The sequence below is a fragment of the Hevea brasiliensis genome, chromosome 12 (genome assembly GCF_030052815.1).
Source record: "Hevea brasiliensis isolate MT/VB/25A 57/8 chromosome 12, ASM3005281v1, whole genome shotgun sequence".
NCBI lineage: Eukaryota > Viridiplantae > Streptophyta > Magnoliopsida > Malpighiales > Euphorbiaceae > Hevea > Hevea brasiliensis.
This window is the reverse complement of record NC_079504.1, coordinates 99,329,179-99,401,267: the sequence shown is the minus strand read 5'-3', so window position 1 is coordinate 99,401,267 and position 72,089 is coordinate 99,329,179. Positions and strand designations below refer to the sequence as shown.

General features: G+C 34.6%; 1 protein-coding gene across 1 annotated transcript; it reads right to left on the bottom strand.

The window, feature by feature from the left end:
- Positions 1-46,673: 46,673 nt before the first annotated feature.
- Positions 46,674-49,854, bottom strand: LOC131171461 (U2 small nuclear ribonucleoprotein B'' 2-like). The gene is made up of 5 exons (XM_058131596.1): positions 49,684-49,854; positions 48,593-48,765; positions 48,093-48,189; positions 47,463-47,542; positions 46,674-47,089 (listed from the first exon to the last, which is right to left on the bottom strand). Exons 1-5 carry the CDS (start codon positions 49,754-49,756, stop codon positions 46,811-46,813), a joined length of 702 nt encoding a protein of 233 aa, XP_057987579.1. The 5' UTR covers positions 49,757-49,854; the 3' UTR covers positions 46,674-46,810.
- Positions 49,855-72,089: the final 22,235 nt, after the last annotated feature.

Sequence of the window (72,089 nt, the reverse complement as noted above, 5' to 3'; positions counted from 1 at the left end):
GTTACCATTCCAGCATAGGGATGGCACCCTATGAGGCACTATATGGAAGAAAGTGTAGGTCTCCTCTGTGTTGGACGGAAATGGGAGAAGCGAAGGTGCATGATGTAGACCTAGTGCAGTACACTTCAGAGGTAGTTCCTTTAATCAGGGAACGATTGAAAACAGCTTTCAGTAGGCAGAAGAGTTATGCAGACCCCAGACGGAGGGATGTGGAGTTTGCAGTAGGCGACTATGTATTCCTGAAGGTTTCTCCGATGAAGGGAGTCATGAGATTTGGAAGAAGGGCAAGTTGGAACCTCGGTATATCGGACCTTTTGAGGTTACGGATAGAGTTAAAGCAGTTGCCTACCGGTTGGAGCTACCACCCAACCTTTCTCACGTTCATCCCGTATTTCACATCTCCATGCTCAGGAAATACATTACAGATCCTTCTCATGTACTACAACCAGATGTAATAGAGTTAAAAGAGAACTTGACATTTGAGGAGCAACCTGTAGCCATAGTGGACTACCAAGTGAGACAGCTAAGATCCAAACAGATCCCTATGGTTAAGGTTTTGTGGAGGAGTCAGTCGGTGGAAGAGTGCACCTGGGAGTCAGAACGGGACATGCGTAGCAAGTACCCTTATTTGTTCAATGTATAATCATGTGCTTTATTCTGCCTTGTGTAAAATTCGAGGATGAATTTTCTGTAAGGGGGGAAGAATGTAACACCCCAAGATTTTAAATTTTATTATTTTATGAGCATTATTGGTATTTTAATTTTATTTAAATTTTAAGAAATTTTTTGAGATTTTTTGGATTTTGAAAATCGGGTTCGATTTTCCGAAAATATAAACTTTGATGATTTTTAAAAATTAATTTAAAGACCACGTGGCAAAACTAAAAATATATTTGGAATCTACGAATTTTTTTGAGTTTTCTGGAATTTTTTTGAAATTTTTGGACCTCATTTTCGGTCCGAAGGCAGAGTAAAAATTCAAAATTTTGTATTCTAAATCGGATCGACCGAATCGAACTGGACTGGATCGGACCGGTCGAATCGGACCGGCCTTTTCTTTTTCTTCCTTCTTCCTCCCGCGCGCGTTCGACCTCCTCCCCTTCTCTCTCTCTTTTCTCTCTCCTCCCTCCTCCCCTTGCTGCGCCGCCACCTCCCCTGCCTCCCCAGCTCGCCGGCGCTGACCCCCAGCCGTCCCAGCCCACCGGCCGCCGCTCCAAACGGCCGGAAAATAGGCGTGAACGTCCCTCCCTCGCGCGCGCGACCGTTCGTCTTCCCTGCCAAAATCTGGCAGATCCGGCCACCAATCGGACCGGGTCTTGTGTCTAAACTCATCTACTCGTCGAGAGCTTTCCATAGACATTAAGAACACCGAAATCCATTGAGCGGTTTGTCTAATTTTTTCCCGGGAAGTTTTAGCCCATTTTGACTTTCGGGCTAGATTTCTCGCAAACCGTGAATCCCACGAGAAAACCGAGAGTACCAGAGCGCTCCACTCGTCGAGAGCTTCACGGCGACATAAATTTTGAATTTTTCTGACAACGTTTTTCGGTGGGTCTCACGGAACTTCGCAGTGTCTTTTCGAGCATTAAATGAGCTTAGAAAATTCTGAAAAATTTATGTACTAACCCCCATGTCGTGGGCTTCGTGTAGGTATCTTCAATTTCGAGCGCGTTCCCGAAGTCGGAATCGGCAAAGGTAAACCCGAACCTTGCTTTTTCGTAATTTTCTAGTGCTTAAATAGGATTAAAAATTCCTAAAATATTCGTGGTAGCTCAAAAAATTATGATTCTTTTTGCAATAGCCTAGTAATATTGCTAAGGATCGCAAGGCAAAGTTTTAGAATTTTTAGAGCTTGTTTGGGTAGTTTTTGCAAAAATGATCAATTATAAGGACTAAATTGAAATTTTACATATTATGATGGATGACTAATTTGATGGGCCCAGGAGGGGCTGTGTGATGTGATTGAGTTGTGGATATATGGATTGTGAATATAGAAGTGTGTTTTGAGCCATTTTGCAGGTTGGGTAGGTCCTAGGTATAGGGGAGACTCTGCCGGATTTTCGGCACGACTTAGGACGTATTTGATCTTTTCTTGATTGTATTGAGTCATTTGTATTAAATAATTGTAATGTAATTGTCAGGTGAGCCGGGACAGCCTTCTTCCTCCGGGACAGCCTTCTTCCTCCGCCCAGCCGCCACAGTGACCGTTGTCAAGTCTGTGAGTAAAATATTAATTTTAATTATAATTTCACTATTATTATATGTTCAAGCATGCCCATGTATCACTTATATGCATATATCTATGTAGATAAACTTTAGGCACGATTTATGTTGCATTCATAACTGTGAAAGTGCCATGTATGTTGCTGTGGTAATTTGGAGCAGTGTGCGTGCATTGGCGTGCGTGTGATGTGGTGTGGACTATGGATAGGACGGGTAGTCACGGCTTGAGATCTTCGCTGGGACTCGATCCTTCGGGGGGTAGTCACGGCTTGAGTTCTTCGCTGGGACCCCCGATTTGGTTTATTAAGTGAAAGTCCGGCTTGAGTTCTTCGCTGGCACCAGGTTGGATTTAAGAGAGCTGTATAGGTGATCAGCTCCCATTTATTATGATTGATATCACTGGGTGTGTGAGTGCTCCAAATTACCTTTATGATGTTATGATGTGAAAATGTTATTGATGTTGCATTTCACTCTACAGGGTGCATTAGTTTTAGATAGTTATAGAGATTATGGTTAAAATTGATATTTTACTCTCTGAGTCGAACGCTCACTCCTGTTCAATATTTTTTCAGGCCACAGGAGGATATTTTTGAGATTAACCTGCTTTCTTCCTCGCAGGTCGATTATTAACGTTTGTATAAACGTGTTAAATCTTAGAATTTCCTCATGTGTTAGAAATGTTTATTTGATATGGGTCTGTAAACTAAATTATTATTTTGGACCTGTAAACTTAATATTCTATGCATGTTTGATGGATTGGATGAGGGAGCTGAGCTCTCATTTATTTTTATGCTGATGAGTATGTGGAGGGTGAGCTGAGCTCCCCAATTGAGTATTTATTGTGTTTACAGGTCGGGTGAGTCAAAAACTCCCCGTTGAAAGGTCCATTTTATGGCCGGACTCTGTCAGGTTGATTTCTTGAAATTGGGCCCAAATGGGCCTTAGAGTTGGGTTAAGTGAATAGTTAGGCTTACTACGGGCCTCGGGGGCTTTAGGCTGGCCCAGGTCCTAGTGCCGGTCCGGCCTATAGGTTGGGTCGTGACAAATACTTAGCACAATGGATTTGTTTCCTCGCGCAGGTACTGAAGTTAAAGCCTAGCGAATACTAAACAGAAATTTTGGAGTCTAATCTGCAGAGTGTTCAAGGTTGTCACCTCCTCAGCAATGCATGTAGATAGGGCCCATATAGATCATATTATGTATTTTGTACATTATAATTAGTTATTATTTGTAATGTAAACTATGAATTATATATTGAAATATAGATTATGGAACTGTAATTAATTTGTAGATCATGTAAATTATAAAATTATGTAATTATTTTGTAAATTATGTAAATTAAGGAAATTTAAAAATTTTGCTTATGTAATTTGAGAATGTTTACATATGAATTGAGTATGAATAGATTTGTACAAATGAGTATGTGAATTACAAGAATTGAATGTGAGATGTGTAACACCCCTATGTTCGGTAATGCGTTTTACTGTTCCGATGACAGTGTCTGTCCGAACAGCTAGGATGCCAGGAATTATATTTAAATATCAGTGTGGAGATAAAAGGTATTGAAATAAAATAGAGGAAAATACAATAAAAATAAAAGAGAGAAAATGGAACTAAGCTAAACGAACAAAACCATACCGATGGGTAACCGTACCGGGAAGTTGTGGCGTAGGCCGTTGACTAGCCTTGGACCGCGGCGAATCCTAGAAAATATTTTGGGACTTAAATAAACATCTATTGAAAAATAAATGGTATTAGAAATATTAAAGAAAAATTAAATAATTAGTACAAAGAAAAACAAAAAATCGAGAAACTGATGAAAATCGGTGTTACTGAAAAAGCCAAAAAGTAACCCGAATAGGGGCATTGTGGTCAATTGACACCCCAAGTTGCCTTTTGACCTAAATGTCCATTAAAAATAAATGATATTAAACTTTGAAAATATCATGAAAATTAAAATGGTGGTCCATAATTTAAATAGTGAAAGAATAGAGGTTAAATGTGGAAATTATGAAAAAATTGATTAAACAAACATTATAATTGATTTTAGTGCTCCACTAACATCTTCAAAGTGGACTATTAAGCAGATTTGTGGCAAAATATTTCTTCATCTTCTTCATTTAGCAAACCAGCCGAAAACCACTTGGGAGAGAAAACTCCATTGTCGTTTGGTTAAGCTCCATGCAACCCACTTGGAGCCATCCTTTCCACTAAGTCCTTTCTTTACAGTTAATCCTTACCTTGCAAAGAAGATTTTGGTAAAAATTTTAAGGAGGTTTGGTGAGGTTTTGGTCAAGCTTCAAAAGTGGTAAGTGAGTATTCTCCATTCTTGTTTTATTAAACTTTGGGTGGATGTTGTGTTGAGTGGTTTTGTGGAAGAAGTTTTGAAGTTTGATGTTTTAATGGTGGTGCACCATTTCGGCAGCCATGGAAACTCACTATTTGTAACTTGTTTTTACTTGTTAATGGTAGTTTAAGATGTTGGTATAAGTGTTTATGTGTATAGAAATAATTTAGATAATATATACTAAGTGTATGTGTGATAGTGCACTTGGTTTTGGAAGCTTAGAAGCAATTTGAAGGAGATGTGTAATTCGGCAACTTTTAAAATGTAGTTGAAATGTGTTGTTTCATGGTTTGGTTTATTGAATTATGTTGTTTATGGTGGCAGCATGTATATGTGTATAATAGATTGGAATTGGATATGTAAATGGGGTATGTTCATGTGGTTAAATTGTGTAAATGGACTTTGGAAAATTCTGAGTTATAATGTGTATGTTGAGAATGGTTACAAGCTGTCCAAAATGACCAAAATGTATTGTTAAGTGTGTTAATGGTATGGTACAAACCAGAATTGGCATGAAAGAGTTAGCTTGGTAAGTATAGAATGTGTAATTGGTAAGTGATGAAGAATATGTAGTAGGGCAGTGTATGTTTTAACTTAGAACCTTAAGTGTGTGACTCCAATTGGTATGAGACCAATTGGAGGTGAAACTAGGCACAAAATTTGCCAACTTTCATGAAGGAAGCTTATCTAAATTCTATCCACAAAGTGACATAAAAATTGACCAAATCCAGAATGGGTAAGTGTAGGCCAGAATTTTTGACCATATGAACAGCAGTCATTAGGAGGACACCATAACTCACTCAAAATAGGTCCAATAGATTTGAAATTTTTACCATGAATAGTTTAGACATAGATCTAAAATTATTATAAAGACACCAAAGCCCAGAAATGGCCAGAACTAAGCCAAATAGCTCGCACAAATTCGGGTACCAAAACTGGCAGAAGAGAAAATGACCTAAAAATGACCTAAGCCTACCATTTTAGTGCATTCTGTCCAGTATTGGTAAATTGACCATATCTTGGTCTACACAACTCAGAATGACCTGAAATTTTGCCCCACGTGCAATAATACATAGACCTACAAGTTTATTGTTTGGACCAAAACCCAAAAACCGAGGAAACTAGGTCGTCTGACTAGGTCAAAATAGTAAACCGAAATCCTGTAAATTGCAATAAAATGCAATACACTTGAAAATGAAATTGGTAACATATACCAACACAAAAGGGCTCTAAAATGTGATATATTGGGAACATTAAAATTGTAACACCCTCCCGGTAGCCACTCCGTACATTCTACTGTTCCGGTGACCGGTGTCGGTCTGGACAGCTAGAACGTCCGGAAAAATATTTAAATCAAAGTGAGGGACCATAATTAACTCAAATATTAATAAGAAAAATTTAGGAAAAATTTTAGAAATAAAATACAACCAAGTTAAACGAGCCGGTGCCCAAGCGATGGGTAACCAGAGGTAAGTTGCGGTTCTCGCAACGAGGAGCCCTAGACCCGGAAAAAAATTCATAAAATAATTTTTGGGACTCCAGAGAAGGGTTATTGAGGTTCCCATGGCATTAGAATGCCAAGAAGATATTTAGAAAAATTTTCAATCCAGATACCTAATTTTGACCCGTTAAGCCAAACGGAGGGCATTTTGGTCATTTCGCCTTCAGAGGTGATTTTTGGCCGACTTGTCCAGTTAAGTAAATAATTAATATGACATAAAATATGAATAAATATTACTAAAAATTAAAGTGAAAATGAGTAGAGAAAATAAGAAAAGAAAATGAAAGAAAAACCTAAATATGACATCACATGATGTCATTTGGAAGGCTTCCACCAATCACAACCCAACAACCCAAATTAAAAAGAAAAAAATGACAAATGAAGAAACAAATTTTCTGGTTCTTCTTTTTCATTTGGACGTGAACCTCTTCTTCCATAGCTAAGTATATTCAAGCTTTTCAAAGCTTGATTCACCCATTTCTACCCAACAAAATCATAACCTAGCTTCACAAAAAATTAACCTAGCAACTTGAGTAACCTCTAGGCAGCCAAAAGAAGAAGAAAGAAGGAGTTTGGGTAGTTTGAAATTCTGCCCTATTCAAGGTTAGTGCCTATTTACACTTAAATCTCTTTTAATTCATGTTAAAGACTTAAAGTGAGTAAGGTTTTGTGAATTAAATGAATGGAATCTATGTATATGGACCCTATGAATTTTCGGCAGCCCTAGGAAGAAATGAGTTTGATTGTATTAATGGACTTAGAGTGAATTGGAGATTATGTTTAGAGTATATACATATATATATACAAGAATGAAAGAGTTAACTAAAGAAATTGTGAAAACCATGACTTTGAGCTAGGGTTTAGGAGTGAAAATTTGACTTTGCTTATGAAATTGTTAAAGAACATTCTAATAGTCAATTAGTGACCATTTGAGGTAAGTTGACCATAATTAGGAGTGAATTATTGCATGGCAAAGTGGAATGGGCAGGCTGTCCCAGGAGTGCAAAGAGGTGATCAAATTTCAGTCCACTTGGACTGCCATATCTTGGGCTGTGTTGGTCCAATTGGTGTTTGGCCAATTGGACATGAAACTAGGCTTGCAATGGCACATTTTTTCTGAAGAAACCATGCCCAAAAGACCAAAGCAAGAGGACCAAAAGTTGGCCCCATTCCGGATACCCTGCAACCAGCACCTGCAGAAATGACCAAATGAACAGTAACTGTTCATTTGGCCATAACTCACTGTAGATATGGTCAATTATCCTGAAATTTTTACAGCAACAAGATAGGATATATACAAACAACTTTCATGAAGAACATTACCCCAAATTATGCCATTAACCCATTCAAATTATTGGGCAAAGTTGAGTTATCAAACCTGCAACTCTGCAGATTTTCATTTGAGCAGTAATGTTTGGATGACTATAACTCCCTCTAAAAAACTCGGATTTAGGCGATTCTTGAACCGATGGAAACCTAAGGCATGGTAGAACATTTCATATGAAGAAAGTTAGACCAAATTATGAACTTAACTTAGTCAAATTACTGACCAAAGTTGGACCAAAATCTATCAAAAACCAAAATATCAGCATGAACAGTACACATAAACAGTAAACTTATTTTGGCCATAACTTGAGCTACAAAACTCCAAATGGAGTGATTCAAAAAAGGAAATTCAACTAGACAAAATAAGGAACAACTTTCATGTTTACCATTTCCTCAAATTCCCACTGTAACAGTGCTTAATGGAATAGTAAAGTTAAGCTTCAAAAACTGAAAATTTTGTTTCCCTTGGTTTAAGCCTAGAAATGGTAATGGTGATCACTTCCAATAAGTTTTAAATGAAAAATGTGGTATGTTTGAAGTGCCAAAGCCAATGTACCTACTTTCTATGCAAAAGTCAACTTTTTGTTTGACTAATGAAGTGAATAGTGACACCAAAACTTGAAATTCAAAAAAGTGAAACTTAAAAATGCAAAATGCCCTAGTAGGCCTAATGTGATTGGTTTGGATAGTTTGGCATGCCAATAGGGTATTGTTTTAGCAGTACTGCGAAAGGCTTTATGCCTGTATTCATGGCTTTATGCCCGTATTCATGGCTTTTATGCCAGTATTCATGGCTTTTATGCCCGATCATGTGATATCATGGCTTTTTAGCCATACTGACTGCATACGTGGTTGACGTTCTGCGTCCCATGGTATGACGGCCCGAGGCACCGCGGTGTCCAGCGCCAACGACCCGTTATCCAGTCCAGTCGTTCAGTATAGGTTACTTGGGCATGGAAAAGTATAACTGTAATTGAACTGATTGTTAAAGAAAATACGAAAATTAAATATCAGGAATGATTATGATAGAATACAAAGAAACTCAAGATTATGAAGAAAATAATTAACAAAAGGCATGAAGAAGTTAATATCATAAAACGTAATTAGCCCTCGACTAAACATTAAGTTGGTAATTATTCAGTTCTTATGAACACAATGGCTAAGAAATTATGATTTTTATTTGCATATTATATTTTCTTGTATTATCGGCAACACTAAGCTTTATGCTTAGCGCGTCGCTTTTGCAACGCGTAGGTACTGAAGATTTGGACAGAGGGCCCAGTAGACCACAGATTCGGTAAGGCAGTTCACGCTCGCATAGTGTCCGTGTCACCTCACCATCCACAGTGCATTGGTAGGACACTAGGTCCCATTTTGTATTTTGAGGTTTTTGTAAATTTTGTAATTAAACTCTAATTTTATCATGTGTATTTGAAACAAATGTAATATAATTTTGTATTAATGTAAGTACTTGTAAATTGTGATTATAAATCACATGTGAGAATTTATTTATAATTTGAGTCTAATGATGATGTGAAATGAATGAATGACAAATAGAGGAATTGTTAAGAAAATTGTGTTTGTGAAAGGAAAAGTGAATACATAATTGTGACTTGTACATGATTATCACATGAGATGAATGATTGAGATATGAATGGTGAAAAATGTTGAGATTTTGATATTGAAGTTTGAGAGTGATGAGATGATTGAATATGATCATAGGAAGTGTTTTTCACAGGTTCCGAAGAACAGTTTTCTCTATTTTTAGCCGGTACTCTGCCGGATTTTCTATAAAATTCTCGGAACCTCAAATAAATTATAATTTCAATAAATGGCTTAAATAAATTATATTTCACAAATTATATTCAAAAGCATGATATAAATTAATTAAGATAAAATAGAGTGCTCGGCACACTGAGTGGCATAACTTGCTCAGCTACACTGTAGTCGGGTAAGGGGTGTCACAAAAATTAATTCACCTAGAGAGCATTAAAGGTCAACATTATAGGTTGACTAATGAAATGAATTGAAGAGAATAGTATCAAGAAAATTTAGATATTGGATTTTATTGTTAGAAACAATTTAACTGAGTACTGAAACACTTTAAATTGTATGTTTCAGTTGAGAAGGATATTGGGAAGCATAAGAAACATTGAGTCAAGGCCTAAGGGCTACTCAAATCAGGTTTGTACACAACTATTTTTTAACTGATTTTGTTCTTAATATTTCATATGATTAAATGACATATTTTTCTTATGTATTATGTTTAACAAGCATTGGATTTAATTCAATGATTATTGAAATTGTTATAGTATGTATGAATTTAGCTTTGTGAAATGGTATTTCCACAAGTATTAAGCATTGTTGTTAATTGAATAAATTATGTTTTTGGAAAATTGTGATAGAACATGTTTTGAATTGTGATGGGCAATTTGCATGGAAAAATGCAAATTTATGATTTGAATTGTGATGAGCACAAAAATTATTGGATGTTGGAATTGACTTTGAATCGAATTGTATTGTGATTTATGCTCACTAAAAGGATTGTGGTATTGTTTTATATCTCACTATAGATGCTTGACTAGGTTATTACCCATCTCTCTTATTTGTTGAGAAGACAATGGAGTTAGTTGTGTTTTGATTACCATGGTATGTGCACAGGCTTAGATTCTCCTCTTATTAGAGGTTAGATCTAAGTTTTATGTTATGGCCCTTTCGGAAGTTTCATTATTATGGTGTGTACTATACATGATGATTCGACCTCCCCGACCATAGGGAGTTAGAATCTGATTCGACCTCCCCGACTATAGGGAGTTAGAATCACCCCAAAGATGGCCCTTTTGGATTGGTCTTGCATAGTTAGTGAGATAAAGAATGGTTTTTGAGATAAAGAATGGCTTTTAAGATAAAGAATAGTTTTTGAGATAAAGATTGGCTTTTGAGATAAAGAATGGTTTTTGAGATAAAGAGTTTCGATTTCAAATGGGATTTATTTATAATCGATTTTATTGGAATTAATCTTTATTTCCAATAAATTGTTGGAATTACCTTAAATGGTTAGTTATAATTTGATAAATTGAATTTCATGATCAAAGTCATTTTATACAAATAATTTATATTATTGGCAATAAATATTTTGAGTTTTGGAATTTGATGAGTATCCAGATTTCCAAATTATTTGCTGTAATTTTTGTTAAGGTATATTGTACTATGTTTTAAATTATAGTTGTGCACCACTGAGTTCATCACTCAGCAATAGCTTTGTATGTTATCACAGGTGAAAAGAGCATAGAGCAATTGAGTAAGCTTCTTTGAAGAGACATTCAGATCAGCTCCAGGTATACCCATGTACAATGGTTTTAATGTATGCATATAATAATATGTATGTAAATTATTTGAGCAGTTATATAAAAACTCTTGTAAAATATTTTGGTATGTAATTAAATGTAAATAATTGTGATATAAATGTTGAGTCTTGTAATCAATGAAATGTTCTTTATGATGAGATTGGTTTGAAAATGAATTGATTTGATTATTCAGATTTGAATTGTGAGTTAAAATGAAGTTATTGGAGTTGTATTTGTGAAAAAATATTGGGAGTGTTTTTCTTTTTAGGTTTGAAGAACTGTTTTCTCAAAATACAGCCAGCACTTTGCCGAAATTTTGAAAAAATTTTATAACACTAGATTTTAAGTGATGATTTAAATTTCACGAAAATTATTTTAAAATCCCTTGTAGTGTATTTAATGGGTTATCGGTAGGCGAAGTAGGGTAATTCATTAGGTATACTACGAGATCATGTTACATCTTACGAAGGAGTAGGGTGGGATATGTTTTGTGGCATCAGAGCAATGGTTTCAAAGTAAATTTTGAACTTTGAATTTGAAATCTTTTTGTCGGTAACTACAACTGCTCAAATGTTTGATACATATAGTACATTTATATCATAAATATGAACTAATGGAGAGGAATCTCCTTGTGTTGGTTGTACAGGAATAGTAAATCCTGTGAAAAGATATGAAAGAGAAGAATAAGACAATAGAACAGTCTATAATGGCAGAAGTACAAGTTGAGGCCCCAGCTCCACAAAGTATCTAAAGCCCAATTGTACCAGTTTTACCAGTACAAATTACTGCACAAATGGCCCAGTAAATGGCCACTTTCTTTCAATAAATGGCTGACACTCTGTAAGCTCAAGCTCAAGCACAAACCTAACAACCGCAAGGGCAGTGTGAAATAGAGAAGAGGGAGAAACCTATAGGTCAGAGCTTGAACAGTAATTTGGGGAAGAGAAAAGAATTTGAGGAATCCCGAGCTCAGGGATATGACAGAGGCAGATCATCAGGGCAGAGAACACCAAGATCTAGTCATCGAACAATCAGAAATTCCTATTCTACCCGTTTTTGCCATATTTGTGGTAAGCTACATGGAGGTATTTGTCGTAAGGCCTCTGGAGCCTGCTACAATTGTGGAAAACTTGGATACTTTGTTAGAGATTATACTAGACCACCTCGATCTGCTCTCAAAAGTTCATAGACAGTTAGTAGAGGTCGAGATAGAAATAGAGTTGGCACTCCTCACAACCATAACATAGTGAATCAACTCGAACATAGTAGCGCATCAATTAGAGCGTCCACTATGCGCCAAGGGGAAAGAATAGAAACTTCGGATGTAGCTGCTGGTAAGTTCTTAAAAAATAAATAAATAAATAAATTTATTATTTGATCCCAATGCTACTTAGTTGTATGTTAGTGTTAGAACTATATGTTCTGTTGTTATTCCTTTACATAGGAATAAATTTTGATGCAGTAGTGATTAGTCCTTTAAGATAAGGAATGTGATAATAAGTGAAATTAGTTCTAGAAGAGTTTATCAATGAAAAGTATTTTCTAACACACCATAAATTATAAAGTTAAACGACAAGCCTACTTAATGTAAGGCAAGAGGACGTAAAAGTAAATTGCAATAATAGAATTGGTCTAGATGAGGGCAAAGATGTTACTGTTAGTAATTGTTAATGGATATTGTAAACAGAATAAGATTCTAATATCAGTAAATTCGAAAAGGATAAAATATAGGAAAGTTTGATCTATGGGAATGTATCGTAGTAACTATGCAATGTTTTTGATGTTTATACTGTAAGCTGCAGATTACAGTACTGACTTGAGATTATTGTATAGAGCTACGTACTACACCAAGATGAGAATAGTTGTCAATGGCATCTATATTGGTATAGCTATGTTAGGACAAAATTTTATTGTTAGAAATGAGTTTGGAAATCCTATTTAGGGATTTAAAACTCAAAAGTTAGAATATCGAAAGGTTATAGTTTAGTACAAAAGGAAGTAAGTTATAAAATATTAATAGATAAAAAGAGTTGTGGAAGTAAAAATTTGAACAGTTGGTTCATATCTAACAAAGAAATGTTACGAATGTGAGTAAGATTGTTGACTAGAATGGTCAAAGGACCCATGATTAGATAAGTAATTCTAATACGACCATAATGGTCATTCAAGAAGGGAACATGAATCGAAATATTAGACAGAACGATAGTAAGAAAAGATTAGTGCTGTATAAACAAAGTAAATATTATATTAGATTGTTAAAAGTCTTACACAAATTCAAAGAAAAGAAGATTATACGATCATATAGAAAGGAGGAAATAAACGTGTGAATATTGTAAGATGGCTATTAGGTAAAATTTTGAGGACCAAATTTATTTTAAGAGGGGGAGAATTGTAACACCCCTATGTTCGGTAGTGCATTCTACTATTCCGATGACAGTGTCTGTCCAGACAGCTAGGATGCCAGGAATTATATTTAAATATCAGTGTGGAGATATAAGGTATTGAAATACAATAGAGGAAAATGCAAGAAAAATAAAAGAGAGAAAATGGAACTAAGCTAAACGGAAAAAACCGTACCGATGGGTAACCGTACCGGGAAGTTGCAGCGTAGGCCGTTGACTAGCCTTGGACCACGAGGGACCCTAGAAAATATTTTTAGGACTTAAATAAACATCTATTGAAAAATAAATGGTATTAGAAATGTCAAAGAAAAATTAAATAATCAGTACAAAGAAAAACGAAAAATCGAGAAACTGATGAAAATCGATGTTACTGAAAAAGCCAAAAAACAACCCGAATAGGGGCATTGTGGTCAATTGACACCCCAAGTTGCCTTTTGACCTAAATGTCCATTAAAAATAAATGATATTAAACTTTGAAAATACCATGAAAATTAAAATGGTGGTCCATAATTTAAATAGTGAAAGAAAAGAGGTTAAATGTGGGAATTATGAAAAATTTAATTAAATAAACATTATAATTGATTTTAGTGCTCCACTAACATCTTCAAAGTGGACCATTAAGCAAATTTGTGGCAGAATATTCCTTCATCTTCTTGATTTAGCAAACCAACTGAAAATCACTTGGGAGAGAAAACTCCATTGCCGTTTAGTTAAGCTCCATGCAACCCACTTGGAGCCATCATTTCCACTAAGTCCTTTCTTTAAAGTTAATCCTTACCTTGCAAGGAAGATTTTGGTAGTAATTTTAAGGAGGTTTGGTGAGGTTTTGGTCAAGCTTCAAAAGTGGTAAGTGAGTATTCTCCATTCTTGTTTTATTAAACTTTGTGTGGATGTTGTGGTGAGTGGTTTTGTGGAAGAAGTTTTGAAGTTTGATGTTTTAATGGTGGTGCACCATTTCGGAGCCATGGAAACTCACTATTTGTAACTTGGTTTTACTTGTTAATGGTAGTTTAAGATGTTGGTATAAGTGTTTATGTGTATAGAAATAATTTGGATAATGTATACTAAGTGTATGAGTGATAGTGCACTTGGTTTTGGAAGCTTGGAAGCAATTTGAAGGAGATGTGTAATTCGACAACTTTTAAAGTGTAGTTGAAATGTGTTGTTTCATGGTTTGGTTTATTGAATTATGTTGTTTATGATGGCAGCATGTATATGTGTATAATAGATTGGAATTGGATATGTAAATGGGGTATGTTCTTATGGTTAAATTGTGTAAATGGACTTTAAAAAATTCTAAGTTATAATGTGTATGTTGAGAATGGTTACAAGCTGTCCAAAATGACCAAAATGTATTGTTAAGTGTGTTAATGGTATGGTACAAACCAGAATTGGCATGAAAGAGTTAGCTTGGTAAGTGTAGAATGTCTAGTTGGTAAGTGATGAAGAATGTATAGTAGGGCAGTGTATGTTTTAGCATAGAACCTTAAGTGTGTGACTCCAATTGGTATGAGACCAATTCGAGGTGAAACTAGGCACAAAATTTTCCAACTTTCATGAAGGAAGCTTACCTAAATTTTGTCCACAAAGTGACATAAAAATTGACCAAATCCGGAATAGGTAAGTGCAGGCCATAATTTTTTACCATATGAATAGTAGTCATTAGGAGGACCATAACTCACTCAAAACAGGTCCAAATGACTTGAAATTTTTATCATGAATAGTTTAGACATAGATCTAAAATTCCTATGAAGACACCAAAGCCTAGATGTAACACCCCTAAGTTCGGTAGTGCGTTCTGCTGCTTTGGTGACCAGTGTTGTCCGGACAGCTAGGATGCCTAGAACTACACTTCAATATGAGTGAGGAGACATAAAATAATGAAATACAAGAAAAGAAAATACAAGAAAAACAAAGGAAAAATAATAGCAAAGAAATGTAACTAAGTTAAGCGAGCCGGAAACCCTAGCGATGGGGGACCGCACCGGGAAGTCACGGCGTGGACCGTTGACTAGCCCTGGACTGCGGGGAACTCTGAAAAACATTTTTAGGACTTAAATAGACCCTTATAGAAGAATAAATATCATTAGAATGATAAAAAAAAAATTAAATAATTAGTACAAAGAAAAGTGAGAAATCAAAAAACAGACAAAACTCGGTGTTACCGAAAAATTGGGAATGCAACCCGAACAGGGGCATTATGGTCATTTGACATCCCGAATTGTCTTTTGACCTAAATGTCTACTAAAAATAAATAATATTACACTTAGAAAATAAAATGAAAAATTAAATTGAGGGTACCTAATACAAATAGCTAAAATGGAGTGAAAAATGTGTAAATAACACATGTAAGCTTATTATATAGTTAAATTAGTGTGAGTGGGCCACTAATGATTTAATTAAACAATAAAATGTGCTGATGTAAGTCCACTATACCCAGCAGAAACTTCATCTTCTCCATTTTCCCAACCTAGCCGAATTGAAGAAGTGAGGAAACCACCATTGCCGTTTTGCATGAGCTCTCCTAACTCCTCCATTTCAACTCCAATCACTTAGGGTTCTTCATGAAAGTTTGTCTACACATCATAAGGAAGAGCTTGATACCAAATTTAAGAAGTTTAATCAAGGTTTGGCAAGTTCCAACCATAAGGTAAGTTAGCATTTTTGAAGATAGCTTTGTTAAACTTTGTGTTCATGTTATGGGTATTGGTTTTGTGAAGAAAATTTTTAGGTTTGAAGAATTATTGAGATGTTCATTTTGGACAGCCATGGAGTTATGTATTTGATGAAATATTGTGCATATATTTGATGAGAAATGATGTTGGTTATGGTGATTTGATATCCTAGTAAATTACTTCATATGTATATGGTGATTTTTGCACTTGGATGGAAATTGATGAATTGTAGGATATTTTGGTGTTGAGGAAGTTTTTGGCAGCCTTGAGATTCTTGGATAAATGTATATGTTCATGAAAGTATAGGCAGAATATTGACCTTGAGAATTGATGGATATGTGTATAGATTGATTGTGTAAGTGTATGTAAAAATTTGTAATGTTTAGGGTATATGTGATTGTACTTAGAACTTGTAAATGTGAGTTTAATTGGTGTATTGAGGATAATTGCAATCTGCCCAAAGTGACATTTAAGTGAAGTGGAATATGGTTTTTGGTAATGTACCAAAACAGAAATTGTAAGGGGAGTGGACATATAGCAATTAAATGTGTAATTGATACATGTATAAGCAAAGTAATTAAAGGCAGTATGCAATTTAGTCAATAACTTTAAATGTGTAACCTCAATTGGTATGAGACCAATTGGAGGTGAAACTAGGCACAAAATGTGTCAACTTTCATTGAGAAAGCATACCAAAATTCTGCTTGCAAGGTGATATGAAAAATGACCAATTCGGATTGAGTACATTTGAGGCCTGAAATTTGATCAATTGGGCAGCAGTTAGTGTTTAGGCCATAACTCACTCAAAACAGGTCCAATTGACCTGAAATTTTAACCATGAATAGTTAAGACCCATACCTAAAAGTCTTATGAAGACACCAAAGCCCAGAAATGACCAGAAGTAAGTCAAAAAGCTTGCACAAGTTCGGGTCCAAAAACTGGCCGAACCAAAGTTGACCAAATTGACCTAAAATTGACCTAATTTGATGCCAATTGACCAGCAATAGTGTAATGACCATAACTTGGTCTACTTAACTCGGATTGACCTACAATTTTGCCCCGCATTCCATAAGACATAGATCTACAAGTTTGTAGTTTTGACCAAAACCCGAAAACCGAGGGAACTAGGTCGTCCGGCTAGGTCAAACTAGTATCCCGGAATCCAGCAAGTTGCATTAAAATGCACTAAACAAGGAAATGAGTTTGGTAAAACGTACTAACCCTAAAACCCTATCGAATGTGACATATTAATGACACTACAACCTAATTTACCTAAAACGCATCGAGGGTCGGTATATTAAGTAATTGAGCAAATAATAGCCTTCAGTGAATTATTTATCGAACATTATCGTTAGAGACAGTTTAATTTAGTACTGAAACACTTCAAATTGTGTTTCTCAGTTACCAAAGACTCAGGAAAAGGGAAGGAAATACTGAGTCCAGACCCGGAGACAGTTATCAGAGGTTTGTGCACAACAACTATTTCTTTTGAATTATTTTCAATTGAAATAAATTATGACTATTTGCATATTATTGTTTTAAATTGTGAAATTGTGAAAAATGGTTTGAATGATATTTGATGGATACTTATTGATTGAAAAGCACTGTAATTGGTTTGAAACCACAGCTATCATGTACATTGATTGTATTCCTTGCTAGCTTGTCTAGTGGGATGAATTGAATTCCCTCTCTGGCTGAAGTGTTGAGGTGTGTGCCTGTTGAGGACGAATAGAATGAGTACTCATATTTTTGCTAGCTAGCTGTGTTATTCCTCATTAGTCATTGACTTTTGGGATGAATTGAATACCTCATTAGCCATCGGCTTTTGGGATGAATTGAACTTTGGAACATGATTAAAGCTGTGTGTGATTTATTGATGCATATTGTAAGATTGTGAAATGAGTTTAAATTCTTATTGACATTCACTGTCTTTTGAATTTAACTATGTTTTGATTACTGAGATTTATTGTAATATTGTGTTAAATTCCTTATGACATTATTGTCTTGAATTTAACTATGATTTTAAGTATCCACTATTTACATGACTTATGAATTGTGATTTAAATTGTATTTGGTTAATGTTGTGCACCACTGAGACATTGTCTCAAATGATAGCTTTTATTGCCGCCGCAGTAGACAGACAGTATAAAGCGAGACTAGGCTGCTAGTACCTCCAGCGAGAGACTACCGGGTATAATGAGTATACCAGTATTTTATATTTTGTAATGTAATGTATGTTCACTGTATGTACATATTGTTGTTGGTTTTGAGCAGTTGTAAATTAAAATTGTACATTGGAGTTGTAAAGTAAATTATGAGATATTTTAACTTGTAAAAAAATTGTATTATATATTTCTTTATCTCAGTCCTTGAAAAATTAATGTGAATTTGACTTGAGAACTGTGTTGGGTTGAGAAAAATGTTGAAGTTGAGATTTGGAAATTTATTGAAGTGTTTTTCACAGGTTTTCTGAAGAACTGTTTTATCCAAAATATAGATGGCACTCTGCCAAAATTTTTACAGAAATTCCAAATAATTCAAATGTGTTAGTTCTATCACTACAAATTAAAAAGGTTCTTAATACTTGTAAATAGTGCTCACCACGGTAAAAGAAGTAAGAAAAGTTTTTAAAATCCCTTGTAGTGTATTTAATGGATTATCAGTAGACGGAGTTGGTAATTCATTAGGTATACTACGGGATCATGTTATGCCTTGCAGAGGGGTAGGGTGTGACACCAGAAATGGCCAGAACCAAGCTAAATAGCTTGCACAATTCGGATACCAAAACTGGCCGAAGAGAAAATGACCTAAAAATGACTTAAGCCTACCATTTTGGTGCATTCTATCCAGCATTGGTAAACTGACCATATCTTAGTCTACATAACTTAGAATGACCTGAAATTTTGCCCCGCGTGCAATAAGACATAGACCTACAAGTTTGTAGTTTGCACCAAAACCTGAAAACTGAGGGAACTAGGTCGTCCAGCTAGGTCAAAATAGTATACCGAAATCTAGTAAATTGCAATAAAATGCAATACACTTGAAAATGAAATTGGTAACATATACCAACACAAAAGGTCTCTAAAATGTGACATATTAGGAATATTAAAATTAATTCACCTAAAGTGCATTAAAGGTCAACATTATAGGTTGACTAATGAAATGAATTGAAGAGAATAGTATCAAGAAAATTTAGATATTGGATTTTATTGTTAGAAACAATTTAACTGAGTACTGAAACACTTTAAATTGTGTGTTTCAATTGAAAAGGATATTGAGAAGCATAAGGAACATTGAGTCAAGGCCTAGGGGTGACTCAAATCAGGTTTGTGCACAACTAGTTTTTAACTAATTTTGTTCTGAATATTTCATATGATTAAATGACATATTTTTCTTATGTATTATTTTTAACAAGCATTGGATTTAATTCAATGATTATTGAAATTGTTATAGTATGTATGAATTTAACTTTGTGAAATGGTATTTCCACAAGTATTAAGCATTGTTGTGAATTGAATAAATTATGTTTTTGGAAATTGTGATAGAACATGTTTTGAATTGTGATGGGCAATTTGCATGGAAAAATGCAAATTTATGATTTGAATTGTGATGAGCATAAAAATTATTGAATATTAGAATTGACTTTGAATCGAATTGTATTGTGATTTATGCTCACTAAAAGGATTGTGATATTGTTTTATATCTCACTATAGATGCTTGACTAGGTTATTACCCATCTATCTCATTTGTTGAGAAGACAATGGAGTTAGTTGTGTTTTGATTACCATGGTACGTGCACAGGCTTAGATTCTCCTCTTATTAGAGGTTAGATCTAAGTTTTATGTTATGGCCCTTTTGGAAGTTTTATTATTGTGGTGTGTACTATGCACGATGATTCGACCTCTCCGACCATAGGGAGTTAGAATCTGATTCGACCTCCCCGACCATAGGGAGTTAGAATCACCCCAAAGATGGCCCTTTCGGATTAGTCTTGCATAGTTAGTGAGATAAAGAATGGTTTTTAAGATAAAGAATGGCTTTTGAGATAAAGAATGGTTTTTGAGATAAATAATGGCTTTTAAGATAAATAATGGTTTTTGAGATAAAGAATTTCGATTTCAAATGGGATTTATGTATAATCGATTTTATTGGAATTAATCTTTATTTCCAATAAATTGTTGGAATTACCTTAAATGGTTAGTTATGATTTGATAAATTGAATTTCGTGATCAAAGTCATTTTATACAAATGATTTATATTATTGGCAATGAATATTTTGAGTTTTGAAATTTGATGAGTATCTAGATTTCCAAATTATTTGCTGTAATTTTTGTTAAGGTATATTGTACTATATTTTAAATTATAATTGTGCACCACTGAGTTCACCACTCAGCGATAGCTTTGTATGCTGTCACAGGTGAAAAGAGCATAGAACAATTGAGTAATCTTCTTTGAAGAGACATTCAGATCAGCTCCAGGTATACCCATGTACACAGGTTTTGATGTATGCATGTAATAATATGTATGTAAATTATTTGGGCAGTTGTATAAAAACTCTTATAAAATATTTTGATATGTAATTAAATGTAAATAGTTGTGATATAAATGTTGAGTCTTGTAATCAATGAAATGTTATTTATGATGAGATTGGTTTGAAAATGAATTGATTTGATTATTCAGATTTGAATTGTGAGTTGAAATGAAGTTATTGGAGTTGTATTTGAGAAAACATATTGGGAGTGTTTTCCTTTTTAGGTTTGAAGAACTGTTTTCTCAAAATACAGCCGGCACTTTGCCGAAATTTTGAAAAAATTTTATAACACCAGATTTTAAGCGATGATTTAAATTTCACAAAAATTGTTTTAAAATCCCTTGCAGTGTATTTAATGGGTTATCGGTAGGCGAAGTACGGTAATTCATTAGGTATACTACGGGATCATGTTATATCTTACGGAGGAGTAGGGTGTGACAAGATGAATATGATGAGCATGAATGATATTTTTATTGTAAAATATTATTGAAAATTTCAAGCAGGTGAATAGTGAATTACGTCAACTGATAATAAAATAGGGAAAACTCCACTGGTTTCTCTGTAGAAAAATAATTGATATTAAAATATAACAAGATCAAATTATTAAAGGAACAAAGTAAGATAAGATAGGGTGCTCCGGCACCGAATGTAGCACACTTTGCTCGGCTACACTGCAGTCGAGTGAGGGGTGTTACAGTAGCTCTAGGTCTAAGCTTTCCAATAGGATAAATTTTAGGTCATTTGGAGTTGTGTAAATCAAGATATGGTCAATTTACTATGGCTGGTCAAGTTGCACTTATATTGCACTATTAGGTCATTTTTAAGTCAAAGTTAATTCGGTCAGTTTTTGTAACCCAACTTGGGCAATCAATTTGACTTGCTTAATGGCATTTTTGGGCTTGGTGGTCTCTAAAGTTGTAGCCCTATGTCTAAGCTTTCCAATGATATAAATTGCAGGTCATTTAGACCTGTTTTGAGCGAGTTATGGCCAAAATACTAACTACTGTTCAAATGGTCAATTTTCAGGTTTGCAAGGTTGCAAATCCAGATTAGGTCAGTTTTAGTGTCACTTTCCGGACAGAATTTAGGTATGCTTCCAACATGAAAGTTGGCACATTTTGTACCTAGTTTCACCTTCATTTGGCCTCATGCGAATTGGGATCACACATTTAGGATTATAGGCTTAAATGTATACTGCCCTAAACACATTCCTCAAACAACCATCCAAATGCACATTCAACTTGTTCTAGCTTACTTTCCATACCTAATTCTAATTTTGTATATTACCATATTCATCAATCACTTTACATTATAGTCAATTTGGGAAGAATACAAATACCTTTAGTGCATCAATTATAATCCTAATTCACAAAGTCCACTTCTAACCATGAATACACATAAATACTCCTAAATATTACATTCAACTTCCACTACTAAATTACATACACATTTATCCATCCTTAATAACACAATTCATCAAGCAACTTCATGAATTCAAGCATTCTTCAAGAAGTCACAAAGCTGCTGAATTGCCCCAAAATGCATAAGCCTTCTACCATTGCTTCAACTCTAATTTCAAATGCTCAATCATAACAACACATGAAGTTAACTTACTAGTACATTAAATCACCTTAATCAACATTAATTCCCATCAAATACATATAAGAATAAGTCACTAACCATGCATTTTCATGGCTGCCAAAATTAAGGTTTACCAATACTCAATCATTTCCTCAATTTTTCTTAACCATTCAACTTGTCTCAACCTCAACATAAAGTTTAATTAAGTGAGATAAGGAAAACTAGCACTAACCTCAACTTGAGCTTAATAAATCCTTGAAATTTCCTCTCCTTTTTACTGCCTATAGGTTGCCCATGGTGTAAGGATCATTTTTCATGAAGGGAGCTTGAAGAAATAATGGCTTGATCATGGAGGACTTGAGCTCATACATGAAACGACCATGGTGAATTTGGGAGGATTTCATTTTGGCCATAGATGAAGGCTTGAAGAAAATGAAATGTTTTAGTGGAACAATTTGTCCCAATTGCTTATATAGGTGGCCCAAGATGAGAGTTAGTGGAGCACTTAGGAATAATTTAATGTTTAATTAATTAAAGTTTCATTATTTGCACATTTACCTCATTTCTTTCACTATTTATATAATGTACCACAATTTAATTTTTCATGACATTTTCAAAGTGTAAAACCATTTATTTTTAATGGACATTGAGGTCAAAAGTCAACTTGAGATGTCAAATGACCAAAATGCCCCTCTTTGGATTATATTTCTGATTTTTCAGTATTACCGATTTAATCCTTGTATCGCCGATTTCTTTAATTTTCGTTTTTCGTTTATACTGACTAACTAATTTTTCTTTGACATTTTCAATATCAATTGCATCTCAGTAAACCTTTAATTATGTCCTGAAAATATTTTTCTGGGTTTCTCGCAGTCCAGGGCTAGTCAACAGTCATCGTTGTAACTTCTCGGTGCGGTCACCCATCGCTACGGGTTTGTCTCATTTAATTTAGTCACATTTTATCTCTTTTATTTTTCCTTAATTTTTTCTCATCACATATTTCATTATTTTATACTTCCTCACCGTCATTACAGTGTAGTTTCAGATGTTCTAACTTTTCGGGGTAGACATTAGCCGTCGGAACCTTAGGACGTACGGACTACGAAAATGAGGATGTTATAACTCTTCCCCTCTAAAAAGGAATTTCATCCTCAAAATTCATCGGATTTAAACAACTGAGCTTATCATTATCTGTTAATTCTATTCACTTTCCCATCATTGTTTTCTTTTGCTCTTATTATTTCTACTCATGAAAGTCTATTATTCATTAGTTCTCTGATTTCTCATACTGGAATCCTTACTGGTCCTTCAGTCTCTTTTACCAATTCCAACTCTATTAAATTACCCTTTGTCTAGGCATTCTGCATTTATCTCATACAAGACCTTATACCTTGGTATCTTCATGCTTATTTAATAAATATCACTATACACAAACTCCATCAATGGAAGGTATCTATTCTTGCTTCCAAAGGGAATAGCACTACAACTTCTAAATATATTTTCAAATACCTAAATCATTCTTTTCTGACAAAAATATCAAAATAATTATAAGACTCTATATCAATGTCTAGATATCTTTACCCAACTCAGTTCAACGTACTGGTGTTCTGCACTTTTTCCCTTACAGTGTTTCATAGGGTGCCGTTTGTATGCCAGCTTGACACTTATTATTGTATACAAATTCTATTAGTGGGAGGTATTTGTCCCATCTTCCCTCAGATTCAATGACACAAGTTCTCAGTATATTCTTGAGGGCTTATCACATATTATAGGTTATTATTATCATTTTATTTCATTGTTTATAAGAACTCAATGAGTTTCAGAATTTACCTAAATTACTCATTTCGACTGTCTATCCGTCTGAGGATGATAAGTCATACTGATATCTCTAAGCTTATAGTAATTACTATGGTACAGGTAGTTCACATTAATGTAACCGAGTCACTGACTCTAGCTACCTTACAAGTGTAGTCTTTCGATAGGCTAGTTTTGAAGTTTTAAATTTCTGACTAAAATTTTCACATTTATTTCCCATAATAGTACTCTATTCAAGCATAACTGTATCAATTTATAGATTACTTATAATTATTCTTATTTTATTTTACCACAAGGAAGCATGTAGCTCTACACAATAATCTCGTGTCAGTACTATAATCTGCAGCTTACAATACAAACATCGAGAACATTACATAGTCACTACGTTATAACCTCATGAACTAGGTTTTCTACTTCTTTTGCGAATGCCCTCTGCGACTATGAGTCCATATCTTAACCTTGAATAATCAAAAGTAAATAGATCTGCATTAGTGTCAGGTTGACTCTTATGAATGCAATGCATGTATGCACACTAGTTCTTTCTACTTATCTATGCTTAGGAAAGCCAAAATCGTGCTCTGATACCACTAAATGTAACACCCCTCACCCAACTATAGTGTAGCCAAGCAAGGCGTGTCACACGGAGTGTCGGAGCACCTGATCTTATCTAATTTCATTGCAGTTCTTGATTTACTTGTTCAAAAACTTTATCTAAGGTTTAGGCTATTTTTTTTTACTATTTATCAAAATTTAACTAATTTGGAAATTTCAAAAATTTTAATGACAATTCGGCAGAGTGCCGATTGTAATTTGGACTAACAGTTCTTCTGAACCTGCAAAAAATAATTTCAATATATACTCAAATTCATAACTCATATTATCTCAAAGCATTCTCAACAGTTTCTCAAACTCAGATTCAATCTCAAAATTTCTCAAACTCAATCTCATTCAGAATCATTATGATTAGATAATCAACTCAGATATCAGAATTCTTATATTTCATTAACTTATATAATTTGCCAATTAAGTATATAAATTTATCAAGTACAGGATATACAAATGAAATTACAATTACTAATTCACATTACAATATAAGCAGTAATTATAATGTACAGATTAGAAAACGTGCTTAAAATGAGCCCTATCTACATGCATTGCTGAGGAGGTGACAACCTTGAACTCTTTTGACACTTCTACAATTCTGGACTCTAAAAATCTCAATCGAAATACCTACGCGAGGAAACAATTCTATCGCGCTAAGTATTTCTGCTTAGTGGTGCAATAATATAACAAGAAATAATATATATAAATAAAAAAAGAAATAAATCATAATTCGGATATCCAGGAATCAATTATTCCAACTATATTGTATTTTAAGTCTCTACGGTTCTGCAAATTATATTTTTTTTATGTTTCTATTGCTAATCTCTTTTACTCATTTCATTCAATGCTTAATTTAATTGTACTAAAATTTCCATATACTTAACTTAACTTAACTGCCTGAATTGAATAATGTTTTAATTGACTACCCGTGTAGCCTATACACTGACCAGATTGGATAAACGGATATACTAGCTCTAGGTACCTAGTACCTCGAGCCGTCACACCATCGGTCACTATCACACCTTACTCCTCTGTAAGGCATAACATGATCCCGTAGAATACCTAATGAACTACCAAACTTCACCTACCGATAACTCATTAAGTACCCTACAAGGGATTTTAAAAACATTTTCTTACTTTTTAGAAGTGGTGAGCATTTTATTATAGGTATTAAAACATTTAATTAGAGTTTGTAAACTAGTTAAAATTTTTGTGTTTATTATTTTTTCACAAATTTTAGAAAAATTTCAGTAGAGTGTCGTCTGTATTTTGATAAAACAGTTCTTCAAATACCTGTAAAAAGCACTTCCAATGATTTATCTCATCAACTTCATCAAATCAGCCTCCATCACAACCAATTTCAACATCATTTCTCAAATTCCAAAAATTCAAATCAGTAATTTCCAATTCAAATAACATACAAAATAATACTAAGTAATTTCATTTAAATTAAAACCAAAAACTTTCATTCATACTTCATTAAAATTAAAATAAATTACATTCATCCAAAATTTACATTAGAAAAATCCAAACTAATTTTATTACAAACTTTATACAACTGCTCATGACCAGTTCTACATGTACATACATTTACATACATCAAAATAATTATTACAATTAGGGTATAAAATATACCCGATAGAACTTCAGAGAAGGTGGCTCCACAATCCTTAGCAACTCACTCTGCTGCTCCTCTAGTCTTTATATCTACGACAACAATAATAGTCATTGCTGAGTACTATGACTCAGTGGTGCACAACATACTAAAATAATCTTTATGCAGAATTTAAATCATACTTATTCACAAATTTAGCTAAACATGAGATATAAATTCAAAACATGATTTATAAAATTTTAATCCAAACAATTTCATTTCGAAAGTCTCAAAACAAATTTCATAAAAAACACACAGTTATTTCATGCCATTCGAAATAATAATCATCTCAATAGCTAGAGGCTTATGAGAAGTCACACCACAAGGCTAGCTCACATATATGGGAATCCATTCTTTTTCTTCTTCTATTGGCACACACCTCAATACTTCAGCCAGAGAAGGAATCAAAATTCGAAACTGATTTCCCCCACTAGTCGTGCTAGTGAGGTATTCAAATATATGGTCATGACACTGTGGTTTCAAAACTATCTTAACAATTTACTAAACATTTATTGTCATTTCAAACACAAACAATAAATCTTTCAACAATTTAAATCAAAAGCATAATAAACATTTCAATCCAATTGTGTCACAATTTAATATCTCAATTCATTCAAAAATAATTTGCAGAAGAAAATTTACGGAAATTCTATTGTGTGCACAAACCTTATACGAGTCGCCTCTTGGCCTTGACTCGACACCTCAGGTTCTTTCCCGGTATTTCTTTCCACTGAAACACACAGTTTCACAGTGTTTCAGTATCACAATTTATCATAACTCTAAAAATAAATTTAAATCTACTTATACCTAGCTTTAATATACTAAACTTAGCGTTATTTAAAATTTGTATTTTGGGGTTACTATTCACAATACTATTCAAGTCAATTTATTGACTTTCTAATGCTTAATAGGTATGAGAATTCCAATTTCACTCACATACCACATTTTGGTTACCTAATTTGTTGATTTTGGTTGTTTTCTCAAATTTTAAGTCTTTTAGGCAAAATTGCAAATTTTCAGTTTTGGTGTCCTGTTTTGTACTGTTCCATTGGTCATATTGCTCTTAGAATTTGGCTAAGTTTTCTTCATAGAAATTGTTCCTTATTGTCTTCACTTTATTTCCCTTTTTGAATCACTCCATTTGGAGTTTTGTAGCTCAAGTTATAGCCATTTGAACATGGCTGGCCGGATTGGTCTAACCCAGATTTTCTGGGCACCAATTTGGTTCTGGCAGTTTTAGGTCACTAAATTAGGGTGGCTAAATGACTTGGTTAAGGGCATAATTTGAACTTGTGTTCTTAATTAAAGTTGTAGGGCTATGTCTCAACTTTCTACTGGTAAATTTTCAGGTCATTTGGACTGCCTAGCCCAAGTTATGGCCAAATGAATAAACACTGTTCATTTAGTCATTTTTGTATAGGTCAGATTGCCTAATCCAGATTTGGCCAATTTGTTCACTATGCTATGGTCACTTTCTGGGCATGATTCCTTAATGAAAAATGTGCCATTTTATGTCTAGTTTCATTCCCAATTGGCCTCACACCAATTGGGTTTGTAAATTTTCAGTTTTGATCCCTAAAAGGGACCTTGGTCATGTTGCCTGTAGAATATCCATAACTAATCCGAATTTTCATTTGGTTCCAACACTTCCAACACACCACAATTGGTCATACATAACTATTTTTCAGCTAAAAAAAGGTCAAACACACCATTTGACCAATTCTCAAAATTTTATCTCCTAAACCCTAGGTCCAAAACCCTAACTTTCATAAATTGTTACATTTTACTAATTCAAAGCATATAAACATAATTTCTCAACTCATTCAAACATTCTAACATGTTTAATTCCATTAAAACTCTATGAACCTCAATATTCCCATATTGGCCGAATTCTCTAGGGGTTACTTATAAGTATAATTTTTTTTCATGTTTTCATAATTTCTAAGTTTATTCAACTATAAACACAATAATTAAAATAGAAATTTCAAGTTTAGCTTACTAACCTTTCTTTGAATTTCAAATCCTTCAATTCTCTATCTTTTTCCCTTTCTTTTCTCCTTCAATCTTCTTATCTAGTGGTAATAGCAAGTTTTCTTTAGAAATTTGGGGGATTTTATGTCTAATTTGGGGAGTTTGAAAAGCTTGAAATCAAGCTCTAATGGAGGTTTAGAGAGGGAGAGGGTGAAGAGAGAGATGAGCCGGCTTTGGGTGAGGAAGAAGAATAATTTTCTTTTTTCATTTTTTTGGTTTTATCCTCATTTTTTACTTGGTCAAAATAAATTCATTAATTTAATAATTATTTATGAGGTCATCCATTATGTCATGGAAAGTGATGTCATAAACTTTTTCTTTCTTTTTTTTTTACTTTTGTATTTATTTTTTCATTAGTTCTTTAATTTAATTATTAATCCCAAAATTTTCTTTTCTCCGATTTTATTTGATAGTTTGGTCAGGAGTCAGCTCCAGGGGTCAATTGACCAAATTGCCCCTCGCCAGTTCAATCCGGTTTGTAAATAATTTAATATTTCTTCCGGATCCCTGACCTAATTATTTTACCTGCTTAACAATTCTTTTTTATGATTTTCTCTTTTTCGCTATGTTTGCAATAGACCTAAGGACCGCGGTGTCACATTTTACGGTTCGAAATTTGAGTTCAAATTGATCTCGCAGTCCTTCTCGAAAAGGTCACCCATCGCTGTGACTCTCGGCTCATTTAACTTATTATGTTCTGTTTTTCTTATTTATACTTAACTAATTGACAATTACTAATTATTTGTGTTCAGAGCTTATCTAGTTGTCTTAGATGTGGTTCTAATCCCATTAATTATCCAGACCGACACCGGTCACCAGAATAGTGAAACATAACAGGCTATACAAATAGGGATGTTACATGTAACACCCTAGGCAAATCCCACATCGACAAAACACGGGAGAGATGCTGGGTTCATAAGTTGACAGTTCGTAACCCCTATTGACGCGTTTTAAAACCGTGAGGGCTTCGGCCCAGAGCGGACAATATCACTAGTGGGTCGGGCCATTACATTTGTGGTATACGCTGAGGTTTGCCCCACCATCGTTCAAGGTTGCACGCGGAGCAGCTCTGATACCACAAATGTAATGGCCCGGCCCACTAGTGATATTGTCCGCTCTGGACCGAAGCCCTCACGGTTTTAAAACGCGTCAATAGGGGTTACGAACCATCAACTTATATACCCAGCATCTCTCCCGTGTTTTGCCAATGTGGGATTTGCCTAGGGTGTTACAATCCACCCCCCTTATGGGACTCAGTGTCCTCGCTGAGGTTTGCCCCACCATCGTTCAAGGTTGCACGCGGAGCGGCTCTGATACCACAAATGTAATGGCCCGACCCACTAGTGATATTGTCCGCTCTGAGCCGAAGCCCTCACGGTTTTAAAACGCGTCACTAAGGGTTACGAACCACCAACTTATAAACCCAGCATCTCTCCCGTGTTTTGCCAATGTGGGATTTGCCTAGGGTGTTACAATCCACCCCCCTTATGGGACTCAGCGTCCTCGCTGAGGTTTGCCCCACCATCGTTCAAGGTTGCACGTGGAGCGGCTCTGATACCACAAATGTAATGGCCCGGCCCACTAGTGATATTGTCCGCTCCGGCCGAAGCCCTCACGATTTTAAAACGCGTCACTATGAGTTACGAACTGTCAACTTATGAACCCAGCATCTCTCCCGTGTTTTGTCGATGTGGGATTTGCCTAGGGTGTTACAATCCACCCCCCTTATGGGACTCAGTGTCCTCGCTGAGGTTTGCCCCACCATCGTTCAAGGTTGCACGCGGAGCAGCTCTGATACCACAAATGTAATGGCCCGGCCCACTAGTGATATTGTCCGCTCTGGACCGAAGCCCTCACGGTTTTAAAACGCGTCAATAGGGGTTACGAACCGTCAATTTATATACCCAGCATCTCTCCCGTGTTTTGCCGATGTGGGATTTGCCTAGGGTGTTACATTACAGGTCACAAAGTATCTCCCAGCGTGCAAACAGTGGATAAAGTAGTACTGGGTACTTAGTACCTAGGGCCGTCACACCATCGATCACAAAGTATCTCCCATTGTGCAAACAGTGGGGCTAAAAAGCCATATAAACAATCAGGCAATAAGCCGAGTATCATAACATAATCCATATAGCCATAGGCTATTAAAAGTGTGGCGTGAAGCCATTTACAATACAGCTGTCAGAACCCTATTAGCATGCCAACCTATCCAAATTAGTCAACTAGGCAAACTAGGGCATATTACAAGATTACATATTTAATTCTTTATTCTTAGGGTTTATAGGTCATTATGCCTTTCACTGGTCAACAAAATTATTGACCTTTTTATGCATCATGGATAGGTTGATTCTAGTATCAACATGTCACAATTATTCAGTAGATCATCAGACAAATCACATTTCATATCCATTGTTTTGGAGTACCATTGTGCTCAAAGCATTTTTCTATCTCTGATAATAAAGACTAATGTCCCATTCATACATTCATGTGATTTATTAAGTCATTATGTTTCTTATTCACATTACTAGTCAAACATAAATGTTGACTTTTCCATACTGAACAGATATGTTGGTTCTAGTTGCACTAGGATTCCTCATTTTGAGTTTATACTCATTGGCATTGATTTCCAAACTTAATTCAAGGCTAATTATATGTGATTCCAAATTTTCAGATTTCATGGCCAATGGTTACTGTTCCATTGGGTCAGGCTATAGGGTGAAATTAGCAAAATTCTCTCAATTAAATTGTTTCTTATTGTGTCTTCTTTAATTCCCTTTTTGTATTACACCATTTTGAGTTGTATAACTCAAGTTATGGTCATTTAACCATAACTAGGTCAAATTAAAATTTCGACTTCCTTATTTGGCATTTTCGGTTCTGAATTTACTAATTTATTTCGACTATTTGTAATAACATTGAGGCCTAGTATTCTTCATAAGTATTATTGCCCTATGTCTTAGCATCAATCAGAAATTTTACTTGCAATTTGTCAAGTTATATGGAATTATTTTTAGTCAAGTTATTGACTTGGACTCAAAGGTCCTATATTGGCATGGTCCTCAATTAGGTCAATGGCATTAACCTTAAATTATGGCCTTATACATTTATAATTTGAGGAAGTTGCTTGAAACAAAGTTTTAGGTCTCTTTCTTAGCTTTCCAGATTGGTATGGCTCATTAAATTTGGAGACTTCTTGTGGGAGATATGCTATTTGAATCTTCTAGACTTAATGGTCAATTGTACCAATTCTAGATTTAGTGTGTCAATTTAATCAACTAAATTGGCCTAGTTCCCTTGATTTCTAGGTTCTGGTCAAAATTTCAATATTGTAGGTGTATGTCTTATTGAACTTTTGGCACAGATTTCAGGTCATTCTGAGTTGTATAGACGAAGATATGATCAATTTACTAAAACTGGACAGATTGCATTTTCAATGCAAATTTAGGTCATTTTTAGGTCAAGTTCAATTCTGGCATATTTGGTACCCTAAATTGGGCAAGCAATTTGACGTGGTTCTGGTCACCATTGATATAAATTTCAGGTCATTTGGACCTGGTTTGAGTGAGTTATGGTCAAATGAGTGACAAGTGTTCATATGGTCAAATTCTGGGTTGCAATGGTTCTAGATAGTTTTGTTACCTTAATTTGTGCAAGCAATTTGACTTAGTAAATGACATTTATGGGTTCTATGATCTTCACCAAAGTTGTAGCTCTATGTCTAAGCTTTCCAACGGGATAAATTTCAGGTCATTTGGAGTTGTGTAGTCCAAGATATGGTCAATTTACTATGGCTGGTCAAGTTACACTTATATTGCACTATTAGGTCATTTTTAAATCAAAGTCAATTCGGTCAATTTTTGTAACCCAACTTGGGCAATCAATTTGACTTGCTTAATGGCATTTCTGGGCTTGGTGGTCCAAAGTTATAGCCCTATGTCTAAGCTTTCCAATGATATAAATTGCAGATCATTTGGACCTATTTTGGGTGAGTTATGGCCAAAATACTACCTACTGTTCAAATGGTCAGTTTTCAGGTTTGCAAGGTTGCAAATCCGGATTAGGTCAATTTTAGTGTCACTTTTCGAACAGAATTTAGGTATGCTTCCAACATGAAAGTTGGCACATTTTGTACCTAGTTTAACCTCCATTTGGCCTCATGCCAATTGGGGTCACACATTTAGGGTTATAGGCTCAAATGTATACTGCCCTTAACACATTCCTCAAACACCCATCCAAATGCACATTCAACTTGTTCTAGCTTACTTTCCATAACTAATTCTAATTTTGTATATTACCATATTCATCAATCACTTTACATTATAGTAAATTTGGGCAGAATACAAATACCTTTAATACATCAATTATAATCCTAATTCACAAAGTCCAATTCTAACCATGTATACACATAAATACTCCTAAATATTACATTCAACTTCCACTACTAAATTACATACACATTCATCCATCCTTAATAACACAATTCATCAAGCAACTTCATGAATTCAAGCATTCTTCAAGAAGTCACAAAGCTGTCGAATTGCCCCAAAATGCATAAGCCTTCTACCATTGCTTCAACTCCAATTTCAAATGCTCAATCATCACATACACTTGAAGTTAACTTACTAGTACATTAAATCACCTTAATCAACATTAATTCCCATCAAATACATATAAGAATAAGTCACTAACCATGCATTTTCATGGCTACCAAAACTAAGATTCACCAATACTCAATCATTTCCTCAATTTTTCTTAACCATTCAACTTGTCTCAACCTCAACACAAAGTTTAATTAAGTGAGATAAGAAAAACTAGCACTAACCTCAACTTGTGCTTGAAAAATCCTTGAAATTTCCTCTCCTTTTTGCTGCCTATAGGTTGCCTATAGTGTAAGGATCATTTTTCATGAAGGGAGCTTGAAGAAATAATGGCTTGATCATGGAGGACTTGAGTTCATGCATGAAACGACCATGGTGAATTTGGGAGGATTTCATTTCGGCCATGGATGAAGGCTTAAAGAAAATGAAATAGTTTAGTGGAACAATCTATCCCAATTGCTTATATAGGTGGCCCAAGATGAGAGTTAGTGGAGCACTTAGGAATAATTTAATGTTTGATTAATTAAAGTTTCATTATTTGCACATTTGCCTAATTTCTTTCACTATTTATATAATGTATCACAATTTAATTTTTCATGATATTTTCAAAGTGTAATACCATTTATTTTTAATGGAAATTGAGGTCAAAAGTCAACTTGAGGTGTCAAATGACCAAAATGTCCCTCTTCGGGTTATATTTCGGATTTTTCGGTACTACCGATTTACTCATTGTACCACCGATTTTTTTAATTTTCGTTTTCCATTTATACTGACTTACTAATTTTTCTTTGACATTTTCAATATCAATTACACCTTAGTAAGCCTTTAATTATGTCTCGAAAATATTTTCTCAGGTTCTCCGCGGTCCAGGGCTAGTCAACGATCATCGCCGTAACTTTCTGATGCGGTCACCCATTGCTATGGGTTCGTCTCATTTAACTTTGTCACATTTTATCTCTTTTATTTTTTCTTAATTTTTTCTCATCACATATTTCATTATTTTATACTTCCTCACTGTCATTACTATATAGCTCCAGATATTCCAACTTTCCTTGGCAGACATTAGCCTTCAGAACCTTAGGATGTACGGACTATGAAAATGAGGATGTTACATTTATGGATAGGGTTCCTTCATCAAAGTTGTGCCATTATGTGTCTAATTTCATGTCCAATTGGCCTTGCACCAATTGAACCTACACAACTCAAGTTAAAGCTGTTCAACCTTGCTGGACTCACACCTAGCCCTGCAGGTCACTCAAGGTAGCACCTCTACCCTTAATTCCCATGGCATAATTCACTTCAATTCCTACTCAAACACAACCAAATGGTCACTAATTGACCATTAGAATTTCCTTTCACTAATACATGAGCAAAATCATAATTTGTTGCCCAAACCCTAGCCCTAAATTTTGCTAAGTTCTAATTTCTTACACCAAAACTCATAAATTAATAATTGAAGTGATACATTCACATCAAGGGTAGCCTATACACTCCTTTAAATCAAAGAAATTCATCACTACACTAAGATTACCATGGCTGTCGAAATTTTAAAGGGACTTTAACATGCCTATTTTTCTTCCAATTTCACATTTTCTAGCTTAAATTAATGTTGTAATAAGGAATATAAGAGAAAAATAAACAAAGTGGCACTAACCTTGACTTAGTCACTTTCCAAAACTTCAAAACTTCACTTTCTTCCTTTCTTTTTGCTGTCCAAAGCCTACTCTAGGTATGAGGATAAGTTTTTGTGAAGGGAGTAAGAGATTTTATGGTGAAATGGGGTGGGAATCAAAGCTTTGAATGAAGAAATCAATGGAGGAAGAAATAAGTGGGTCTCGACCAGCTGAACAAAATGAAGAAGACAACAAAAATTTGGGTCAATTTTGTCTCTTTTTAATAGTTTAATAAGTGTTTATCTAAATATGATTGGTGGGTGATTTTAAATGACATCATTATAATGTCAAAATTCCAAATTTCCTTCATTTTCTTTTCTATTCATTTTCAATTAAATTTTTAGCAATATTTATTCACATTTTATGTCATAATAATTATTTACTTAACTGGATAAGTCGGCCAAAAATCATCTCTAAAGACGAAATGACCAAAATGCCCTCCGTTTGGCTTATTGAGCCAAAATCGTCTGTACCCATCGAAAAATTTTTCTAAGCCTTTTCTTGGCATTCTAATGCCATAGAAACCTCAATGACTCTTCTCTAGAGTCCCAAAAATTATTTCATAAATTTTCTCCTAGGTTTAGGGCTTCTAGCTATGAAGACCATAACTTCCCACTGGGTTATCCATCGCTGGGGCACCGGCTCATTTAACTTGGTTGTATTTTATTTCTAAAATTTTTCTTAGATTTTTCTTACTATTATTTGAGTTATTTATGACTCCTCCCTCTATTTTAAATATTTTTTCAGACGTTCTAGCTGTTCGGACCGACACCGATCACCAGAACAGTAGATGTACGAAATTGCTACAATGAGGGTGTTACAATTGCCTTCTTGACCTCATTGAGATCAATCTTCTTTTCTGGCCTCTCGGCTAAGTAATTCTAGCTTTGTGGAATACCCTCGAAGCCACGTGGATCTCAGCTCCATAGAATAAAGAACCAATCCTTCTAGTTCTTCAGCGAGAAAGGGAGATCGACAAAGAGCCCACAGTTTGACTTTACCTAAAAGAACCAATACCCATCGCTCTTCCATCGTGTGAGCTGATGTAGTTCAATAAAAACCTTTACCGTGGGCTTAAGGCCTTTAGCTGGGCACAAGCCCTAGAAGGCCATGAGAGTTCGCCACAAGTTTGAATGTAACTGAGCAATGCAGATGCAATGATACTTCAATACATCCCTGTAGAACTACTCCAAAGGGAACCACAGCCCGACTTTTAGCTATTCCTCACATACGATAATCTAATCTCCCTCTTTATAAAAGTGATCAGCTTAAAAATCCCCGTGGCATCTGATGAGCTCATATACATGGTCGAGAGGTTGAACTCCTGACCGATTTGTGCCAATTCAAAATGCTTAAGAATCAATGTCACCTTATCCACAAGGAGAGCTTCCTTCCTTGGGTTAGGAAACCCTTTTTGGCTCGACCCAGTGAGCTGGTTGGAGATCGGCTCACCTATCATTTCAACCTCAGTTTGCCAACTTGGTCCAGCCTTCTCACCCTCATAGAGGTCCATGAAACATTGACTGATTGTAGGCTCGCCACTCTCTGACCGTCGATGCCACACATTTTCAGGTAAGAGATGTCATACCTTACCCCTCTGTAAGGCACAACATGATCCCGTAGAATACCTAATGAACTATCAAACTTCACCTACCGATAACTCATTAAGTATACTACAAGGGATTTTAAAACCATTTTCTTACATTTTGGTGGGAATTTAAAAATATTTAATTGAAGTTTTAAAACTAGTAAAAATTTTTATCCATTTTTATTTTTTTGCAAATTTTATAAAAATTTCGGCAGAGTGCCGTCTATATTTGGGAAAATAGTTCTTCAAAACCTGTGAAAAACACTTCTAAATAATTAATTTCAACCCTATTTGCAACCACCAAGCTTCAAATCAACAGCAATAGCAACACTTCAATTCAAAATCCAAATTTCAAATCAAGAATTGATATCTCAAAACATTTCATAAACTTATGCACATTGCATTTTAAATATTTAATTTACATTCATAAGTTAATTTACAGACGCAAAATCTCAAAAATAATATTATTATACATTGACTGTACAACTGCTCAATCTACTTTAATACATATGAGACTAAACCATTTACATCAAAATAATTACAAAGGTATTAACAAATACCCGTACAAAAATTTTTCAACTATGCTCCTCTCTGACTGTAGCAGCTCACTTTGCTGCTATGTCCTTTTCTCTATCTGCGACAGCAATTTAAAGCTATCGCTGAGTAAAGTTTACTCAGTGGTGCACAATAAAACATAAAATGCATAATATAAAACATTCATGAACAATTCATAATTTAAAAATCTCATAATCGCATTTCACAATTTTTCAAATCACATTTATAAAAAATCATAATTTTCAAAGCTTAATATAACACAACTTTGATCAAACAATTTAATAACATAGTGTTGCCAATAAATAACACAACTTAGGCCATGATACAAAATTTTCAAACATGCCGTGTTGTACACCACGACAAGGCAAACTCACCCCACTAATCGAAATCAATAAGGGAGGTGGCTAGCTAGCTAATGAGTACTCATCCAAACTCACCCCTCAGACTGGGAAGCCAGAGAGGGAGGAAAGTGATTAAATATCAAACTCACCCCATAAATGGAGGAGGAACATAATAAGGGACTGCCATGTCAAGTGTGAATCAAAACAATTTAAAACTATGATGTTCAATTATAATTGATACAACAATTAAATAAACTTCATTTCAAATCTCCATTTCTAAAGTAGGCAACACACAAATTCTCAAATAAAATTTCCAAGGCCATAACCAAATTCAAAACCATATTGTTCAAATATTTCATACAAATCAATAAATAATTTTTATTTCAAATTTTCATTGTAAAATAGGCAACACAACATTCTCAAAATTTATAATGAATAAAACACATTCACAATGTATAACAAATCAATTTTCATTGTGAAAACTATAATTTAAAAATTTTTGTGCACAAACTTAGACTTAGTCGCCTTTAGGCCTTCCAGGTCTTTTTCAGCTGAAACACAAAATTTATAGTGTCTCAGTAACTTTGCCTCACAACAATTTCAATAATTAATTCCTATAGCTTAAACATCATCCTTGAACATTTTCATGTTGAGGTTACTATTTATGGTACTATTCAAATCAAAATATTGACTTTCTTATGCTTAAAAGGTATGGGAACTCCAACTATTCACACATACCACATTTTGGGTACCAATTTTGTTGGTTTTGGTTGTTTTCTCAAAACTTAAGTCTTTTAGGCAAAATTGTAAATTTTCAGTTTTGGTGCCCTATTTTGTACTGTTCCATTGATCATGTTGCTGTTAGAATTTGGCTAAGTTTTCTTCATAGAAATTGTTCCTTATTGTCTTAACTTTGTTTCCCTTTTTGAATCACTCTATTTAGAGTTTTGTAGCTCAAGTTATAGCTATTTGAATCATGGCTGCCGGATTGGTCTAACCCAGATTTCTGGGCAAATTTCTAGGTTCTGGCAGTTTTAGGTCACCAATTTGGGCAGTCAAATGACTTGGTTAAGGGCATAATTTGGGTTTGTGTTCTTCATGAAAGTTGTAGGGATATGTCTCATATTTCTACTGGTAAAATTTCAGGTCATTTAGACCTGCCTAGCCCAAGCTATGGCCAAATGAACAAACACTGTTCATTTGGTCATTTTTGTACAGGGCAAAACACTTAATTCCGAATTTGATCAATTTGTTCACTAGGTTTTAGTCACTTTCTAGGCATGATTTCTAAATGAAAAATGTGCCATTTTGTGTCTAGTTTCATTCCCAATTGGCTTCACACCAATTAGGTTGGTAAATTTTCAGTTTTGGTTCCTAAAAGGGACCTTGGTCCTGCTGCTTGCAGAATGCCCATAACCAATCCGAATTTCCACTTGATTCTCACACTTCCAACATACCACAATTAGTCACATATGACTATTTTTCAGCTCAAACAAGGTCAAACACACTATTTGACTAATTCTCCAAATTTTATCTCCCAAACTCTAGGTGCCAAAACCCTAGTTACACATTTGCATAATTCAATAAAATCAAAGTGTGCATCTAATGTCTATATACCTCATTCACCTCAACTAATCATTCAAATCCACCAAATCTATTCATTTCAAACCTAAACCCTAGTTGACCGAAATTCATGTTTACTAAGACATGCATAATTTTTGTAATTTCTAAATTTAAATCCTCATCTTCAAGTTCACTTCCATGCATACATAACTAATTTAACTTAAAAGAAAGCTTACCTCAATGAAGCTTTTCTATCTTCTCCAATTCTTAAATTTTCCCTTTCTTTTTTCACTTTCAATCTTCAAATCAAGACTCAAGGATAATTTTTGGTTAAGGAAAGTCTACAACTAATGGTTAGTTTTAGGGTTTTGGAAAGCTTGGGTGAGCTTCCATGGAATTTTGGGAGAGAGCTTGGGAGAGAGAGAAGGGGCGGCCTAGATGGGAGAAGAAGACCAAAATTATATTTTTATTTTTATTTTCATTTTATGTCTATTTATCCAAATTTTGACTTAGTCAAATTATTTAATTAATTAATAATCATTTATAAGGTCATGCTTATGTCACCCTACGATGTCATAACTTTCCATCTCTTTTCCTTTTTCTTTTTCATTTATTTTTTTTTAGTTCTTTAATTTAATTCTCATTTCCTAAATTTTCTTTTCTTCGATTTTATTTAACAGTTAAGTCAGGAGTCAGCTCTAGGGGTTAATTGACCAAATTACCCCTCACCGGTTCGACTCGGTTTGCAAATAATTTATATTTCTTCCGGATCCCTAACCTAATTATTTGACCGGCTTAACAATTCTTTTTCGTGATTTTCTCTTTTCCACTATGTTCACAATAGTCCTAAGGATCGCAGCGTCATATTTTACGATTCAAAATTTGAGTTTAAATCGACCTCGCAGTCCTTCCCGAGAAGGTCACCCATCGCTGTGACTCTCAGCTCATTTAACTTCTTATGTTCTGTTTTTCTTATTTATACTTAACTAATTAACAATTACTAATTATTTGTGTTCAGGGCTTATCTAGTTATCTTAAATATGGTTCTAATCCCCTTAATTATCCGGACCGACACCGATCATCGGAATAGTGAAATATACCAGGCTATGCAAATAAGGGTGTTATAAGAGAAGGAAATTATAAACGGAAAAAGATTAAAAACTATACCTTCAATCCAATCTCAACGCCAAAGAAAGGAACTTGACAGGAAACTCGCCGGAGAAATTTGAGAGAGAATGCAAAAGTATGAAATGATAGCCCCTCCCTCATATATATAGCCCCATACATTTAATGCTTGCAAGGCTCAAGGCGACATCTCGGATAACAAAGAACATTTAATTCTTTCTCGATATCTAAGGCATACCCTCAGACGTGCTGTTTAGATTTTTTTTTTTTTTTTTTTTTTTGGAGAGGGAACCAATAACAGAAGAGACAGAATAAAGATAGACTAGATAAAAGAGGCCGAATGAAAAGTGTAGAGACCACAGATTAAATGGGAGATCGGATGGAGAGGCTTCATACTAGACAATAAAGATCAGATAAAGGAGATTGAAAAACAAGGGTATAGACAGATCAGATGACAGATCGGGCAAAGGGGCTTCCAATGAGGAGACATCAAATTAAGAAAGATCGGATGAAGGGATCTAATAAAGAGATCGGATAAAGGAAACCATAAGGTTGGAAAAGAAAAAAATAAAGATTTGAGTCAAAGGGTTGGGCGAGCCAAAATTTTAGAGACATCACTTAACCCTTGAATCATAGCCCTTGCAGGTCAAATTTTCACCATCAGATTTGAATTAATTAAAGCATTCGGGTACACTTCAATCTTCACCATTAATCTTATTTGCAAGGATAGATCCAAACCATTGGATTTGAGATAGTTAAAGCACTTTGGTACGCTTCAATCTTCACCCTTGATCCTAGTTGTAAGGATAAATCCCAGACCCTTGGATTAAAGTAATAAAGGCAAAATAGGTACCTTTTAATCCCAACCCTTGATTTGGTTTGTAAGGCATAATTCCCAACCTTTGGATCAAAGAAGGAAAAAGACAAAGGAGTCCTGAATTAATCTCTGCCTTTGATTTTTGATCTCTTTAATTCCTAGCCCTCAGATTTTATCCTTTTAAATCCCAACCTTTCCTTTCTCCATCTTGAATCCTGACCCTCCATTTTAGGACCCTCATTCCCTATAAAGAACTATAGTTTTTATTGTTGAGGGGGGTCCTTTCGAAAAAAAAAAAGAGTTGAATGAGCAAAAAAGGAAGAAAGAGGCTTTAGAAACATCAATTTTCTAAACAATCTTCATCCTCAAAATGTCAAAAAGCTCACATTTCTCATTCCTCTAAAAGTACTCTAGCCCGTCACTTCAAAAAGGGTGATTCGATGGTTCCGTGGCTTCATTTCTAGGCAATAAACAGCAGAACCTACTCTTTCTGTCACTATTAAAGCTCATTGCAGGTAAAACTTAATGTTTATTTCATGTTTCTTTTAAAACAGACATAGCTAGGTCACAAGAAGGCACCATATATAAAGTAGAATCCAAACTCTTTGTCTTTCACTTTTGGCCTTCATGATACATTTTGATAACAATAACCTGCCGAACTCCTAAGAAAATAAGATTATATCGACCAATTCTTGTTCCGCGAATATTACATTAATGTTATATTTCTTTTGTTAATATTTTTTATTTCATGCTAGAAGTATCATGTTTTTCCTCGTTAAGTAGTTCAAAAATAATGGTTAGAGTTCGAATATAATAATAGGAGTATCGAAAGAGTTCAAATATAATAATAGGAGTATGAAAAGAATTCAGATATAATAATAAGAACATGCAAAGAGTTTGGATATAATAGTAAGAGTTTGGAAGTATTGAAAAGAGTTCCAGTATGATAAGGTGAGTTCAGAAATAATGTGTGGTGTTTCTATTAGCAAGTTTAAAAGGAGTTAAAAAATAGTCCTGTAATGGTCAGGCTCCAACCACTAGAGGAATTGTCCACTTTGGCCGTAAGTCTCATTGATTTTTCCCATAGGTGGAATGGAAAACTTCCTAGGAGGTCACCCATCCTAGGATTTCTCTCAAGCGAGCACACTTAACCTTGGAGTTCTTCCAACTCTCTAAGCCATTTCACCAAAATGCGTCTCTAGTGATTAGATCCCCCATTTTATATATCATTACTTTCCACTCCCATTCTGATGTGGGACGTGTTTTGCATCTTCCAGGGAGCTTTTTTGCCACGTCCAATGGAATCACTGGGGCACTACCTTAGGGCCTTGTGGCCCACTAGCTTCCGTTATAAGTTTCCTCACTTGTCGCACCGTACTGAGGGAGCTTTTGGCTCTGATACCAATTGTAACAGTTAGGCTCCAACCACTAGACGAATTGTTTGCTTTGGCCGTAAGCCTCACAGTTTTGTCCCATAGGTGGAATGGAGAACTTCCCAGGAGGTCACCAATCCTAGGATTTCTCTCAAGCAAGCACACTTAACCCTGGAGTTCTTCCAACTCTCCAGGTCATTCCACCAAAAGGCGCTCTAGTGATTAGTTCTCTCATTTTATATATCATTACTTTCCACTCCTATTCTGATGTGAGACGTATTTCCCATCTTCCAAGGAGCTTTTTTACCGCGTCCAACGAAATCACTGGGGCACTGCCTTAGGACCTTGTGAAAACTAATAATATATTAGACAAAATGAATTAAATTATAAAACATATTAATACTTAATGGTACTAATGTGCCCACGTATTGCCTAGACAAGTGTGTCAGATTGGATAGATTGGCATACCTATAGGGGATTGTTTGAGCAGTACTACGTAAGGCTTTATGCCTGTATTTATGGCTTTATGCCCGCATTTATGGCTTGTATGCCCAACTATTTGTTATCATGGCTTTTTTGCCATTTTGATTGCATACGTGGTTGACGTTTTGTGTATTTACGTCCCATGGTATGATGGCCAGAGGCACTACGGTGCCTTGTGTCAGCTATATTGATTGTTTACGTGGTTGACATTTTGCGTCCCATGGTATGACGGCCCAAGACACCACGGTGTCCAGTGCCAAGGACCTGCTTATCCAGTTTAGTCAGCCTATCATAGGTTACTTGGGCAGTGAAATAAGTTAAGAATATTAGGAATTAATAATATTAGAAATTAAATAAATGAGTAAGAGATACCTGAAATGAACTAGATTAGCTATAAAATTTTATTTATTAGGAAATGATCTAAAACATAAGAAAATGTGAAATAAAGCGATGAAAAGATTAGTAAAATAAATTTAACTTAAATAAATATTACAAATGCATCTTTTATAATACAATGAATATAAGTTTTAATATTTTAATTAATTTTGTATAATATATTATTATTGTGAAATTAAAACATAAGCGCTTCTAAAAAATGTTAAGAATGACAAAACATATTTAATATTAAAATTCTATATGAAATCAAAATAATTTTTGATTACATGAATTAGGCTTTATTTTTATCTTTATTTATATATTATTTTCTTATTGTATTATTACACCACTAAGCAGAAAATACTTAGCGCAATGGATTGTTTCCTCGCGTAGGTATTGAAGATAAAACCCAGTGGGTATTAGACTATGATTTTGGAGTCTGGATCTGCAGAAGTGTTCAAGTTTATCACCTCCTCAGTAATGTATGTAGATAGGGCCCATATAGGTCATACTAATATATTTTGTATCTTATAAATAGTTATCATGTTGTAATGTAGTGTAAGTTATGAAAATGTATTTAATATGTATGTTATGTAAATTAATAAATTAACTCTTTCATATGTAATTAATTTGTATATCTTATAAATTATGAATTTATATAATTAGTTTGTAAATTATGTAAATTAATGAAGATTGAGAATTTTTGTATATGAATTGAGCATAAATGAATTTGTATGGAAATGAATAGGGAATAGAAACACATAATGATATTTGAAATGATAAGATGGTTATGATAAACATGGTTGAGATTTTTATTGGAAATTATTGTTAAAATTTTTAAACATATGGATAGTGAAACCCGCCAACTGATAATAAAATAGAAGAAACTCCGTTAGTTTCTCCTTTAGAAATATAATTTATTTTTAAAATATAACGAGAACAAATTATTAAAAGAATAAAGTAAGATAAGATAGGGTGCTTCGGCATCGAGTGTGACATGTCTTGCTCGGCTACACTGTAGATGGGTGAGGGGTATTATAAGTCATCATGGCATTTACATTTATCTAGAATAAAGGGAGTTCGGATATAATAATAGGAGTTTGGAAATAATGCTGCCTTTTGAAATGGTTAATTCGATACTTTTTTTAACGGTTTTCATCTTGGCCCCTAAACGATGGTCATCTTTGAAGGTCAGCAAATCTATTTTAAGAAGTCTTAATAACCTTATAACAATATTTTAAAACACAATCTTTCTTTTAAAACATGGGGTTTAGGAGAGAGTCATTTCCTTGGACCCCTCTTTTTCTATGCCTATTCAAGAGACAAGCAATTTTTTTTTAGGTTTGGGGTAAATTTTTCCTTAAACTTTTGTTAAACATTTTTACTAAATATATGATTTTTTTACATCAAAGGGAGAATTCTTCCTTGAAAATTTTTAATAATATCTTTCTAAATAGTACAATCTTAATATGTTCATAAGTCAAGGGAAAGTCTTTCTTCTGACCTATACTGCTTCAAATTTATTCCGATACTTTGGGTTCATGAGAGAGTCCTTCTATGGACCCCAAAATTTTACATAAAACTTTTATACATTAGGATTCGAAGGAGAGTCCTCCCTAGAATCTCTAAAATCCTTAAATTTTTTTAATATGCACAAGGGAAAGTCCTTCCTTGATTTGTCCTTAATATTCTATCTTCACACTTTAATTAAGGGAGAGTCCTTCCTTAAATTTGTTAATCTAGGTTTCCTACAATTCATCTCATGGTTAAACAAGATTTTAGGAATAACCTTCTTGAATTATAAATGCATTAATAATTTAAATTGAATCAGTATGGGCGAAGGATGATAGTTAATTACGCCGATGATGGGACTTAGATTCATTAATTGAGAGTCCTCATTAATGAATAAAATTCTTTAGGTTTTAATTAACACATTCTCTTTTAAATTGAAGTCCCAATTAAAAGGAATGAAGATCTAAACCCATATTAATTTAATTTCAGCACGAAATATTCACTTCACACACTCCACCCTCCATTGTTCGAGTACCAACGATGAGATCAATAATAAGTAAGCTGAGAATCCTCCTTACCCGTTATAAATATCTAGGAACTAAATAATACCGCTTTGAAGTTAGAGTCCTAATTTCATAGAGGGAGGAATTTAATAAAATAATGAAAGTCAAATTCATTTTAGGGTCATCCCATTTACCTTTGTACTTGAGTTTATTCTAATAGTGAAATATTAAGTGATCCTATGACAAATATAGGGATCAACATCGTAATTTAAAATCCAATAAAATTATCAGTATTAACTTATAATGAACATATCCTTAAATCTACTTGCCCTCGTTGAGAGACAATGTGGGGTGCCTAACACTTTTCCCACACGTATACAGATCCCGAACCTTCAATCTCTATTTTAGAAGTAGTAAAAATTGTTTTCTAAATTTTAATAATAAATGGTTTTCTTTAATTTTCCTCAAAATTAAAGTGGTAACTCTTCACTTTCCACTTCAGTGAAAATCGTTCGGTGACCGCAAAATTCAAGTGCTTTATTATGGGAATTATCAACAATCCAAGTAATCTAAATGTTTAATTTCTTATTTACATGTGATTAAATATAAATTAATGATTTAGGTGTGTTCTAATGGTTACTTGATTCCATACAAAGTAGCATTACTTTTGTAACACCCTAGGCAAATCCCACATCGGCAAAACACGGGAGAGATACTGGGTTTATAAGTTGGTGGTTCGTAACCTCTAGTGACGTGTTTTAAAACCGTGAGGGCTTCGGCCCAAAGCGGATAATATCACTAGTGGGCCGAGCCATTACATTTGTGGTATCAGAGCTGCTCCGCGTGCAACCTTGAGCGATGGTGGGGGAAATCTCAGCGAGGACGCTGAGTCCCATAAGGGGGGTGGATTGTAACACCCTAGGCAAATCCCACATCGGTAAAACACGGGAGAGACGCTGGGTTTATAAGTTGGTGGTTCGTAACCCCTAGTGACGCATTTTAAAACCGTGAGGGCTTCGGCCCAGAGCGGACAATATCACTAGTGAGCCGGGCCATTACATTTGTGGTATCAGAGCCGCTCCGCGTGCAACCTTGAGCAATGGTGGGGCAAACCTCAGTGAGGACGCTGAGTCTCATAAGGGGGTGGATTGTAATACCCTAGGCAAATCCCACATCGGCAAAACACGGCAGAGATGCTGGGTTTATAAGTTGGTGGTTCGTAACCCCTAGTGACACGTTTTAAAACCGTGAGGGTTTCGACCCAGAGCGGACAATATAACTAGTGGGCCGGGCCATTACAACTTTATTACGGAAAATAAGATAGTTTTAGATAAATTTACAACTCATCTCATAAGATTTTGATGAAATATTTTTTTTTCATAAAATAGTTATGGAAATTTTATTAATTTAATGGAAATAAATTTTTCTCATTTAAGAAAGCACATATGATATTTTTTTTAAATCTAAAAAATAAATTGTGTGGTACAAATTTAAGGTTTATTAAATATTATTATTAAATTTTAAAAAATATTATATATTTTTTTATATCAAGAAAAAAATTTATTAAGTTAATAAAATTTTGATAATTAATTATTTAAAAAAAATATTTTATAAAAATTTTAAATTTATGTTAAATTATCTTATTTTCCATAACAAAGTAATTATATTTTATGTGAAAAACACTAATTATATAATATGATTGGAGTTTTATTTAATTTTCTAACAGTTTCTATTAGCTATTTGTTGAATTCAGAACCAACGAATTCGATTCGCTTGAGCTTTTAAACCAGCTTGATTCAATTTTCCACAATATCTAGTTTAGTTTTTCAATTTCATTCGAGCGACCTGAGCAGATAAAATAAATTACCCGTTTTTGAGTGCCAAATAAAGTGAAAATGCACAGCAGCTCAACGTTGCCGTTGAATTAAGTACAAATTAATTAATAATTAGATTTAATATGTTTTAATCATGGGAACAATAAAATAATAAAACTTTTAACAAATTATTTTTTTTTATCATTTAAAATAGTGTTTATTATAGCGCTTTTTTAATCCTGAAAATCAATGCCAAAACAAGGTATGAGTTGTTCCTCCACCAAACTTCGCATACAAGAATGTCATTAAAGGTCAAGTTGATACAAAATTCAGATCAGTATAATATTCTCATTTGTATTATAAATCTAAATCCAGGTTGTGAAAGAAATTCTTCAATCCTCATATCCTATAGTACTGTTTTATTAAGGCTAGAAATAGAAGACAACACTCTAGATTACTTCTTGGCATAAGTAATAACCATCGGATTTTGAGGAGTAATTTTGAAACCCTGAAGGGCCTGCATGGCCATGGAAGACTGCACATCATCTTCATATTCTACAAATGCAATACCTGGCTTTGCCTCGATCATTCGGACTTCCCTGAATCCTGGATATTGTTGGAAGAGCACTTGCAACATCATGCTAGAAGTTTCATATGGCAAATTCTGTATAAACAATATATTATTTGGTGGAGCAGTTTCCTGTTCACCCCGGTTTCCTTGTCGGAAAGAAGCCTATAGAAGATTCATAGAGAAAATACATAACAAGCAAATTGGTCAGACACACTTTAAATAAAAAAAAATAAAAATAAAAATAAAAAAAAAATAAAAAAACTTGTGTAGTTCATGCACAGTAGATAAGAAGTTCTAATGGGATCTGTGATACTTTTGATTGCAGTGATCAATGATAAGATCTGAAGCTCATTAGTAAACAATTAACTTCAAGAGATGTCAAACAAACATCATTCAAAATTCTTTTTATTCAGTAGCGAAAAGAACAGGTGAGCAATGCCTACACCAACGATAAAAGATTGTTGATAAAAGGGGGGAGAGACAGAGAGATGGAAGGGAGAAGGGAAAAACAAACTATAATGTAAATCCAACTTACTGGTCCTCTGCCACTCTCAGTAGTTGTACCATTAGCTGTAGCAGATTGTTGAGCTTCTTCAGCACGTCTCTTTCGTTCAGCTGAAGAAGAAAATTTTACGTCAAATTAACAAAACATAATACCAGGCAGTTAGATTATAAAAATGAACAAGAAAAACAAGATATTGGCATGAAATCATAGATTCACTAATTGCTTCTATTCTTGTTTATAGCCCATTCTTGAAAATAAAATCCTCTCAAGTGCTACATTTACTGATCAACCATTTATTATTTCATGATGCAAGTGGTGTACTTGCTAACTCAATCACCCATGTGAAACATTTATCACCTTACAATATGTTCAAACAACCAGAAACAATGCAATCCTAGTCATTACCATCCAAAACAGAACAGTAAAGCGCATAAGTTATTCATCATCTCCCTAGTACATTACATTTTCTTGCTCATATCTAATATGGTTCCTTTTGAATGTGAATGTTCCTAACATGAAATAAACACAAATATGTCACGACACCAGTTCATATCTTCATGTTACAAAACCTACAGTCCAGGCACTCACAGTGATTAAACATTAATATATAAAATTGAAGATGTTAATAAAGTACAGAACTGATAATGGACTTCTAATCACCTTTTTCTTCTTGCTTCTTCTTCTTTTTTGCATTAGGATCCCAGTTTCCTTCTGCCTCCACAAGGCAATCAGACTTTGTTTTTGCATACTGGATCCGCTGCATGAAATCAATCGCATTTGCATATAAATTTACATTAGCATTTTATGATAAACAAAGATAGAGTCTTTCGCACTACAGGTGGCCGTACCTTTTACGGCTTTTAGTACAATATCATGTTTTCCATAAACAGGACACAAACATTGCTAAATGAAGTTTTCTAAAAGATATATATATATATAGTACAAAAGACTTTTTGGTTGTACAATTTGATTGTGCACGGCACTAAAACAAAAATAAGATGGTTTATGGTCAAACCCTGGGAAATTTCAAACAGAGAGATTATGAAACAAGAAACTTTCAATTTAACTAAGGGAAGTGTAATATATATGTCCATAGATCATAACAAAACACATGCATGGATTCAAACAAAAAGTTGCTCTGTGAGCTTCCTAAGACATACCATAGGTTTTTCATAAAATGGAAAACCCTGCATTTGCCGCACTGCATTACTGGCAGCCATCACTTCACTGAAACAAACCCATGCTTGCCCTCGAAGCTTGCGTGTCTTCAATGCAACAACATCCAAAATCCTTCCATATTGGGAAAATAGACAATAAAGTGATCTCTTCAGTTCTGCAAAGTAAAAAGGCATATTGTGTCATCTCACCAACCAGGTTACTCCTAAAGAAATTAAAGATAAGAAGCAGTTGCAAGACATGAAAGATGCTTGCTACAATGCCCTTTCATCATAAAGTTGATTGCAAATGCATCTCTAATCATAAAACAAAAATAAATCTAGCTGCCGTCATGCATATACAGTTGCTATGAATATGACCAGCAGCACCTCAAATGAACACAGACTTCAAACAAATTTTCCTTCTGCAGACAAAAAGGCAGGTAAAAGTAGACAATTAAAAGCTCTTTCTAATATTGTTACCAATTGGCACACATGATTAATACAAGATGTAGCAACAAACAAAAGCACACATCCAATTCAGGATCTACAAAACCAATTTAGTTCAATATTTTCTGACACTAATGATTCAATATAATCTCATTCAAATAGCACGTTCTCTAACACTAGGAGTATATAAAATTGAATTAAAGTCCAGGAGCTTAACTCTCCATTTAATATTGGAAAAGCAGAACCATTTCTCAGCAACCATTGGCGCAGAACCAAATTATCTATTCACACCCTCAAGCAATTTCAAAAATTTTAAACTAAATCCCCAATTGAAAAAATGAAAACACCATAAGCCTGTAAAATTGGAGGAAACCATGAAATTGGCCAATGCACTACTTAGCAAGAAATAAAACATCCAAAACCCAAATCTCTGATTACATGTGCAAACCCAAAAACTAGGAAAACAAAAAACTAGTAAAAAAAAAACAATTAAAACCATTTTCAGATAACTTATGTCTAGTTCCATATTCTATATATAAAAAAAAAAAAAATTCCACAGTAAGAGAGAAAATGAAGGTTTTAACTTCCTAGCACTTCGCTTCGTTTTCTGGGTAAACAAACAGAAGTTAGAAAAGAGCAAGCGTTACCTTCTTTCTTGACCTTCTCATTGAGGTTCTTAATGTATATGGTTTGGCTGGGAGGTATATCCCCAGTTAACATCGTCTGGATCGACTAACCGAGTGCTTGGCTTCTATGCGTTTGTGTGTATCTTCGAGAGAGGTAAAGGAGGAAGAGGGTCACTGCTCAAGAACTGACTGAGCCCTAGCGATATTGTGTACGGGCCTTCAAAAGATATCGTGTAGGTTCATGGGCCTAAGCTAGCAAATTTCCAGCTAGGAATATTAGAAAATTTTTACCGTTTATGTTAGTGGAAAATATTTTTATGATTTTATCTTTAAAAAATATATATTTTTCTGTTTTTAATTTTTTTTTATTTTTTATCATTTTATTTTTTAAATGAAGATTTGGAAAATTGAAAACCTATTTATTTATCAAATTTTTTAAATTTTAATTTTACATTATAATATCTTTTTTAAAAAAATTTAAAGCTCAGAATTATTCTGTGTATAATATATTACCATTAATAACCCACCTAAAAAAAACTTTTATTTAAATATAATTCTATTAAAAAGTCTAAGAAAATATTGACCATGCACTATATTGTGTTATCATGGAAAAAAAGTATAAAAAAATTTATTTATTTGAACGAGATTACGAGAAAAAGAGTACAATTTAATGTAATTGCTTAAAGAAAATTTGTAAATGCTATTATTATTATTGGAAAAAAAAAACTCAAAGTAACGTAATTATGCCAAGAAAATAAATAAAATTGAATATGGGTATACATACCCAGAAAAACAGAGCATTGTATTATTATTAAAAAAAATTATATTTATTTTAATGTGATTATACTAAGAAAAGCAAATTTAAATATAATTATGTACAAAGAATAATTATAAGGGGAAATAATAAATAAATAAATAAATAAATTAGCAAATCTTAAGGCCCTGGCATTCAACAAGTTTATTTCAAACCAAACTTAGTATACTTTAAGTTGGTGACAGAAAGACGGCACCCATCATAACAATTTATTTAGAAATGCGGTGTGTTTTCTTTTCAAATAAAAAGTTATTTAGATCATAAATTTAAAAATGCTATATATTATATTTTATATGTATATCGTATTATATATATTATGTCTTAAATTCATAATAAATTGGGTTTAGACCATATTTTTTCTTCTTTTCAATAATCCCTAATTACTAAAAGTCAATGAGGTAGGGGTTGCTAAATAATTTTTCACAGCTCAAGTATGCTCACAATATTTTGGAAGAGGTTGAATGGAATGTTTGATTCAAAACAAACCATTAACCTACGTGTTTTTTTTTTTTTTGTCCAAAGTAAAATTTCATTGATTAATAGTAGAGTTATATAACCCATGGCCCAAATATAATATGGATTCCTAGTTAATGGCCCTAACCCAAGCCAAGAAGAAATAAGCCCATAGCCCACACAATTGAAACCATAGGGCTAAACAAGTATTTGACCCAAAGCCAAGAGACCTAGCAAACCAAAGAAGGGAGTAACACAGCGTCGCCAAGCACATCAGGCCACCCAGCTACAAAGGGAAAACGTAATTCACACCAGGAAGTGCAAAATAGGGAGATCTCTTTCAAATCGATGGAAATGCAAGGCTAATATAGTCTGTTTAAGCCCAAGCAGAGGCCTTTCAAACTAGGTCATCAATCCTAGGACATGGTCCAGCTATGAATCAAGCTTCTATCATTATGAGGAACTAGGGACTATGGAGAAGCCAGAGAACTAGATGAGGCATGGCAGAGCTCGGGCTTCTCATTCTCATATAGCCTGAAAGACTAAGGACCAACATCTTGGTGCCATTACATTCCCTAAGTTACTAGCCAATAGGGAATACCCTTGAAGCCAAACTTGTAAAAAACAGTTGAACACCATATACCAATAGAAAACCTTCTCTATTTAACCACTCAGGTCTGCAGGGGAAAAAAAAAGGAACCAAATGTCACATCTTATCCCTCCATAAGATGTGGCATGATCTTGTAGTATACCTAATAAATTACTGAACTTCACCTACCGATAATCTATTAAATATACTACAAAGGATTTTGGCAAAAAAAAAAATTCGTTTTAAACTTTAGGATGATGATAAAAATTAATTTAAGTGTTTTCAATTCTGATAAGTATCATAAAATTTATTTAGAGATAAATAGGCATTTTTAAAATTTTGCAGAAAATCCGCGTGGTTATGGCTAAAACTATATCAAAACAGTTCTTCAAAACCTATCGGCAAACAATTTACAAATGTATTATATTCAATTGGAACTCAATCAATTCAAATTGTCTCATTTCATATCAACAAAATATCATCTTAATAAAAATAATTGATCATTCACAAGACTCAGAAAGAAATTTAGATGTTTACATTCATTGAAGTAATGACATTAATATTACGAAAATATACAAGTAAATAAAATCTCAAAATACTATTACAAATATTTCTGTATAACTGCTCGAATGTAATTACATACATATAACTACATGATTACATCAAAACCTAATGTACAAGGGTATACCTATAATATACCCGAAGATAATTTCAATATGTATTCAAGTCACAGCTTTAAGTGATCTCACTCAGCTGCTTTATATTTTCTTTCACCTACGACAGCATACAAAGCTATCGCTGAGCGGTGAACTCAGTGGTGCACAACTAATAATTTAAAATGTGATACAAAATATACTTTGACAAATCATAACAAGAGATTGGAAATATTCAAATTCTTCATGATTCATAAAATCAAGTCAATATTTTTAATAATGTAAATCATTTATTTAAATGACATTTGACCAAACAATCAAAATTTACCAAATCATAAATATACATTTCAAATATTCACAACAATTTATGGGAATAAATATTTAACTTCACTCAAAAGGAAACACAAAAGTACGAATCAATTGTTGTAACCAATTTCTTTTAGTTCATTTATGCATAAAATTTCCTCTTTACAATACAATTGCTCACTTCAAAATCCATTCTTATTCTTACCAATCTAATGCAAGGCAAATCCGTGAGGGCCATCTCCAAAAATTCATCTCACCTCTTACCAGAGGGAGATCAAATCACATCATTGTACACATACCATCCATAACACTATAATTAAATATATTTTGAAAGGCTATCTTCAGCTTTTATCTCACCTCATGCATGAGAGAGATCAAAGTCATATCAATGTGCACATACCATGATATCAAAAACAAAACAAAGCAAACACCAATGTCACCTCAACAAATGAGGGACGGGTAATAACCATATCAATCATTAGTTGTGAGATATGAAAATAACATTATAAAACTCATTTCCCTTTTGTGAGCATATAATCACAATATAAAATCATCTCCATGTAAATTTTAACAATCAATACTTTCCATGCAAACCATGATTCATGTGACATCCCTTACCCGTCTGCAGTATATCCGAGTAAAATATGTCACACAGTGTACCGGAATACTCTATTTTATCTCAACCATTTTTATTCTTCCTTAATTTATTTTTATCATAGTTTTGAATATAATTTGTGAAATATAATTCATTTAAGTCATTTATTGAAATTATAATTTATTTAAGGTTCCGAAAATTTTATAGAAAATCCAGAGTGATCAAGCTAAAAATGAAGAAAATAGTTCTTCAGAACCTGTGAAAAACACTTCCACTAATCATTTCCAATCATTCTCAAACTCCAATAATCATCAAAATCTCAATATTTTTCAACAACATTTCCATTTCTCAATCATTCATTTCTCATGGTATTCAGACATAAGCAATAAATAAATACTCAATTTTCCATTCATAAATACAATTTCCATTTATTTACATTAACATCAAAATACATTACATAAGTCTCAATTACACAAGAGAAAATAAAAGTTAGTTACAAAATACCAAAATGAAACCTAGTGTCCAACCAATGCACTGAAGATGGTGAGGTGACACGGACACTATACAGAGCTGCATGAGGTCTCACCTAGTCTGTGGTCTACTGGGCTCTCGGTCAGTATCTCTAGAACCTACGCATGGCAAAAGCAACGCGCTAAGCAATAATGCTTAGTGGTGCCAATAATAAAATAAAAAGAAATAACAGAAAGTAAATATGTAGTGAATGTATTGATGTCTCATTGTAAATAAATTTTCGTTGAGTATTTGTAGACTTACTTATTTTGTACTTGTTATATTCATTATTTCATTAAATTTATCCACTTTCATTTTTGGTTGCCCAAGTAACCTATACTGGATGACTGGACTGGATAAACGAGTAAACTGGCACTGGGTATTAAGTACCTCGGGCCGTCACACCATCGGTCACATATGTATCTCCTGGTGTGCAACAGAACAACTAATAAGCTGTAATAACATTAGGCACAAGGCCAAGTCTCAACACAATGTCAGAATAGCTAAAAGCCATGAAATCACAGAATGGCATAATGACATGTGCAGTACTGCAAACTGAACCCTATTGGCATGCCAAGCTATCCAAACCAATCTTGTTAGGTATACTAGGGCATTTCACACTTTTAAATTTCACAATTTTTGGAATTTAAGTTTTAGTGTTACTATTCCATTCATTGGTCAACAAAAATGTTGACTTTTGCATAGGCAATAGGTACATAGGTTTTAATATCATCAACATACCACATTTTGCATTCAAAATTTGTTGGTATTGGTTGCCAATATCATTTCTAAGCTTAATGTTAGTTGGGCAGAATTTTCAGTTTTTACTCCTTGTATTTACTATTCCATTGGTCAATTTTACAGTGAGAATTTGGCAAAATAATCAACATTAAAGTTGTTCCTTATTTTGTCTAGTTGAATTTCCTTTTTTGAATCACTCCATTTGGAGTTTTGTAACTCAAGTTATGGTCCAAAAACCACAATTGGCCGGATTGAAATTTTTTTGGACTGACCATATGTACAATGCAGTGAACAGTGACTTCAACTCACTTGTTGGATAGGTTCTGGTTATAATTTGGGTTAGATTTCTTCATAAAAGTTGTTGGTCTATATCTCATCTTGTTGTGGGTAAAATTTCAGGTCAATTGGACCATTCTACACTGAGTTATGGCTTAATGACCAAACGCTGTTCATTTGGTCATTCTGCAGAAACAGACTGCAGGTCACCCGGATTGGGGCAAGCTTTTGGTCCACTTGATTTGGTCTTATGGGCATGGTTTCTTCACTAAAGTTGTGCCATTATGTGTCTACTTTCATGTCCAATTGGCCAAACACCAATGGAACCTCTACAATTCAAGTTATGGTTGCCCAAACCTGCTGGACTCATGTCCAATTCTGCAGGTCACCTAGGGCAGCCACACTAAACCTAAATCCCATCACTAAACACACTTTATTTCTTGTTTACCCATAACCAAATGATCACTAATTGACCATTAAAACTTCCATTTACCATCAATATGGCCAAACCCTAATATAGCTCAAAACCCTAATTTTCAAATATCCATTAATGCACATACATTAATTCAGCATATTTAATGATATTTATGTCTCATACTCATGTTCAAGACCACCCATATACAACTTAAATTCATTCAAAACTCATCAACACTTCCATCACTAAGGCTGCCAACAAATTTTAAGTGGTCCATACATGGATATGTTTTTTTAATTTCATGAATTTCTAACTAAATCCATATACCTAACTTCAAATTTAAAGGAAAAAAATGGAGAGATATAGCACTAACCTTAGTGGCAGAATTTTTTCTTGACCCAACTTAGATTTTTCCCTCACTTTCTTTAGTTTTCTTGGCTGCCAAACACCTTCCCAAGAGGTAAGGATAATTTTTAATGAAGAGAACTTAAGGTTTAGTGGTGAGAATTCAAAGTTTGGAAGAGAGAAAATGAAAGGAATTTTAATGGAAGAAGAAAAGGTTCACGACTGGAAATGGGAAGAAGAAGAAAGCTGGATTTTTCTTTCATTTTCTGCCCATTTTATTGATTTTAAATGGGTTAAGGACATGTGTCACAATATGATTGGTCATTGGGGTTTTAATGACATCATAATAATGTCAAAATTCTTATTTATTCTATTTTCTTTTTTTTTTCTTTTCTACTCATTTTTAATTCAATTTTTAGCAATATTTATTCATATTTTATGTTATAATATTTATTTACTTACTGGACAAGTCGGCTAAAAATCATCTCTGAAGACGAAATGACCAAAATGCCCTCCGTTTGGCTTATTGAGCCAAAATTGTCTGTATCGATTGAAAAATTTTTCTAAATATTTTCTTGGCATTCTAATGCCATAGGAACCTCAATGACCCTTCTCTGAAATCCCAAAAATTATTTTATGAATTTTTCCCCGGGTCTAGGGCTCCTAGTTGTGAGAACCGCAACTTCCCACTAGGTTACCCATCGCTAGGGCACCGGCTCATTTAACTTGGTTGTATTTTATTTCTAAAATTTTTTCCTAAATTTTTCTTATTAATATTTGAGTTAATTATGGTTTCTCACTTTAGTTTAAATATTTTTCTGGACGTTCTAGCTGTCCGGACCGACACTGGTCACCGGAACAGTAGAATGTACGGAGTTGCTACAGAGAGGGTGTTACAACTCTTCCCCTCTAATTTAAATTTCGTCCTCGAAATTTACCTGATGCAAATAGTTGAGGGAACTGTTGTCTCATCGTCTCTTCATTTTTCCATGTTGCCTCTTCAGTATTATGGTGCCTCCAAAGCACTTTCACTAGTGGAATTTGCTTATTCCTCAACTCTTTCACTTTCCGAGCCAGGATCCTTATGGGTTCTTCTTCATATGTCAAATCTAGTTGTACTTCAATTTCTTCCATGGAGATGACATGTGAAGGATCTGAGCGGTATCTTCTTAGCATAGACACGTGGAACACATTGTGGATCTTGTCCAGCTCTGGTAGTAAAGCTAGCCTGTAAGCTACTGGTCCCACACGTTCAATGATTTCATATGGGCCAATGAACCTAGGGCTCAACTTACCTTTTCTTCCAAACCTCAGTACCTTCTTTCACGGTGACACCTTGAGGAACACTTTGTCGCCAACCGCATATTCTATTTCTTTTCTCTTCAAGTCGGCATAGGATTTACATGTCATGCGAGGCAACCTTCAGATTGGCTTTGATTAGTTTTACCTTCTCTTCAGTCTATTTCACCAATTCTGGGCCTACCAGTTTGTCTTCGCCCAATTCAGTCTAGCACACTGGAGTTTTACATTTTCTCCCATACAGTGCTTCATACGGGGCCATTTGAATGCTAGTTTGGTAGCTATTGTTGTATGCAAATTCTGCCAGTGGGAGGTATCTATCCCAACTTCCCTCAAACTCAATGACACAACTCCTCAGCATATCCTCAAGGACCTGACATATATTTCATGTTATTATTATCATTTTAGTTCAATATTTGTATTAATTTAATTGGTTTCAATTCTTTACCTGGATTACTCTTTCTGATTGCCCATCCATTTGAGGATAGAAAGCTGTGCTAAAGTGGAGTTGTGTACCTAAGGATTCATGCAACTTCTTCCAAAATCTCGATGTAAACCTTGGGTCTCGATCAGATATGATGGAAAGTGGAATTCCATGCAATCTAACTATCTCACTGATATATAATTCTGCTAATTTCTCTAGTGAGTAGTCAGTCCTAACTGGCAGAAAGTGTGCTGACTTTGTCAATCTATCTACTATCACCCATACTACATCATGCTTCTTTTGGGTGAGAGGTAGACCACTTACAAAATCCATGGTGACTCGATCCCATTTCCATTCAGGTATGCGTATAGGCTGTAGCAAACCCGATGGAACTTGATGTTCTGCCTTAACTTGCTGACATGTCAAGCATTTAGTCACATAGTCAGCTATGTCCTTCTTCATACCAGGCCACCAATACTGAAGCTTCAGATCATGATACATTTTTATACTTCCTGGGTGCATAGCATAAACACTGGCATGTGCCTCTTTCAGAATACTGGCTTTCAATTCCCCATTATCTGGTGCACATACTCTTTCTTTGTAGTACAGACACCCATCTGCTTTCACCTCATAGTCAGTTGCTTTTCCCTCTGAGATTTTGCTCATAATAGCCATTAACTTTTCATCTGCCTTTTGCCCATCTAAAATCTATCAGAGTTTGGCCTCACTTGCAACTCAGCCAAAATAGCTCCATCTCGAACCAAAGATAGATGGGCATTCAATGATCTCAAAGCTATGATGGATTTTCTGCTCAAAGCATCAGCAACTACATTTGCCTTCCCAGGATGGTAGTCAATTACACAATCATAGTCCTTCAGGAACTCAATCCATCGCCTCTGTCTAAGGTTGAGCTCCTTCTGAGTTGGCAAATATTTTAGATTTTTATGGTCTGTGTAAATATAGCACTTTTCACCATATAAGTAGTGCCTCCATATCTTCAGTGCGAAGATAATTGCTGCAAGCTCTAGATCATGGGTAGGGTAATTCTGTTCATGTGGCCTTAGCTATCTGGAAGCATAAGCGACCACCTTCCCCTCTTGCATCAATACACACCCTAACCCATTATGAGAGGTATCACTGTAGACCACAAAGTCCTTTCCTGACACTGGCTGTGTTAACACTGGTGCCTCTGTCAACATAGCCTTCAACTTCTCAAAACTAGTCTGACACTTGTCATTCCAGTCAAATATGACATTCTTGTGTAACAACTTGGTCATTGGAGCAGCTATTAAGGAAAATCCCTTCACAAATCTTCTGTAATACCCAGCTAGCCCCAAGAAACTTCTGACCTTAGTTGTATTCCTGGGAGGCTTCCATTCCATCACTGCTTCTATTTTCTTGGGATCCACTCTAATCCCATCAGCTGACACTATGTGTCCAAGGAATGCAATCTCATTCAACTAAAAGTCACACTTGGATAACTTAGCATACAGCTTTTTTTCTCTCAACGTTTGCAAAACAATTCTCAAATGCTCATCATGTTCTTCCCTGGTCTTGGAATACACCAAAATATCATCAATAAAGACCACTATGAACCGATCTAGGTATGGATGGAAGATATGGTTCATAAGGTCCATGAATGCTGCTGGTACATTTCTTAGGCCAAAGGGCATCACCAGAAACTCATAATGCCCATACCGAGTCTTGAATGCAGTCTTTGGCACATCTACATCCTTCACCCTCAACTGATGATACCCTGATCTAAGATCAATTTTAGAAAATACTCCTGCTTCCTTCAACTGATCAAACAGATCATCAATTCTAGGCAATAGATATTTGTTCTTCACAGTCACTTTATTCAACTACCGGTAATCGATGCATAACCTCAAAGTCCCATCATTCTTTTTCACAAATAGCACTGGAGCTGTAACACCCCTATGTTCGGTAGTGCGTACTACTGTTCCTGTGACCAGTGCTATCCGGACAGCTAGGATGCCTAGAACTACACTTTGATATGAGGGAGGAGACATAAAATAATGAAATACAAGAAAAGAAAATACAAGAAAAACAAAGGAAAAATAATAGCAAAGAAATGTAACCAAGTTAAGCGAGCCGAGAACCCTAGCGATGGGTGACCGCACCGGGAAGTCATGTCATGGACCGTTGACTAGCCCTGGACTGCGGGGAACCCTGAAAAATATTTTTAGGACTTAAATAGACCCCTATTGAAATATAAATACCATTAGAAATATTAAATAAAAAAAATTAAATAATTAGTACAAAAAAAGTGGGAAATCGAAAAACGGACAAAACCCGGTGTTACCGAAAAATCGAGAATGCAACCCGAACAGGGGCATTGTAGTCAATCGACATCCCGAATTGTCTTTTGACCTAAATGTCCATTAAAAATAAATAATATTACACTTGAAAAATATAATAAAAAATTAAATTGGTGGTACCTAAAGTAAATAGAAGAAATTATGGGTTTAATGTGGAATAAATGGAAGTTAAACATATAATATGATTTAATTTGTGTAAGTGGACCACTATGGAATAAATTAAAAACAAAAAGGGCAGGTGTAAACCCATTATACAATCTGCAAACTTCATCTTCCTCATTTGTTTCATCCATGCCGAAAAGAGAAGCTTGAAATCCTCCATGGCCGTTTTGCTTAAAGCTTCATCAACCTCTTCATTTCACCTCCAAACACCTAGGTTGCTTCATTAAAATTTGTCCCCACATCACAAGGAAGAGTTTGATAGCAAAATCAAGGAAGTTTAGTGAAGATTTAACAAGTCCTAACAATAGGTAAGTTTGTATTTTTGAATATTACTTTGTTAAAGTTTGTAAGCATGTATGGGTGTTTGATTTGTGAAGAAATTTTAAAGTTTTGAGGGGTTATTGATGTATCCAATTTTGGACAGCCATGGAGTTCTATATTTAATGAATTATTCTTACATATATTTGATGGGAATTCATGTTGAGTAGGGTGATTTAATGTCCTAGTAAGTTATTTCCATGTATATGTGGTAATTATGCACTTGGGATTGAAGTTGAAGAAATTATGGGAAACTTTGGCAATTTGGATCATTTCGGCAGCTTTGAGACTTATTGATGAATGTTTGAATTCCTGAAGATATTGGATAAATTGTGATATTGAGGATTGATGAATATGTATGTAAATTGGTTGTGGAAATTGTATGTAATAATTAGAAGTTATGTGTATATATTGTTGTATTTGGACTTTGTGAATTAGAGTTTCCTTTGGTGTATTGAGGATATTTGTATTCTGCCTAAAATGACTTTAATGTGAAGTAATAAATGGTTTTGGTAATGTACCAAATCAGAATTGGGAAGAGAATTGGACTTATAGCAAGGTAAATGTGCAATTGATAGATGTTAAGCAATGTATTTAAGGACAGTATGCATTTCAGCCTATAACTCTAAATGTGTAACTCCAATTGGTATGAGACCAATTGGAGGTGAAACTAGGTACAAAATGTGCCAACTTTCATGAAGGAAGCATACCAAAATTCTGTTTGCAAGGTAGCTTGAAAAATGACCAAATCCGAATTAAGTGCAAGTGAGGACTGAAAACTGACCATTTGGGCAGCAGTTAGTGTTTAGGCCATAACTCACTCAAAATAGGTCCAATTGACCTGAAATTTTAACCATGAATAGTTAAGACCTATAACTACAAGTCTTATGAAGACACCAAAGCCCAGAAATGACTATAAGCAAGTCAAAAAGCTTGCACAAGTTCGGGTCCAAAAACTGGCCGAACCAAAGTTGACCAAAATTGACCTAAAATGACCAAATTTGATGCCATTTGACCAGCAATAGTAAAATGACCATAACTTGGTCTACATAACTCAGAATGACCTGAAATTTTGCCCCGCGTTCCATAAGACATAGATCTACAAGTTTGTAGTTTTGACCGAAACCCGAAAACCGAGGGAACTAGGTCGTCCGGCTAGGTCAAACTAGTATCCCGGAATCCAGCAAGTTGCAATAAAATGCACTAAACAAGGAAATGAAATTAGTAACATGTACCAACTCTAAAAGACTATCGAATGTGACATATTAGTAACACTAAAACCTAATTTACCTAGAACGCATCGAGGGTCGATATATTAGGTTGATTAAGCAAATAATAGCTTTCAGTGAATTACTTATCAAGCATTATCGATAGAGACAGTTTAATTTAGTACTGAAACACTTCGAATTGTGTTTCTCAGTTAGTAAAGATTCAGGGAAAGGGAAGGAAACACTGAGTCCAGACCAGGAGAAAATTATCAGAGGTTTGTGCATAACAACTATTTCTTTTGAATTTTTCAATTGAAATGAATTATGACTATTTGTACATTATTGTTTTAAATTGTGAAAATGTGTTTGAATGGATATTTATCGCTTGAAAAGCACTGTAAATGGTTTGAAATTGTGAGAAATTGTTTGAATGATATTGATGGATACTTATTGATTGAAAAGCATTGGAAATGATTTGAAACCACAGCTATCATGTATATTGATTGTATTCCTCACTAGCTTGTCTAGTGGGACGAATTGAATTCCCTCTCTGGCTGAAGTGTTGAGGTGTGTGCCTGTTGAGGACGAATTGAATGAGTACTCATATTTTTTGCTAGCTAGCTATGTTATTCCTCATTAGTCATCGACTTTTGGGACGAATTGAACTTTGGAACATGATTAAGCTGTGTGTGATTTATTGATATGTATTATGAGATTGTGAAATGGAGTTAAATTCTTATTGACATTCACTGTCTTTTGAATTTAATCATGATTTGATTTATTGAAATTATTATTGTGATATTGAGAAATGGAGTTTAAATTCTTGTTGACATTTACTATCTTGAAATTATCTATGGTTTTAAGTATCCATCATTTATTTAACTTATGAATTGTGATTTAAAGTTGTATTTGGTTAATGTTGTGCACCACTGAGACATTGTCTCAGCGATAGCTTTTTATTGCTGTCGCAGGTAGACAGACAGACAAGGCAGCAGACTAGGCTGCTAGTACACCCAGCGAGAGATTTTTCGGGTATAACGAGTATACCACATTTTGCATTTTGTACTGTAATGTATGACCATTGTATGTATATATTATTTTTGGTTTTGAGTAGTTGTAAATTAAAATTATACATTGAAGTTGTAAAGTAAATTATGAGTTATTTTGACTTGTAAAAATTGTATTATATTTCTTTTATCTCAGTCTTTGAAAAATTAGTGTGAATTTGAGTTGAGAAATATGTTGTGTTGAGAAACATGTTGGAGTTGAGATTTGGAAATATATATTGAAGTGCTTTTTATAGGTTTTTGAAAAACTGTTTTATCCAAAATACAAATGGCACTCTGCCAAAATTTTTATAGAAATTACTAATATTTCAAATGTATTAGTTCTATCACTTCAGTTCAAAAAGATTTTTAAAACCTGTAAATAGTGCTCACCACTGTAAAAGAAGTAAGAAAAGTTTTTAAAATCCCTTATAGTATATTTAATGGGTTATCAGTGGACGGAGTTGGTAATTCATTAGGTATACTACGGGATCATGTTATGCCTTACAGAGGGGTAAGGTGTGACAGGAGCTCCCCATGGTGACACACTGGGGCGTATGAACCCCTTATCCAGCAACTCCTGTAACTGGATTTTCAGTTCCTTCAATTCTGTGGGTGCCATCCTATAAGGAGCAATAGAGATTGGTGCTGTACCCGACAGTATCTCAATAGCAAATTCAACTTTCCTTTCTGGTGGCAAACCAGGCAATTCTTCAGGGAACACATCTGGGAAGTCTTTTACTGTGGGTATGTCATACAGATCTAGCTTAGCCTGCCCAGTATCCACCACATGTACTAGGTAGGCTTCACAGCCTTTTCTCATTAGTTTTCTTACAACTATGGCTGAGATGACATTGGACAAGAAATCTGTCCTTCCCCTCATAACTGAAATCTCATTACCTTCAGGAGTTTTCAAAGAAATCCTCTTCAGTTTACAATCAACCATTGCCTAATGACGTGACAACCAGTCCATTCCCAAAATCACGTCAAACTCATGGAAAGGCAACTCAATCAAGTCTGCCAAAAATTCATACCCCTGAATCCTTAACGGGCAACCCTTGTACACTTTGTTCACTACTACACTGTGGCCCAATGGATTAGTGACCAAAATGTCTTGGTCACTCTCCCCTACTAGTATCCCCCTTTTTATGGGTAGGTTGATGTAGATATATGAATGAGTGGATCCTGGAGCCACCAATGCATGCACAGATGTATCGTAGAGGGAGAACGTACCCTTGATGACATCCGGGGCATCTTGCTCCTCCTGAGCTCTCATGGCATAGGCTCGCGCGTAGTCCGCCTCGAGCCTCTCTGCCGCTCGGATGCGTGCCTCGTGATGGTCCCACTGCCTCAGATTTGCCAGATTTCCTACCTCTTTGTGGTGCAGAGCAGGTCTGTCTGCTTGTGTTGGAGCAGCTGTAGTAGTTCTGTATGGACAGTTCCTCAACTGATGCTCTGTTGACCCACACCTTAAGTAGGCACCCGTCACTCTCCAACACTCCCCCTTATGCCACTTCAGGTAATGTGGACATGCAGTAGATGCTGGGGCTAGTCCTCAACTCGCCCCCTGAGAGCTGCCCACTGATGGTGTGGACTGACCTCTCCTAGGGGTGAACTGTGGCCTGGGCCCCTGAGACTGACCCTGACCTTGTGGTTGACCTAAACTCTGTGTAGGTGGACCTTTGAACTTCTTCCCAGGTGCAGGAGATGAACTAGACTGACCTGGGCCCCTCTTCTACTGTCTCTCCCTTATAGTCTGCTCACTTATTCTTACTTTTTCAACTTTTATTGTAGCTTCCATTAACTTGGTGAAGTCTGTGATTCCCAAGGTAGTGATCATGATCTTTATATTGTCATTTAATCCCTCTTCAAATCTCTTACACCTTTTAGCTTCATTAGGGACTATCTCCCTCCCGTAGCGGCTCAATCTGACAAATTCCTTTTCATACTCAGCCACTGTCAACTGTCTCTGCCTCAGGTTAATGAATTCCCTTCTTCTCTCTTCTAGGTATACACTACCCATATATTTCTTCTTGAATTCAGAGAGGAAGAAGTCCCAAGTTATTACTTCTGGCTGTACTTCACTGGACACCGTATCCCGCCATTCATATGCAACATCTTGCAACAGAGATACAACAGCTTCTAGATTTTGTTTAGGAGTGCAGTGGAGTTGTTTTAAAACTCTGCCTGTTCTATTCAACCAATTTTCGGCTGCAACAGAATCATCTTCTCTCTTGCCAAAGATGTCCACTGCTCCAAATTTTCTCAATCTTTCCAAGTGTAATTTCGGTTGTGGAGGTGGTGGTGGTGGTGGCATTACCCCAACCATTTGTTTGAAGAATTTGGCCATTTGCTGGAACACGGCCTGTGGAGGTTGAGCAGGCTCTGATGGAGCTGGTGGAGCAGGTTCTCCCCTACCCCGCCTCGCCATCGCAGTGGAGCATGACTCTCCACTTCCTCCTCAACTGCCCTCTGAGATGTGGGGTCCATATCCTAATCAAAATAACAAAGACAAATAGATCTGTATTAGTGTCACCTCGACTCTTACAAATGCAATGCATGGTATGGACTCAATCTAGGCCCAGAAACACCTAAACCGTGCTTTGATACCACTAAATGTGACACCCCTTACCCATCTACAGTATATCCGAGTAAAATATGTCACACAGTGTACCGGAACACTCTATTTTATCTCAACCATTTTTATTCTTCCTTAATTTATTTTTATTATAGTTTTCAATATAATTTGTGAAATATAATTCATTTAAGTCATTTATTGAAATTATAATTTATTTAAGGTTCCGAAAATTTTATAGAAAATCCGGCAGAGTACCGGCTAAAAATGAAGAAAATAGTTCTTTAGAACCTGTGAAAAACACTTCCACTAATCATTTCCAATCATTCTTAAACTCCAATAATCATCAAAATCTCAAAATTTTTCAACAACATTTCCATTTCTCAATCATTCATTTCTCATGGTATTCATACATAAGCAATAAATAAATACTCAATTTTCCATTCATAAATACAATTTCCATTTATTTACATTAACATCAAAATACATTACATAAGTCTCAATTACACAAGAGAAAATAAAAGTTAGTTACAAAATACCAAAATGAAACCTAGTGTCCTACCAATACACTGAAGATGGTGAGGTGACACGGACACTATACAGAGCTGTAGGAGGTCTCACCCAGTCTGTGGTCTACTGGGCTCTCGGTTAGTATCTCTAGAACTTACGCGTGGCAAAAGCAACGCGCTAAGCAATAATGCTTAGTAGTGCCAATAATAAAATAAAAAGAAATAACATAAAGTAAATATGCAGTGAATGTATTGATGTCTCATTATAAATAAATTTTCGTTGAGTATTTGTAGACTTACTTATTTTGTACTTGTTATATTCATTATTTCATTAAATTTATCTACTTTCTTTTTTGGTTGCCCAAGTAACCTATACTGGACGACTGGACTAGATAAATGGGTAAACTGGCACTGGGTATCAAGTACCTTGGGCCATCACACCATTGTTCACATATGTATCTCCCAGTGTGCAACAGAACAGCTAATAAGCTGTAATAACATTAGGCACAAGGCCAAGTCTCAACACAATGTCAGAATGGCTAAAAGCCATGAAATCACAGAATGGCATAATGCCATGTGCAGTACTGCTAACTGAACCCTATTGGCATGCCAAGCTATCCAAACCAATCTTGTTAGGTATACTAGGGCATTTCACATTTTTAAATTTCACAATTTTTGGAATTTAAGTTTTAGTGTTACTGTTCCATTCATTGGTCAACAAAAATGTTGACTTTTGCATAGGAAATAGGTACATTGGTTTTAATATCATCAACATACCACATTTTGCATTCAAAATTTGTTGGTATTGGTTGCCAATACCATTTCTAAGCTTAATGTTTGTTGGGCAGAATTTTCAGTTTTTACTCCTTGTCTTTACTGTTCCATTGGTCAATTTTACAGTGAGAATTTGGCAAAATAATCAACATGAAAGTTGTTCCTTATTTTGTCTAGTTGAATTTCCTTTTTTGAATCACTCCATTTGGAGTTTTGTAACTCAAGTTATGGTCTAAAAACCACAACTGGCCAGATTGAATTTTTTCTGGACTGACCATATGTATAGTGCAGTGAACAGTGACTTAAACTCACTTGTTGGATAGGTTGTGTTCATAATTTGGGTTAGGTTTCTTCATAAAAGTTGTTGGTCTATATCTCAACTTGTTGTGGGTAAAATTTCAGGTCAATTGGACCATTCTACACTGAGTTATTGCCAAATGACCAAACACTGTTCATTTGGTCATTCTGCAGAAACAGACTGCAGGTCACCCGGATTGGGGCAAGTTTTTGGTCCACTTGGTTTGGTCTTATGGGCATGGTTTCTTCACCAAAGTTGTGCCATTATGTGTCTAGTTTCATGTTCAATTGGCCAAACACCAATTGAACCTCTACAATTCAAGTTATGGCTGCCCAAACCTGCTGGACTCATGTCCAATTCTGCAGGTCACCTAGGGCAGCCACACTAAACCCAAATCCCATCACTAAACACACTTTATTTCTTGTTTACCCATAACCAAATGGTCACTAATTGACCATTAAAACTTCCATTTACCATCAATATGGCCAAACCCTAATATAGCTCAAAACCCTAATTTTCAAATATCATTAATGCACATATATCAATTCAACATATTTAATGATATTTATGTCTCATAATCATGTTCAAGACCACCCATATACAACTTAAATTCATTCAAAACTCATCAACACTTCCATCACTAAGGCTGCCAACAAATTTTAAGTGGTCCATACATGGATATGTTCTTTTAATTTCATGAATTTCTAACTAATTCCATATACCTAACTTCAAATTTAAAGGAAAAAAATGGAGAGATATAGCACTAACCTTAGTGGCAGAATTTTCTCTTGACCCAACTTAGATTTTTTTCTCACTTTCTTTAGTTTTCTTGGCTTCCAAACACCTTCCCAAGAGGTAAGGATAATTTTTAATGAAGAGAACTTAAGGTTTAGTGGTGAGAATTCAAGGTTTGGAAGAGAGAAAATGAAAGGAATTTTAATGGAAGAAGAAAAGGTTCACGGCTGGAAATGGGAAGAGGAAGAAAGCTGGATTTTTCTTTCATTTTCTGCCCATTTTATTGATTTTAAATGGGTTGAGGACATGTGTCACAATATGATTGGTCATTGGGGTTTTAATGACATCATAATGATGTCAAAATTCTTATTTATTCCATTTTCTTTTCTTTTTTCTTTTCTACTCATTTTCAATTCAATTTTTAGCAATATTTATTCATATTTTATGTTATAATAATTATTTACTTAACTGGACAAGTCAGCTAAAAATCATCTCTGAGGACGAAATGACCAAAATGCCCTCCGTTTGGCTTATTGAGCCAAAATTGTCTGTATCGATTGAAAAATTTTTTTAAATATTTTCTTGGTATTCTAATGCCATAGGAACCTCAATGACCCTTCTCTGGAGTCCCAAAAATTATTTTATGAATTTTTCCCCGGGTCTAGGGCTCCTAGTTGCAGAACCTCAACTTTCCACTAGGTTACCCATCGCTAGGGCACCAGCTCATTTAACTTGTTTGTATTTTATTTCTAAAATTTTTTCCTAAATTTTTTTTATTAATATTTGAGTTAATTATGGTTCCTCACTTTAGTTTAAATATTTTTCCGGATGTTCTAGCTGTCCGGACTGACACTGGTCACCGGAACAGTAAAATGTACGGAGTTGCTACAGAGAGGGTGTTACAATTCAAATCACAATTTCCCAAATAAAATTCATTATAACAATAATAATACTCAAATAGTTGTTGAATAAAATCATAACTTGGTGAATATAAACATGTAACAATGAAACTATTAAATCAATAGAAATATGCAAATCATTTATTAAATTAGTACTAGTTATGCACAAACCTTAATTGGATCTCTTTATTTGTCCTAAGCCTTCAATTCTAATGAATTCCCAAGTTCTAGTTGATCTTGGGTTTTGGACAGTTTTGAACCTTGATTTTAGAACCCAAATTCAACCTACTTCTAGTCCTCATTTAATGACATGATCTTAATGAAAGTTGTTCCTCTATGTCTTAGTTTCATTTTCCAATTTGAATCACTCCATTTGGAGTTTTGTAACTCTAGTTATAGTCAATTAATCAAGTACTAGTCCAGTGATCAATACTGTTCAGAACCTGGTAGATTCTGGAATCTCATTTTGCCTAGCTAATCGGACTAGCTACAATCTTATTTTGGCCAAATGTTATTCATATGAGTTGTTCCCCTATGTGTCCTGAACACAAAAGTTCAAAATCATAAATTTTCAAGTTGTATATGGTGAGTTATGGCAATTTAACTAACCTAGGCTCATAAACCCAGTGTATCAGGATTTCAGGTTCAGATCAATGTTTTGCATTTCACATTTGAGGTCCTTGTCCTCAGAATTTGGGCAAGGTTTCTAAATCAAAGTTGTATCCCTAAGTCTTAGGTTTTCAATTTTGGCTCATCCCATTTGGAATTTTCTAGTGAACGTTATGGTCTAATTACTATCTTGGGGTCAAATGCCTATTTATTTCAATTTCAAGAATTCCAAGATTTGAAATACTGACTTGTCCTAATAAATTGGCCAAGTTCCATTTGGTTCTGGATTTTGATCAAAACACCAAAATTGTAGTTCTAGGTCTTTGGAGATTTTTGCTTTGGATTCACTGCATTTTCAGTTTTGTGGTCAAAGTTATGGCATTTTTGCCAAAAACTAGTTGGATGGCCATTTATCTAGAATTTCAGGTCAGTTTTGGTTCTTGTGACACCTCTTACCTCTCTACAGTGTAGCCGAACAAGACATGTCACACTCAGTGTCGGAGCACCCTATCTTATCTTACTTTATTCTTTTAATAATTTGTTCTCGTTATATTTTAATATCAATTATTTTTTTAAGGAGAAACCAGAGGAGTTTCCTCTGTTTCTATTACCATTTGGCGTATTTCACAATTCACCTGTTCACCTGCTTAAAAATCTCAATAATATTTTCCATACAATAATTCATCCATACTCATATCATCATTTCAAAAATCGTTATGTAATTCAAATCTATACTCATTTGTACAAATTTATTCATGCTCATTTCGCATAACAAAATTTTCAAATTTCCATTAATTACATAATTTATAAACTAATTACATAAATTCAAAGTTTACATAATATACAAATATATTACAATTCCACAATTTTCATTTGAACATAATAACTAATTATAATACACACAATACATAATATGTCTTTTTGCGAGCCCTATCTACATGCATTGCTGAGGAGGTGACAACCTTATACACTTCTGACAATTCTGCAGATCTGGACTCCAAAAATCTCGGTATAACACCCTCACTGTAGCAATTCCGTATATTCTACTGTTCCGGTGATTGGTGTCGGTCCGGACAGCTAGAATGACTGGAAAAATATTTAAACTAAAGTGAGGAACCATAATTAATTCAAATATTAATAAGAAAAATCTAGGAAAAGTTTTAGAAATAAAATACAACCAAGTTAAATGAGCTGGTGCCCTAACGATGGGTAACCCAGTGGGAAGTTGCGGTTCTCGCAACTAAGAGCCCTAAACCCAGGAGAAAATTTATAAAATAATTTCAGGGACTCCAGAGAAGAGTCATTGAGGTTTTTATGGTATTAGAATGCCAAGAAAAGAGTTAGAAAAATTTTGCAATCGGTACAAACAATTTTAGTCTGTTAAGCCAAACGGAGGGCATTTTGATCATTTTGCCTTCAGAGGTAATTTTTGTTCGACTTGTCCAGTTAAGTAAATAATTATTATGATCTAAAATATGAATAAATATTGCTTAAAATTTAATTGAAAATGAGTAGAAAAGAAAAGGAAAGAAAAATGAAAGAAATAGAGAATTATGACATCATATGATGTCATTAAAAGTACTCCCACCATTCACCACTTACCAAGCCTTTATAAAACACTTAAAAAGGGATAAAATAACAAAAGAACAATCAGATTTCCTTCTTTTCTTCTTCAACCGAAAACCCTCTCCCAAGCCAAACCTCCATGGAAGCTTTATGTAAGCTTGAAACCAGTCACCAAATCACCTTGAAACCACAACCTTGCTTCATTAAAAATTGATTTTGCAACTTGAACATCCTCTAGGCAGCAAAAAGAAGAAAGAAAAAGGAAGTTTTGGAGACTTGGAATAGTTAGCAAAAGAGGTTAGTGTCCAATCTCCTACCCCTTTGGTTTAAATCATGTTTATTGGCATGAAATAAGTAGAAAATGTAAGAAAAACAAAAGAAAACTTATGTGTGTCCATCCCTATAATTTAGGCAGCTTAAGGGTGGTTAGGGTTAGATGAAATTACTTGAAACAAAGTGGTTATGAGCTACCCTTGGCATGAAATGAGTGATTGATCATGCAAGAGTAAGTGAAATGCAAGTGTAATGCATGAATGAACCTTGAAAATTTGGATACATGAACAACATTAGGGTTTGCTCATGTAATGGTATGTTAACATTGTAATGGTCAATTTGTGACCATTTAAATGTGTGTGAGGTGGAATTGAAGTGAGAAAGGATGTTAGAGTTGAGCTTAGGCATGCTTCCCTTAGTGACCTACAGGACTGGTTATGAGTCCAGTAGGTTTGGCCAGCTATAAATGGAGCTGTATAGGTTCAATTGGTGCAAGGCTAAGTGGACATGAAACTAGACACATAATGGCACAACTTTGGTGAAGAAACCCTACCCAGAAAACCAAATTAAGTTGACCTAAAAATTACCCTAATTCAGGTGACTTGCATTCTGCTTGGGCAAAATGACCAAATGAATAGTGTTTATTTATTTGGTCATAACTTAGAGTAGAAAGGTCCATTTGACCTGATATTTTACCAGAAGAAAGTTGAGACATATACCTACAACTTTCATGAAGAAACCAAACCCAAATTTTGATCATAACATGTTTAAAAACTGACCTGCAATCAGTGTACAAAACACTGTAGATTTGGTTTTGTTCAGAAAATCTGGAAAATTTGTAATCCGGCCAGTTATGGTATTTAGGCCATAACTTGAGCTACAAAACTCCAAATGGAGTGATTCAAAAAAAGAAATGTAACTAGACACAATAAAAAATAGCTTTCATGAAGACAATTTTGCCAAATTCCTACTGTATAAATGACCAATGGAACAGTAAACTTAATGCTTGAAATCTGAAAATTGTGAATAACTAACACTAAGCTTTGAAATGGTATTGGCAACCAATACCAACAACTTTAGAATGCAAAATGTGGTATGTTGGGGATATTAAAACCAATATAACTATTGTCTATGAAAAAGTCAATATTTTAGTTGACTAATGAAATAAATAATAACCTTACATGTAAAGTACAAATATTCAAGAAATGATTTTGTAATAAGCCCTAGTAGGCCTAATGTGATTGGTTTGGATAGGTTGGCATGGCAATAGGGTTCTGATAGCAATACTGCGTATGATGTATGGCTTCATTGCTATTCTGTGATGATAGCTTGTGGTTCTACTGATTATGATGTTATACTTGGTTTTATGCCTTATTGCTTTTATGGCTTATTAGCCATTCTGTTTGCACACCGGAAGACACATTGTGACCGATGGTGTGATGGCCCGAGGTACCTGGTACCTAGTACTAGTTTACCCGTTTATCCAGTCCGGTCAATTTGTATAGGTTATTTGGGCATGGAAAAGTATAATTGTAATTGAACTAATTATTAAAGAAAATAAGGAAATGAAATATCAAAATAAAGATCAAGAATGATTACAATAAAATAAAGAAGCTCAAAATCATCAAGAAAATAATTAACAAAATGCATGAAGAAGTTAATATCATAAAATGTAATTAGCCTGTGACTAAACAAT

Bases quoted from the DNA above. Each gene is read 5' to 3' on its own strand.
- LOC131171461 (XM_058131596.1), bottom strand. From the start codon at position 49,756: ATGTTAACTGGGGATATACCTCCCAGCCAAACCATATACATTAAGAAC. The intron at 48,766-49,683 runs GTAACGCTTGCT...TTTACTTTGCAG, and splicing joins TGAGAAGGTCAAGAAAGAAG to AACTGAAGAGATCACTTTAT. The intron at 48,190-48,592 runs GTATGTCTTAGG...GATTTCATGCAG, and splicing joins CATTTTATGAAAAACCTATG to CGGATCCAGTATGCAAAAAC.